General features: G+C 38.4%; 1 protein-coding gene and 1 long non-coding RNA gene across 2 annotated transcripts; one reads left to right on the plus strand and one right to left on the minus strand.

The window, feature by feature from the left end:
- Positions 1-2,464: 2,464 nt before the first annotated feature.
- LOC124992327 (cytochrome P450 4X1) lies at positions 2,465-38,035 on the minus strand. The gene is made up of 12 exons (XM_047563025.1): positions 37,758-38,035; positions 29,779-29,920; positions 28,597-28,641; positions 26,857-26,984; positions 24,503-24,630; positions 24,264-24,418; positions 11,929-12,035; positions 11,204-11,394; positions 6,377-6,510; positions 5,029-5,093; positions 3,539-3,621; positions 2,465-3,033 (listed from the first exon to the last, which is right to left on the minus strand). Exons 1-12 carry the CDS (start codon positions 37,932-37,934, stop codon positions 2,859-2,861), a joined length of 1,530 nt encoding a protein of 509 aa, XP_047418981.1. The 5' UTR covers positions 37,935-38,035; the 3' UTR covers positions 2,465-2,858.
- A 12,559-nt stretch (positions 38,036-50,594) lies between these two features.
- Positions 50,595-56,342, plus strand: LOC124992336 (uncharacterized). Its single transcript, XR_007110104.1, has 3 exons — positions 50,595-50,732; positions 53,140-53,439; positions 56,078-56,342. It is a non-coding gene; the product is annotated as an uncharacterized LOC124992336 (long non-coding RNA).
- The last annotated feature ends 15,747 nt before the right edge of the window (positions 56,343-72,089 follow it).

The raw sequence follows: 72,089 nt of genomic DNA on the forward strand, positions 1-72,089 counted from the left end.
TTTTAGTTCATAGACACCAGGAACACAAAGAGTCAACATCTAGTCCTGATGAAGAGAAATGTGCATCACTTAGAGATATTGGTCCTTTAGCTAGCTAGATATTTTGCTATCATCCTTGAGGAGGAAGTGAATGTCTTCATATTTGGGAAGAAAATAAACCCAGACATTTGCTGACCCAGGAATCAGCTGGTATGGAGACAGATAATATTGTAGGGTCTTAAGGAGGTGGGTGGTCCAGAGCTAGGAAGGTGGTTTGTTCTACAAGGTCATGCAGTCATCAGGCTCCTTCTATCTAACTCTGCATCTTCAACAAGAAGTTTTCAGTTAATGGTCTAAGCTAGTGGTTCTAGCTCCTGTCACCACATCTGCCTTCAATAAAGTAGGAAGAGAATGAAGGGGGATAGGGAGATCATATACCTTTTATTTTGAAGATATTAGCTGGAGTTGTGCATATCACTTCTACTTACAGCTCTGCCCCAAATCTAGTCTCATCACATATCTCATTGAAAATGAGATTAGATAATACAGTCTATAGCTGGCAGCTCTGTGTTCAGCTAAGCTTTCTATTTCTGTAGGAGTCAACAAAGAATGTGGAAGGAATGTTGATGAGTCATCTCTGCCACAACTAACCTGCCACTGAAGAAGGGATTGAGAAGGGCCCTTAAAATAGAAAAAGAAACACTACTGTTGTGACTAAAAGACCTTGGCCAGAATGTCTGTAGAGGAGAAAAGGCATATTTAAGGGCTCATGGTTTCAAAGGTTTTAGTTGGTGGAAGACTGGCTCCATTTCTTGGGGCTTGAGGTGAGGCAGAATCTCATGATGGAAGAGTGTGGCAGAGGGAAGCAGCTCACATGGTGGTCAGGAAGCAAAGAGAGAGAGAGAGAGAGAGAGAGAGAGAGAGAGAGAGAGAGAGAGAGAGAGAGAGAGAGAGAGAGAGACTCCACTCTCTCGATATCAAATATATACCCCAAAGCCATGTCCCCAATTCCCACCTCCTCCAGCTACACCCTACCACTTCAGTTACCACTCAGTTAATTCCTATGGGGGAATTAATTCACTGATGGGGTTAAAGCTCTCACAACCCAATCATTTCTCCTCTGAACCTTCTTGCATTGTCTCACACATGAGCTTTTGGGGGACACCTCACATCCAAACCTTAACAGTACTGAAGCACTGCCCATAGATCACCAGTTAAATCAGTGAACTTGGTAGTTGGTGGTCTTTCACAATCACGCAAATGACTATAGAGGAGACAAAAAGAAAGGAGGAACTATGTCAGAGTTACATGGACCTGACAGACATTTTCATAGGAGGCACTTGGAATCTCTATATTTGAGGGCTAAATTCTTTCTATACCCTCACACATCTTTGGCAGTATATGGATTTCATTAAATACTGGATGGTGGATTTTCCATTTGGCTAAGGAAATTCTTGACTCCACAAGTCACCTCTCTCCTCACACTAAACTTCTGTTCTTATTATAGCCCTCAGGTCTGATATCCTTCACTGCAGGATTTTCCCATATTCAAAATGTCAGCAAGGCAAAGCACTGATGGACATCTGGGGAGAGTAGATGGATCACAAGTGTTATCAAAAGTGTTTCTATGATTGGATGTGATGGTTTTGTGACCAAGGTTTCACAAATCTTGGATTAACCCCCTTCACTCATCCTCTACTTCCAAACAATTAACAAGTTCTATCTACTCTACCAAATGCCATCAAAATACTTCTCACACCCATTTACCTTCAACTCCACTGCTACCATCCTTGTCAGGCACCATCATCTCTTACCTGTACTATTGTAATACCTTTCTACTATTGTTTCCACTCTTGTTCCTCTAATCAATTCATTCTCCAAGTAACAGATGCAAACTTTTCTAACCTCAAGTCCCCCCTCTAGTGAAAGACCTTTAAAGGGCTCCTCCTACACTTAAAAATAAGTCTAGATTTCTGATAAGGCTTTAATGAGAGATGAATCTGGAGATTGCTAAGAAATTCCCCATTCAGGCCCTATAAGAATATTAGAACCAGAAAAATATGTAGAATATTTTTGTAATATTCAAAATGAAGGCATTCTTATTCAAGAAAAGTTTGTATATATCTTAGGTCATGAAAATGAAAAAGTTTTGCAAGGCAAAAGACATTACAAATATGGTTTAAAATAAAGGAATAGAAAAATTATAGTCAAGGATTATTATCCACAATATATAAAGAACATATATGAGTAAATAAGGAAAATACAACATCATAGGAAAACATAGATGCTATACAGAAAAATCACAGAGAACAAATCAAAGATACACATAAATGACCAATGGGCACATTTTAAGAATTACAGATAACTTATATATCTAATAATAAGAAAAATAGTTAAATAAGTAATAGGACATTCATATTACAGAAAACCATAAATCCTTGGAGTGAGATGGACTTTTATTAAGTGAAAAAGGCAAGAACAATATTGATATGAACCCATTTATAAGAATACATTCCTAGATGTATATATATGAAAAGTATAGGAAAAATATGGAAGAATACACACCAAGTTATTCTGTTTTTAAAAGGTAGTAGGATTGGTCATGGCATGCAGTATGAGTTAGATAAAGTGGAATTTTTAATTTATTCTACAAGCTTTTCTAATGTTAAATTTGTTTTACAACAAACATTTATATATTCCCCTATCATGTAATTCTAAAAAAATTTTTAAAAACAACAGAAAATGTTTGGAAGTCACTTAGCAAAGTGCTTGATATATAGCATTAGTGATAATTGGAATCAAACAAACAAACAAACAAAAAACAGTATTAGGCATTACCTGAAATGAAACAAAGTATATATAGTCATTATATTGTGGATCTAACACACGGGGAATTTCTTCAGGTGCAAATGGATTCCATGCTTGGGTTTGAGGATAATGTGGTCTGAGAAGGCAGGAGGTCTGGTGAGGTCTGGAGTCACTTTGAAGCGGAGCAGAATCAAGGCAATGGCCACCTTTAACTCCAGCATGGCAAACTGCTGCCCGATGCAGTTCCTGAAGACACAGAGGAAGAGAAAGTGATACTTGGAGGACTGATGTTCCTTCTGACTCTTTAATAAATTTCTAGAATAACAAGTCTAAAGTTCAGAGTAAAGTCACATTTTCAGGCTAAATGCCACTGAAACTTTTGGACTTTGGCCCCAGGTTGTTCCCTATGAGAAGGTGGATGGGAGGCTCCAACATGATGTCCTCCCTAAATAAAATGGTGGTTGAAATTACCTAGAGAACTGTTTCTCCTGCGTGGATGATGGACTACATTGAGCCCAGGAGCAACAATTTATATCGTATAATGTCTTTCTGAGGCATGGCTACATAAGATGAAGATAATGGTGTTATACTTTGTGAAACTAATTGATCCTTTCAGAGGTAAAAACCAAGATCTGCCTCATGTGACAATGAGGTCCCACGAAAGAATTTATAGAGCTGAGGATCTAAAGGAAGTAAGCGATTCCTAACTGAACATTTTTGTGTATTTTCAGCAACTTCATGTTGTCCTCACCTTGGTCCAGATGAGAATGGTAAGAAGGCATAAGGGTGTCTCTGATCAGAATTCTCCTTGGTAAATCTCAGTGGGTCAAAGATCTGCAATAAGAAGACAATCCCACCACCATCCCCAAAACAATATTAACACATTTCTTAAAGCTACTACTTAGGGTTCAACAGAAACAATGTAAACCACATGTGCAATTTAAAATGTCTTGGTAGACACCTTTTAAAAAGATGAAATTACTCTTTATAGTAGAATTTATTTAACCAAAAGATTTCACTGTTCCAACATATAATCAATATAAATAATTACTAAGGAAATATTTCATTTCTTTGGTACTGGGTCTTTAAAATACATATCTCAATCCTGACTAGCCACATTTCAGGGGCTCAGTAGCTCACTGTAGGCTAGCAGCTGCTACACCTCTAGACCTGCAGACTTTGGCCCCCAATTGACTTGTCTGCTCTTCAGAATAAGGGGGAAGCAAAGATACGACAAGTGGCATTATTTCCACTTTGGAAGTGAGATCGCACCCATGTAGAAGTCAAGGCCAAATAATTCCATAGCTAATTATTACCAGGACAGGTAGACCAGATTAGTGCTGAAACCCTAGTGGCATATGCAAAGATGGCACTGGTACTTGAGTACTTGAGTACTTGAGTTTCAAAAATATTGAATCAAGGAACTCAGTGCTGCTGCTACTCATCTCCTCTTTACCTGTCCAGATCCCCTCTCTCTATCTCCCAGCCTCTTCTGGGCTCCAGGAAGCTGACACATGTGGTTCCCCATTGGGTTTAGACAATAAAAGGTACTGAAAAGGGCTCTGGAGAGTGGAAGGTTAGAGTTCCCAGTATTTACTCCCGGGCTCCTCTCTGCCGCTGTCTCAGGCTGGCTGCATCTCTACCACAGCTCCTGTCTGGTGGCCTTTCCTCCTGGAGTTCGTTCTCTCCATGTTCTGTAACCCTCCCTCCTGGGTTTCATCAGGCCTAGAAGAGATAAACACTTCTGGCAGATGTCTGTTCTAATTTGCTTTCCCTAAACCTTGCCCACATCCTCATAATAGTTCCTTACGACACACTCAAATCACCCAACTTGAGTGTGTCATTGATTTTTTGCTAGGATCCCTATTGTTCCATCCTGCAAAAGACAGGCTGAGTTGCCTGAATTATTCTATTGCCAGTTCTCAGTCTTGCCGATATCTAGGTAAATGCTTGGTGGAACTTTATAGGTAAATGACTGAAATAGAAATTGGAGCAATCTAGAACAGATTGTGTGGCATTATGTCAATCTGTTCATTCAAAGAAAAGTTAAAGCAAGAATGGGGAAAGAGGGTATGTTCCCATTAGTAGTCAAGTTTATTCATTTTGGAGTTTCATGTCTATTTTTTTTTTATTGTTTTTAGCTATTTGCTCTAACTGTATAGCCACTTCCATGCTTAACTAGCCAAAAGTAAAATGTGTAGCATTTGTTCTCTGAAGTATGTCTGTGGAAGAAAGTCATACCTTTGGGCTTTTCCAGACAGCAGGGTTGTGGTGAAGACCCCAAATACTGAGAACCACGGTCATTCCTGAAGCAGGAGGGAAATAAAGGAGAATGCAGAAGAAAGAACAGACTGGACTACTGTTTTACTGCTCCTCAGCAAGACTTTTCTTCTGGAAGAAAAGAGCCACCTCCTGGCAGAGCTGTATAGCAGAGCTGATGCCACTGGAGAGGGACACAGGGAAAGATGAGACTTGGATTCATACCCTCATTTTCAAGGGCAATGATTTACTTAACGATTTTATCCTAAGGAGATTTTGGTATCATATCAAAGTACTAAACTGTGCTTATGTTTTCTCCACAATTGGAAATTACTTAAATATCTGTAAAGGGAATATAAAGCACTCACTAGAGGCAACTTGGATATGTTAAGAGCAGAACTATAGTGTCATGCAGATCCAGTGGCCAATTTTTGTTGACAGCATTCAGACATGGGAAGTGGGGAATTTTGTCAAATATTCATGTACTTTGGGGATAAAAAAGAAAGACAAAGGAGAGAGAACTTGAGACTTATTTTATTATCAGAATTAATTTGGTAAATTAATTCTGGATCTGTCAACAAAGTTGTAGGACAGGTTGTAGGTGTTTGCCACAAGCAACCCTATTAACTAGCTTCCTAAGGCAGTTAGTGAGGCACTAAAGCAGACAGTGAAAGTGTGCCGTGTGATTCTGCTGCTTCTAATATACCTTGCCCAGAAGCCTGTAAGTTTGAAGTTTAGGATCTCTGCATGAGTTTTAGCTTTGCTCATGTCAGTTAACCTCATCTGCACATTGGGGTTCCCCCAATGGGTTATTGGTAACCTCAAAAGTATTTTAAAGTATTTTAAAAACTGTAAAACACTGTACAAGTGTCTGTTAAGATCACATTCCAGGGGGTGAAAATGAGATAATGTTGGCAGGCCCTATGTATATTATTAAGTGTGGCAAACTTCAGGTGATGTTATGATGATGAGACAAAAAAAAATTCCTCTGAGTCTCCCACAATAACATAATGATGCCCATCTCCCATAAAGTCTCATCTGAGTCTCAAACTCAGCCTAGCAAAGATTATCTTAGAAACATCGTCTTACAATGGGAGAAACCCTGGGCTGGATTCTGGAAGTGCGTTATCAGCTTAGCTTTGCAGCAACTGGCTATGTGTCTTGGGAAAGTCACTGAAACTGACATGGATCAGGAATTATCCTCTGAGCTAATAATAGGTGCCTAACCATAAATCAGAGGCCCTTAGGGTAGAAACCCGCCAATCATTGTCACTGTGGTCCCCAAGATCCCATGGTCTCTAGGAACTGCTTAGGAAAAGAATACAAAGACCTGCAGGCAAGGAGCGTCCATCTGGGAAGGTAAGGGGCTTGCTGAGTTCTCTGGAAATGGACGGGACTGGAGGAATCAATCGGAACATCTCCATGATGCACATTGTGGTGTATGACATCTCACTCAGCTGGTCCCTGTGAGGACGAGGGAGGGAGGGAGGGACTCAGACTTCATATCTGTAAATACTGATATTTTTCCTATTTGTTGTTTGTTCCTAATAAACATCACTCTCAGGTGAAAGCTATTTTGTCATGGGTTTATGTATTAGATTGTTGAAATGGGACTCTTTCTGCCTCAGGATCAGGTGAGGTCTCAGAGGTGGAGGAACCAAAAAGGTGCCACATATCCTCGTTATACAGTGAGGTATTCAGTGAACAGCCAGAGACTTGCCAAGGAGATTTCTGAAAAACAAATTTGCAACCCTTCACTTATCATATTGGCCATTTGGTAACGTGAAATTTTAGTTTTAGTTTTGAACTTTTTCCTTAAGCTTAGGGTAAAAAAACAAGTAATTCTTCTTACCCCTGGCAAGAATGTATAAAGAATAGCTAAGGATTGAGAAGAAAAGACTAGAGAAGTTTAAGAGAGAAAAAACATCCCTTAAAGAGAATTGTTGGAATGCTGGAGTGCCAGGGAGGATGGGAGAGGGTGCTCCCCCATCTTAAACAAACAAAGGGAAGCTTCACGAGGGCAACTTAGATGATCTGACACGTGCTCCCTGGAGTCTGGGGAGTACAGGACTGATAGGCAAGGCTCAGAATGGACAGAGAGGCAGGGGAGAGCAGCTGCACAGCAGAAATTGTGCAAATGTGTCCTATCAACCAGACCAGAGGAAGGGAGTGCTCCAGAATCAGCTGAAGATAGGCTCTTCCCAAGACCAGAATTCCTTGCCCTGGGAGTCATTGAGTCTCCAAGAGACCCACAGATGTGAGAGAAAGGGAAGCCCTGAATATCCACCAAACCCCATAAGCAGGATCACAGTAGTTACAGACCTTTTTTCCTTATCTCCTCCCCAGCCCCAGTCGTTCCTGGAAGAGTCAGAAGGAGCAGCTCCTGGGTAGGGGAGAACTGGTCAATAATAACAAGTCAACAGTAAAGTCCTCACCCTCTGCTGGCTTCCAGGCCCAAAGAGGTACAAGCTGGGATGGAGGGAGATGCTCCAAGGGGATGAGTATTTGAAAGCTTCACTATCATACTGGGTCGGGCAGTTTAATCATGGCCATAAGACTACTTTTGTGATTTAAATGGATGAGATCTTTATGAGATCTCAGGATTTTGTCCTGGAGATGAAAAGAACTTGCTCCATGGAGGAGTAGGTTTGAAGTGTCAGTAGAAGAATAAAGTTGTGTTTTTAAATTTGCATTCTAGTTAGTTTGTTTCAAAAATAATAACTGCATATATTTAGTCTACTTGCTTTATTGTATTTGTATTTGCTTTTCTTATTACTTACTGTGAATGTAGGATTTGGTCATTTGGTAATGGGAAATTTTAGTTTTGAACTCCTTCCTTAAGTTTACAATAATAATAAAAAAGAGTAATTCTTCTTACCCTGGCACTTTGCATAATTAAGAAAAAAAATTTTGCCTACCTCCATCATGGTGCAAAAAGAAGGCTCAGAAAGAATTTTAACCCAACATAGAAATGGTCTGACAAGGAGCCAAATGGAGAAGTTGGACAACTTTCCAGATTTCCCAGAAATTGCTTTCTGCAGAATGATTTTATTACCTGTTTAGAGGAATTGTAGATTCTCAGAATATACATTCCAAAGTCATTAACTACAACTATAAATACATGTGATATTAAAAAAGATATTTTGTTCTCTGTAATATTTTTGCCCTTTCTCTCTTTAAAATAAATGATAGTTAACAGATCATCTGGACTTTGTTTTCTTACCCAGCAGAGAGTTGGTTGCTCTTTTCACATTTAAACCAAACAAGAATGAGAAAGGTCAATATTTGAGTTATGTAGGCATTTACCCTAGTGAAGGCTAAAATATCTAAGGCATGTTGGGAAGTTGTATTCAGTGTTACCAAATCAATTAATGAAAAAAGAATGATTACTTAGCAGGATGGGAGAATAGGAAGTTCCCCACTTGGATCTCCTAGCAGCAGTAATTCCACAGCCATCCATAGACAAAAGTACCTTTGTGAGAGGTACCACCTGCTCTGATGATCACCACAAAGCTTGCTAATCAAAACAGCAAGGCACCTTCTCAAAAACCAGTGGAACAGGTTAAAGAGTCCAGAAATATATCCACACACTTATGGACAACTATTCTTCAGCAAAGATGCCAAGAACACATGATGGAGAAAGAGCAGAAATGGTTTTGAGAAAACGGAACACACCCATGCAGAAGAATAAAACGAGTTTGCATCAACCAAAAAGCTTATGCATAACAAAGGAAACAATCGACAAAGTGAAGGAGCAGTCTAAAAAATGGGAGAAAATATTGGTAAACCATATATATGATAAGGAAATAATATCCAAAATGTATAATAAGTGACACAATTCAGTATGAAGAAAACAAATAATCCAATTTTAAAAGGGGGAAAAAACCTGAATATACTATTTCTCAAAGACATAAAAGTGACCACAGGCATATGAAAAAAGTGGTCAACATTACTAATCATTAGAGAAATGAAAATTAAAACCACAATGAGATATCACCTAACACATGTTAGAGTGGCTATTATAAAATAAAAAAGAAAGATAAACAGTGTTGGGGATGTGGAGAAAAGGGAAACTTTGTACACTATTGGTAGTGATGTAAATTAATGTAGCATATAGGAAACTATAAAAGTTCCATTAAAATTGCAAACAGAATTATCATGTGATCCAATAATATCATTTCTAGATATATATCAAAAAGAAACAAAGTCAGTATGTCAAAGAGACATTTGCATTCCCATCATCATTGCAGCATTATTCATAGTAGCCCAGACAGGGAATCAACCTAAGTATCCATCATCAGATGAACCGATAGAGAAAATGTGGCATATATACACAATAGGATACCATTTAGCTTTTAAAAAGAAGTAAAACCTATCATTTGCAAAAGCATGGAAAAACTTGGAGGACATTATGCTAAGTGAAATAAAGCAGCACAGAATGACAAAGACCACATGATCTCAATTTCATGAGGAATCTAAAGAAGTTGAATTCATAAAAGCAGAGAGTAGAGTGGTGCTTATTGGGGTATAGGGACTAGGAGATACTAGTCAAAGGATACAAAATTTCAGTTAGATAGGAGAAAAAAATTCAGGAGATATATTGCACATCATGCAATTCTATTGTAACATTGCAAGTACAACATGTAATTTGTTGTATGTTTGGAAACTGCTAAGAGGGCAGGTTTGAAATGTTCTCATGACAAAAAATAAGTATGTAAGTTAATGGATCTCTCCATTGATTGATTTGGCTATCCCCACAATGTATACAAGCATCGAAACATCATGATGCATATCATCTACTTACCCACACATGTGTATGTGTATTTATCAGTTAAAAATGAAAACAATTACCCAACTTTATATTTTATGCTATATAAATTAAGCCTTTAATTTGTGATAGGAAATCATTATTATTCCTTACAAAGTGATATCTCCACTATGCTTTTTTAAAAAATATTTTTAGTTGTAGATGGACACAATACCTTTATTTATTTATTTATATATGGTACTGAGGATCAAACTCAGTGCCTCACTTGTGCTAGGCAAGCACACTTAGCACTGGGTTAAAACCCCAACCCCTCTACTATGCTTTTTAAAAAATATTTTTTAAGTTGTTGATGGACATTTATTTACTTATTTATTTATATGTGGTGCTGAGAATTGAACCCAGTGCCTCACTCATGCTAGGAAAGTGCTCTACCACTAAGCCCAACCCCAGCCCATCTACTACACCTTTATAACTTCAAATTTTGCTTTACAAATGTTTCAATTGAGCTGACCTTCTCATATGAAATATGATATTTTTTTCCTAGTCATGTGGCTCAATGATCCTAAGAATTTCTGTCTTTCTGCCCCTTTGACCAGGTAGGATGAAGTGTGATTTATGTCAGAAACATGTTTTTTCTTTGCAAACAGCATATTTGAGGAGCAAATCCATAAGCCAGACTTTATTAATAGCAAGACATGCTAAAAGCCTAACAGAGTTGAAATTTTCCACCTGGCTAACTCCTACTCATTCTAAGGAAATCGCTTTGAGCCCCCATACCAGAGTAGGTGTCTGTCTCCTAAATCTCTCTGGTGGCTACCACATATCTATATCATTGTCCTTATCATGTTATACTTCAATTTGCTCTATAGAGGTTTGTGTCCACATTAGACTGTGAGCTCATTTAGAGCAGAACACACATCAAATCATCCCACTTAATACCATGTTCAAAGTCCAAAGTCCACCCTGAGGAATGAAACTGGTGACAAGAGAATGGTTTAGAGTGTCCACAATGAGCCTTAAGTGATGCAGCTGTTCATTCAGCTCTCTCAGAAGAGGAGCCCCACTTGGGCCCTACCATTCAAACTCTAAATGCTAGCCTCAGGTCAAGTCCCCATTTCCAATGTGCTTGGGTGAAAGAAAGAAATGGGGCATTTTATACACCACTGAGTAGAAAAACAATGACAACAATTTCTGAACGAAGTAGCTTTTGCAAAAGACAAGATACTAACTTGGGGCTTTCTTGAAAAAGAACAGAGAAACAGCCTACCTCTTCTGCTTCCACATGCACAAATTTTGAGTCACTGTAATCATTAAGGAACCAGGGCAAAAAAATAAAGCAAAATCCTAGAAGGAAAACTAGAATGAAATGTTTAGGAAGGTAGATTTTACCAAGAGATGGAAGACCCGTCCCCGACGATGCTCCTGATCTCCTCACGACATCTCTCCTGATGCTCAGGATTCAGAGCCAGGCAGTAGAGGAGCCAGGAGAGGCTCACGGCCGAGGTGTCATGCCCAGCCAACATGAGTGTGTTCACCTCCGACCACAGGTCAGCATGGGAGAAGCTATCTTCATTTTCAGCCTAGAATGAACAGTATTTGGAGACCCAATTACAGGTAATGACTTTAGGGGAAAACTTAGAGTTTCAAAAAAGAGTTTCTATTTTCATTCTGTTCAATAAATATATTCTATGAGTCACACTTCACTCAGAGCCTAAAGGAGAACCAATGTTAGATAAGAAAAGCCAATTTCGCAAAGTGCATTCCCACTCATCAGACCCAAGGAATTCTCTTCAGACTCCCAGATCTATTCAAATTTTCCAGTGCTGACTCCTCATTTTACATGCTTATTCATGTGACCTGTTTTCCTTTGATTCCCTAAATACGTATCTGTATAATCCCAAATCCTGTCAGATATGTAATTTAGTCTTCACTAGACAGAGGTGCAGAATTCTATCTGCAGTTGCAGAGACTGCATGGGGCCAACCTCTCAATTCAAAGTACTGTTAAATTTATTGGATCAGCTTTGCTTTTTCTCCCACTCCTGTCCCCTCTTACCCACCTACACACATAGTTAACTGGCTGATCGATTAGACTAAGATATTTGGAAGATTTACCTGGGCAGAAAGGATAATATCCAGGAAATCCTGGTACTTTTTCTTTTGAGTGTTATCCTGCTTCATTCCAGCCTTGAGGGAGTTCTTTCTGTCCTGGATTACCTTTTCTGGATAGCATAATATTTCCCCATTACCAAAGTGGCAGCAAAGTCAATCAAAGTCAAGTAAATTATATAGTAAGTCAGGTTCACAAATAACTTCAGATCTTGTTGACTTTTCAGAGACCAGACTGGGTTCATTACCTTTAAGTGGATTTAATTTTCACAGATGGTTTATTTTTCCATCAAATGGACAACTTTTGATCAAAGTTCCAAAGACAAATACAACAAACCAAAAACATAGTTTGTATCAGTGGGCAAGCAATCTAATGAAGATAATTTCAAATTTAGATTCAAATGATCAATCATGCTTTTCTTGCTCTAAAATCTCATCTTCATGGAGATATAAAATGAAATGGAAGATAGGCAAAACAATGGAAAAATGACAAAGAATAAACAAACAATCCCCCCTACATATGCATGTTTGAAGGGACCAAAAGATAACGCATAAAAACACATGGAATAGAGCTATAATGATCCAAGAAAAATTTCTAGACATAAGAGAAAACTGAAATCTACGTATATGAAAGGATCTGTCCTCTGCCTGCAACAATTGGAACAGAATGACCAATTGCAACATATACCTAGTAAAAACATTTGACCTCAAGACTTCTGACAAAAAGATTAAATGAGTTTTATTTTTATTATTTTTTTAATGTAAACAAATGGGATACATGTTGTTTCTCTGTTTGTACACGGAGTAAAGGCATACCATTTGTGTGATCATAAATTTACATAGGGTAATGTTGTTTGATTCATTCTGTTATTTTTTCCTTCCCCCCCACCCCTCTTTTCCCTCTATACAGTCCTTCCTTCCTCCATTCTTGCCACCCTCCTTAACCCTAACCCTAAACCTAACCCTAACCCTAATGCTAATCCCTCCCACCCCCCATTATATGTCCTCATCCACTTATCAGCAAGATCATTCGTCCTTTGGTTTTTTGAGATTGGCTTATCTCACTTAGCATAATATTCTCCAACTGCACCCATTTGCCTGCAAATGCCATAATTTTATCATTCTTTATGGCGGAGTAATAGTCCATTGTATATATATGCCACAGTTTCTTTATCCATTCATCAACTGAAGGGAATCTAGGTTGGTTCCACAATCTGGATATGGTGAATTGAGCAGCAATGAACATTGATGTGGCTGTATCTCTGTAGTATGCTGATTTTAAGTCCTTTGGGTATAGGCCAAGGAGTGGGATAGCGAGGTCAAATGGTGGTTCCATTCCAAGCTTTCTGAGGAATCTCCATACTGCTTTCCAGAGTGGCTGCACTAATTTGCAACCCCACAAGCAATGTATGAGTGTACCTTTTTCCCCACATCCTCTCCAACACCTATTGTTGCTTGTATTCTTGATAATCGCCATTCTAATTGGGGTGAGATGGAATCTTAGGGTAGTTTTGATTTGCATTTCTCTTATTACTAGAGATGTTGAACATTTTTTCATATATCTGTTGATTGCTTGTACATCTTCTTCTGTGAAGTGTCTGTTCATTTCCTTAGCCCATTTGTTGACTGGATTATTTGTATTCTTGGTGTAGAGTTTTTTGAGTTCTTTATAGATTCTGGAAATTAGTGCTCTATCTGAAGTATGAGTGACAAAGATTTTCTCACACTCTGTAGGCTCTCTCTTCACATTATTGTTAGTTTCCTTTGCTGAGAGAAAGCTTTTTAGTTTGAATCTATTCCAGTTATTGATTCTTGCTTTTATTTCTTGTGCTATGGGAGTCATGTTAAGGAAGTCTGATCCTAAGCCAACAAGTTGAAGATTTGGACCTACATTTTCTTCTATAAGATGCAGGGTCTCTGGTCTGATTCCGAGGTCCTTGAGGTGAGTTTTGTGCAGGGTGAGAGATAGGGGTTTAGTTTCATTCTGCTGCATATGGATTTCCAGTTTTCCCAGCACCATTTGTTGAACAGGCTGTCTTTTCTCCATTGCATATTTTTGGCACCTTTGTCTAGTATGAGAAAATTGTATTTATTTGGGTTTGTGTCCATGTCCTCTCTTCTGTACCATTGATCTACCTGTCTATTTTGGTACCAATACCATGCCATTTTTTTACTATTGCTTTGTAGTAGAGTTGAAGATCTGGTATTGCGATACCCCCTGCTTCACTCTTTCTGCTAAAGATTGTTTTAGCTATTCTGGGTTTCTTATTCTTCCAGATGAATTTCATAATTGCTTGCTCTATTTCTGTAAGGTACGTCATTGGGATTTTAATTGGAATTGCATTGAATCTGTATAGCACTTTTGGTAGTATGGCCATTTTGACAATATTAATTCTGCCTATCCAAGAACATGGGAGATCTTTCCATCTTCTAAGGTAAATATATTAAAAAGATAGTGCACCACGATCAAGTGGGTTTTATCCCAGGGATGCAAGGTTGGTTCAACATCCGGAAATCAATAAACGTCATTCACCATATCAACAGACTTAAAGTTAAGAATCACATGATTATTTTGATAGATGCAGAAAAAGCATTTGATAAAGTACAGCATCCCTTCATGCTCAAAGCACTAGAAAAAACAGGGATAGTGGGAACATTCCTTAACATTGTAAAGACCATCTATGCTAAACCCATGGCCAATATCATTCTAAATGGTGAAAAACTGAAAGCATTCCCCCTAAAAACTGGAACAAGGCAGGGATGTCCTCTTTCACCACTTCTATTCAACATTGTCCTTGAAACTCTAGCCAGAGCAATTAGACAAACCAAAGAAATTAAAGGGATATGAATAGGAAAAGAAGAACTCAAACTATTCCTGTTTGCTGATGACATGGTTATATATTTACAGGAACCTGGAAACTCCACCAGAAAACTTTTAGAACTCATAAGTGAATTCAGTGAAGTAGCAGGTTACAAGATCAATGCTCATAAATCCAATGCATTTTTATACATAAGTGATGAATCTTCAGAAAGAGAAGTTAGGAAAACTACCCCATTCACAATAGCCTCGAAAAAAATAAAATACTTGGGAATCAATCTCACAAAAGAGGTGAAAGACCTCTACAATGAGAACTACAGAACACTAAATGAGTTTTACAGAAAAGAATATTGGGCTAGCATCAAACTTGAGACAACCAGTAAAGAAATCAAGACTGTAATAGAACATTTCCAAGAAACTCAAGGAAACAAAGTATGAGATAAATATTTTATAGGCAGACAATCTGTCCTTCAAGTATCAAGGCTATAGAAAAAAACTTGTTTTAAACATGTACAGGGAATGCTGTGCTCATGAACCCATCCTGAGGAATCTGCAGAGATGACTACAGAAACTTTATTAAAAGTGGAGTTGGTTGCTGAACTATGTCAATATACCTGTCACTGAACTGTACACTAGCAAAAGGCTAAAGTGGCAAATGCTACTTTATACACGTTTTACCACAATGCAAATAATGACGAACCAGACCTTTTAAAACAGTAAAAGTTTAAATAAGGAAAAGCAGAGGACTAAGGATTCTACAAAGGAACAATACTATGGTTGCCTCGGAACAAAAATATAAACATCTTTATACTCCAGGTATGTATGTATGTACTCCATGTATATATGTCAAAATCTACTCTACAGTCATGTGTATCTAAAAAATAGAAACTTTAAAAAAATCTTAAATATCAAAGACAGTATATTTAAAAATACCAAAGATGACATACTATATAAAGAAACTATCTAGTGGATTGAATAGTGTCTCCCCAAAATTCACATCTACTAAGCAGCTGTGAAGGTGGCCTTATTTCAAAAATACAGTTTTTGTGGAAGTAATCAAGTTAAGGTGAGGTTGTTATTGGATTGTAGTGGAACCTACTTCAATGACTGGTATTCTTTTTTTTTTTTTTTAATTTGTTCTAATTAGTATTGACCCGTATTCTTAAAAGAAGAGAGGAATTTGGAAGCAGAGAGGAATTGGGAATCAGTAAAGAAGTGACAGAAAGCCTAAAAGGCATAGAAAGTGGGGAAAGGCAACTCCGAGTAAAATACAAAGCAATATGCAATCTCAACCCTGACTCCCCCACTGAGAGAGGTGAACCCAATGCTGCAAGCACAAGGTGAAATGCTTTGTTTTTTGAAATATATACATACATATATATATATATATATATATATATATATATTCATAGAGATTGTCTTGTGATACTTAGTATTAAAAACTTAATCTGTTTAATAATTTTTGCTCAAATTCTACTTTGTCTGATAGCAAGGATACAGCCCTACTTCTTTATCACTTCTGATTGTCTAGTATAATTTCACCCTATCCCTTAATGTTTAGCCATTCAGAATTACTTGGTTTTAGGCATGTTTCTTCTATGCAGCACACAGTTGGATTTTGTTTTATGAGCCAGTTTTCCAATCTTTGTATATCAATAAGCAAATCATTCACATTCTTGTTCATCAAAATGACTGACATGCTTCGTCCCAATGCTATCATATAATTATGTCATCATCATGTGTGTATTGTGATATAATTACTGTGTGTATTTGTTTATTAAAATTGCCATAACAAACAATCACAAACTGGGTGTTTAAGAACAGATGCTCCCTCCTTCACAGTTCTGAAGGCTAGAAGTACAAAGTCAAGGCGCTGGTAGGGCCATGTTTCCTTGGGAAGGCTCTAGAGAAGGCTCTTGCCTTCCCCTCTGTACCTCCTAGTGTCTGCCATCCATCTTTGGCATTCCTCAGCTAGCTTCTGCACCACTGTTATTTCCACCAGTCTTCAAATGGTTGAGTTCTTCCTCTTTCTCTCCTTGGAATAGTTTACCCTTTGTTGCCCTGACTCTTGTGACTTACCAGATCCCTCAAAGGGTTCTTCTACTAGGCTATTTTACCTACCACCCATCAGAACCTACTCTTTTATCACCTAAATACTCTATAATTACAACTCACATCAGGCAGCACAAACTTGTAAGTCAAAGACCTCCTGAGTAATAGGAAAATAACTCTTGATATGCAAATTTATTTTTTTTAGAATCACAACTACTTCCTTCTATTCAAGTATATTTTAAAACCTAAATAAAATGGAAATTCAAAGTGATAAAGCTGACTGCCACTGACTGCAACAATTTACTTTCACAGAAGAAATGGAGAAAAGTGTCAAGGTGCTACCTACCTCTATGCACACGTGTGCGCACGCGCACACACACACACACACATACACGCACACAATCAAGTAGACTCAAGAAACCGAAGATACATTTGAAGCAATAAATGTTGAACATAACATGACAAAATGTTCAACATCTCTAGTATTTAGAAATATGCAAATCAAAACTACCCTAAGATTTCATCTCACCCCAATTTGAATGGCTATTACCAAGAATGCAAGCAATAATAGGTATTGGCGAGGATGTGGGGAAAAGTTACAGTCATACATTGCTGGTGGGGTTGCAAATTGGTGCAATCCCTCTGGAAAGCAGTGTGGAGATTACTTAGAAAATTTGGAATGGAACCACCATTTGACCCAGCTATTCCACTCCTTGGCCTATACCCAAAGGACTTAAAGTCAGCATACTATAGCGATGCAGCCACATCAATGTTTATAGCGGCTCAATTCACAATAGCTAGATTGTGGAACCAACCTAGATGCTATACTGTGGTATATATATATATACAATGGAATATTACTCAGCTTTAAAGGAGAATAAAATCATGGTATTTGCAGGTAGATGGATGGAGTTGGAGAATAACATACTAAAGCGAAATAAGGCAAGCCCAAAAAACCAAAGGACAAATGTTTTCTCTGATATATGGATGCTGATCCATAAAGGGGTGGGGACAAGGGAAGAATGGAGGAACTTTGGATTGGGCAGAGGGGAGAGAGAGGAGGGGACGGGCAGTGGAGTGGGAAAGATGGTGGAATCAGATTGACATCATTATCTTAAGTACTTATATGATTGCATGAATGGTATGACTCTACATCATGTACAACTAGAGAAATGAAGAGTTGTGCTCCATGCTTGTACAATGAATCAAAATGCGTTCTGCTGTCATGTATAACTAATTGAACAAATTTTAAAAAAAAGAAAGGAGCATTAGAGAAAGGATAAATGAAGGTAAAATAATGTCTTTTGCTTTTCCTATTCTTAACTGTTAAAACAGATTACAGTTTGTCCTAAGTAATAATAGCAAAATCGTATTCAATGATTAAAGTTTCCAGACAAGTGGAATCAATGACAAGAGGGACCAGAGGGAAGAATTGGGAATACTCTGTTGGAGGGTGCTTGCACTATCAGGGAAGTGTTGTTGGAAAGTGGACTTGGATTAGCAGTAAATATGTATTGTCAACTGAAGGGTAATCACTGACAAAAGCAAGATGTATGATTTATCAATCATGCTGACAGAGTAGAAGAAATTAAGTCATTAGAAAATGCTGAATTGAAACCTCAGAAAGGAGGAAAAGAATGGAAGAACAAAGAACAAAGAACAAAAGCAATGAGTAGAAAGCAGTAACAAACTGGTAGCTACTAATCCAACTATGTCACTTATCTCTTCAAGCACCAGTGATAAATGCACCAATTGAATGACAGTCGGAGTAGATAAAAAATGAGACACAGTTGTATGTTGTCTATAAGAGACTCATTTTAAATATAAAGATACATATAGATTAAAAGTAAAGGAGAAATCTAAACCATAATAAATAATCAAAAGAAAGTCATTAAAGTAGTTATTTCATTTAATAAAGTTGTTATTTCATTTCAGACAGAATAAACTTCAGAGCAAGGAAAGTTTTAAAGGATAAAGAGGATATTAGATAATTATAAAGGGGTTAATTCTCTAAGATCACATAAAAATCCTTAATGTGTATGCATAACAATAAGCATCAAAATATGAGAGGCAAAAACTGATAGAATAGTTGGATACTTTTGCTATTTCTCTATTATAAATCCAGTATGCAGAAAAATCAGGAAGCACATAGGTAAATGCAGCAACACTGTCTATCAACTAAATCTAATTGACATCTATGGAGTACTTCACCCAATTAAAAACAAACCCAGATGAAATGGACCAAATCCTTGAAAGACAGTCTTCAAAAACTCACATAGGAGACAGATAATCAGAATAGGTCTATATCCACTAAAGAAACTAAATCAATCCAGAACAGAAAACAGGCCCAGATAATCTCACTGGTGAACTCTATCAAACTTTAAGAAAGAAGTCAAATGAGTTATATACAATTTCTTCCAAAAAATAGGAATAGAAAACTTTCTAACTCATTTTATGAAGCCAGCATTACCTTCAAACCCAAATAAGACAAAGATATTGCAAGAAAACCACAGACCAATATCTTTCATGAACATAGATGCAAAAATATTCAACAAAATATTAGAAAATCAAGTCTAAAAATAAAATATAAAACAATCATATACCATGATCAAGTGGTATTTACTCCAGGGGTGCAAGGCTGGTTCAATATTTGAAAATCAATTAATGTAATTTATTAATTAACAGAAGAAAGATAATATGATTATATCAATAGATACAGAAAAATCATTTGTCAAAATCTAACAGTTATTCATGTTTAAAAAAATCCCAGCAAATTGGGAACTGAGGGATAACTTCCTCACCTTGATAAAGAATATCTACAAAACCCCTGTGGTGTACATCATAGATAATGATGAGAAACTCAATATTTTCAATAAAGTCAGGAATTATGTCCCACACGACTCCTATTCAACGTCTTCCTGGAAATCCTTGCTAATATAATGAGACAAAGCAATACAAGGTATTCAGATTGGGAAAGAATAAATAAAACTTCCTTTTTTTCACAGATGACATGATAGTGGAAAATGATACTGCTGGTAATCAGTGATGAGTTCTGCTTCTTTAAATGTTGACATGTGGACATTAGAGAAGCATGACAGGGCAAGCATATAGAGCAGATTTTATTTAAAAGTAGTAACACAGACTTCTTCCTGAAGGGAGAAGCGGGCCATGGCTGGTATTCTAGTATCCCAAGAAGTGAGAGCGCCTTGCCCCTTTTATAGACCAAAGTTTCCTTTGTTCTCTTGCTCTCTCCCTCCTTGTCTTTCTCCTTCCTGCCTCAGTCCAGGAGATACTGGTGGGATGGCCAAAAGCTGAGAAGCAGATGGACAGAGGGAAGGGCCAAATGGAGTGATCCAGGCAGGTAGCAGCCCAGGGGGCATTAATTAACAATTTCCTGTCTGCAACCTTTTGGGAGGGGAAGTATAGGCAGGTAATCTTGGTAACCAAGGGGCTCTGGAGACATGGATAGTTCAGTCTCCCAGGGGCGGTCTCCAACTTCCAGGATCCAAACTGGCCTCCATTTTCTCAATTTGACCCAATAACCTATCTGTCCTAATTGCCTGTCTTTTAATTTTTTGGCTTCAAAACCCCCAAGATTCAACAAAAAACACCTGAAACTAGTACGTAATTATAACAAGGTTGTAGGATACAAAGTTAATAAATAGAAGTGATTTTTTTATATACTACCAACAAATAATTGGCATTTGAAATTAAAAATATTTTACATAAGTTCTCAAAAATATAATAGGACAAATGTAACAAAATATGTGCAAGTCCAATATAAAGAATGCTATAAAATTCTGAAGAAAGAAAATGTATCTAAATAAGTTGAAAAATGTCCCTTGTTTGTATATAGATAGGAAGACTCAATATTGTCAAGATGTCACTTCTTTCCTACTTGATCTTTAGTTTCAACACACTCACAAAAAAATCCCCAGCAGGTTATATTTTGGGTATCAATGAACTGACTCAGAAGTTTACATGGTATGGGAAAAGACCCAGAATTAAAGAAAAAGAACCAAGTCAGAAAATTGGCACTACCTGAGATTTATTCTAAAGCTATTTTAATCAAGTGAGTATTGGTGAAAGAATTAACAAATAGGTCAAGATTGCAGTACAAAGCATAAAAATAGAACCATGCAAATAAAGTCAATTGATCTTTGACAAAAAAGCAAAGGCAATTCAATGAAGGAAGAATAACCTTTTTAACGAATGGTGCTGAACAACTGAACACCCAACAGGGGCTGGTTGGGGGGACAACCAAACAAGAAACCCAGACACAGACCTTTTTATCTTACAAAAATCAACTCAAAATGAATTATGAAGCTAAGTGTACAATGCAAAACTAGGAAACTCCTAGAGGATAACATAAGAGAAAAACCCTGGGTTTGGTCACCCAATGCATGATTCCTGAGAGAAGAAAAATGTTAAGTTGCACTTCATTAAAATTTAAAACTTCTATTCTGTGAAAGATACTGTTAAGGGAATGGAAAAACACACCAAGACTAGGAGAAATCTTTGCAAAGGACATATTGGATAATAGACTGGTATCCAAAATGGATAAAGAATTCTTAAAACTTGACATGAATGACCCAAATAAAAAATGATCTGAACAGATGCCTCATGAAAAAAGATATACAAATGACAAATAAGCTTATGAAAAGATGCTCAACAACAAAAACCATCAGGAAAATGCAAATTTAAAATGATGATAAGATGCCACTACACACTTACCAGATTGACTAAGATCTAAAACATTGACAATGTTAAGTACTGGTAATGATGTAGAGGACCAGGAATCTTACTTGTTGGTGGTGAGAATGAAAGATGGTACAGCCACTTGGAAGACAGCTTGACAGTTATTTATAAAACCAAACATACTCTTACAATGAAATTGGGTAATTGTGCCCCTTGATATTTACCCAAACAAATTAAAAACTTATGTTTACACAAACACCTGCATACTAATGTTTCTTGTTAATGTTTCTGCATATTTATGTTTCATAATTGCCTAAACTTGGAAACAACCAAGATGGTTTTCCCTAGGTGAATGGGTGAACCAACTGGTACCGACCTGTAATAGAATATTACCTAGCAATAAAAAGAAATGAGCTACCAAGTAACAAAAATACATGGAGGAAACTTGAATGCATATTACTAAGTCAAAGAAGCCAGCCTGAGAAGGCAACATAGTGCATGATATTATTTAGGTAAAGAAAATAATAAGGTGTTGCCAGAGATTCAGCAAAAGGGAGGGATATAAGGGTAAATAGGTGGAAGGAGCGTGAGATTTTTTTTTAGGGTAATGAAGTTATTCAATATAATACTAGAATGGTGGAAACACATCATTATATGTTGGCCAAAACCCAGAGAGCACACAACACAAAGAATAAACCCTAAGGTAAACTATGGACTCTAGTCAATCACAATGTACCCAGATTGGCTCATCAATTACATAAAGGTATCACACTAATGCAAGATGTTAACAACTGGGAAGCTACATGGAGGGGCAGGGCAAGGAAGCACATGGGCAGTCTCTGTACTTCCAGTTCAGTTTTATGTAAACCTAAATTTTCTCTAAAAATAAAGATCTTACCTAGTCTCTTCAATTAAAATAAATTACAAGATTAATAGACCAATGGAACAGAAGAGAACATCTAGAAATAGATCCAAGTACATACAACAATTTAGAATGTGAGAAAGATGATTGTCTTAAAATCAGGGGAAAAGATGGACTTTTAAATAAGTAATGGAATGACTGGCTGACCATTTGGAAAAAATGGATCAGTATCTCACATCACACGTAAGAATCAACTCTAAATAGGTCAGAAATATAAATGCAAAAGGAATGAAGCCATACAAGTACTAGAAGAATACATGAAGGAATGTCTGTCTGACTTAGGTCTAGGGCAGTGGTTTTCAACTGGGGATGATTTTGACCCCAGGGAACATTCAGCAATGTCTGGAGACATTTTAGTTAGAATTTCACTGGCATCATGTGGGTAGATTTCAGAAATGCCACTAAATATTCTACAAGCACAAGACAGCTTCCCACAACAAAGATATAGCCACTCCCAGGTCATTAGTGCCAAGAAACAAGAAATCTTGGAATAGAGGAAAGCTTTTAATGATTATTAAAAACCTGATGCAATAAAATTAAAATATTGATAAATTTGACTAAAGATAAACACTGTCAAAAAGTTTTTTTGGGGGGCAGGGTAGTACTGGGGATTGAACCTTGGAGTCCTTAACCACTTAGCTACATCACCTGACCTTTTTTTATTTCAAAACATTATTCACTAAGTTGCTTAGGGTCTCACTAATTTACTGAGGCTAGCCTTGAACTTGCAATCCTCCCGCCTCAGCCTCCTGTGTTACTGGGACTACAGACATGCACCACCACATCTGGCTGAAAACATATTATTTTTGAAATTTTCAACAAGAACATTGAAAATTTTCTGTAATACTTTTTAATTTGTTCTTATTCATCATAACTGTACATAATGAAAATGTAAAGAACTATCTAAGTTGTATGTAGCTGCCCTCAAATCCAGTCCTATTCACTCAATAAGCCATATATAAGTTAGCATTTTCTGTGTGATCCCTGATGCAAAAAGGTTGGAGAACAATTGCTAAGGAGATATAATGCCCACTTGTATCCTAAATTGTTTCTAACTTGCTTCTCTGAATATCCTCCTTATAGTATCTATGTATATATGTAAGTATGAATTGCAGTATCGGTGTGTCTTGAAAATTTTCTGGAGGCAAAGATATTTAATATGGTAACTATACTTTAGTATTTATTCAGTGTCAGGTATCATCTCACATCTTTTACATTTATAAGTGTACTCATCATTACCACAAACCTAAGAGATAGGTTTTTTTAAATTACCATTTTATAGATGACATTGAGACAAAGCCATAAGTAACTGACCAAAGTCATGCTGCTAATTAGTGGTGTAAACCATAAGGGATTAACTGCTTGGTGAGTATTCTCTATTATGGCATTCATGGAAAGTAATGTTGAATTGCTTAAAAAGATTATTTCAATTTTTGAGTTTATGATTTACTAACATAAACATATTTTTGAATCAAACCTGTTTTGAATGCATTTCCATGTCTACTCTTTCCCCCTATTCATTCCTACATTGTATGAGTACTTTTAGCTTGTAATTATCACTGCAATTATTTTGAAATCTTAAACACTTAATATGTTTATATTAATGATAATTGCACATAATCAAAATTGTATAACATAAATAAAAATCTTGAGAAGACTAATTACTACTATGGATGTAACAAACTCTTCTAAAGGACTCAAACTATTTTGTTTAAGCAGTGTCCATATAAAAGTTTCATTAAGAACAAGAGTTCTTTTCTTTTCACAGAGGCTTATCCCTCTAGATAGCTGCAATCAATTATGGTATATGCACTTGAGCAAATCAAACCCAAGAAATAACTGTATATTTACCTGTGTGTTGATGTAGAACTTTGCTTAACTCTTGGAAGCGGTGACCATTAGGGCTGAATTTGAAAATTATGTCATGGTGATACCAGAAATTGTACAAGCGATAAAATATGATTTTGCCAATTTCGAAAGTTGCTTTCACATAAGGATCAAGGGTGCTGGAAGATAAAATTAGGACACTATGTCAATAATTGACTTAGATAATGGTGAATAAATATCTGTTTTCCCCTCCTGTCACTGACCCATTTATCTGGCAGTTGGTTTCCTGACTGAAAGCACATTTCATGATGATGTCCAGGGCCATCAAGTTGATGTGTTCAAAAACATCCACGACTGTGTCCTGAGTGCAGCAAATCTTCTCCCACTTAGCCTGGCAGAGAAGGTCAAGATCAGCATCATCACTATCATCAAACTGCCTTCATTTGCAGGTCCCTCCCTGATCTTGCCCTTATACTCTAAAGGACACAACCCTTGACCCCTCAGGGACCAAAGGTAAGGAAGCAAATAATTCATGTGCTTACTTTGGGCATGAGGAAGGAAAATATGCACCCAGCTGAGTGCATGGAGAAAACTGCATATCTTGTAAATTGTCCTCCAATTATTACCATAACTCAGTTTCCAAACAGATCAGAGTTCTGTGCAATAGACATCTCTGATGCAGGTCCCATAAGTACAAGGGTTTCCTTTCTTTACCTTCAATCTCCAACTTGCTAGATACCCTATCACTACTCTCAACCACCATAACCACACTTAAAAGAGACTTGGAACATTTTCAAAAACTTTTAGATTCAGAAATTGGGGCCAGAGAGAAGGCAGGCAGTGGAATAGTTTCAGGGAGCTGGCTCCCAACCAAGTGCAGCCTGTGCCCACCTGACTTCCCACCCAAAAGAAACCTACTCGCGCTGCTTGAAATGCTTTGCCTGACATTCATAAACTGGCAGAGTTCCCAATTGCAAATGTAATTGTCAACATATAAATATTCTTTGTGTAAAAATGCAAATAAAATGAAACGTTTAAGTTCAAGTCAACCTACACTTGTTGAGCATCTACAAGTGCTAAGCAAGATCCTGAGGACTAGGAGTCTGAATAAAAGACAGAGCTTGAAAAACTTACCAAAGATAGTTTGCATCTGAATTAGTTACTTTAGAAATATTTTATTTTTGATTAACTTGAATTAGTTGAATATTTTAATGGGGCTCACTGTGATATTTCAACACATGCACAGTGTGCACAATGTGTACAAATGTTAAGTTTAGAAGAGATGAGATGAGCATCATCGCTTACTGACTCCTGGCTTCGGAGCTTAGTGCATTCTGGAACCCAGTAGAGGCAGGAAGTATAAGAGGATCTCAGGGAAATGAACTAACAAACAGGAGAGGCAGAAAATAGATCTTAGAAATGGAGGTTAAACACAAATTCTGTTCTCCCCTGCGGATTCGAAATTGTGCTGGTCGCTGAGCAGCACCAGAGTTGGGAGAGGATGCCCTTTTGCCTCTCTAAGGCTGTGCCTGGCACTCTTTGGGTCTCTGCCTCAAGACCTCACCAATGACTTCACCTCAATCCAGGCAGGGGTTAAATCTGATTCTGAACTTGGCTGAGAAAGCAATGTATGAACTAGAAACAGCAATGATTTTGCAGATGAAGGTGAAGGGAAATTTGGCTTTTTGAGAGTGAAGAGAAATTTGGCTTTTTGGTGTTTGAAGTGTTTATGATGCAACTGTATTAATGAATTATTCATTCAATTAAAAGAAATACAATTTAAAAATTAAAAGCTTTTTGCAAGAAAGGCTAGTGCAGAGCTAACTTATAAATCAGAGACCATCCCAGGAATGCTCCTCTACAAAGACCTCCTTCCTCACCTCTCATAGTGATCCTTCACTATCTACAAAGGAAACTCACAACTGGGATTTTTTTTTTTTTTTTTTTTTTTTTTTTTTTGTGGTGCTAGGGATTGCACACAGGGATAACTGGGATTTTAATGAAGACATTTAATCCTTTGCTCAGTTTTTTAAAATTTATTTTTAATTTTTTATTCAGACTGTATTTTGATTCATTGTACACAAACGGGGCACAACTTTTCATTTCTATGGTTGTACATGACGTAGATTCACATCATTTTGCTCAGTTTTTATGACCCTCACACAAGTGCATTCTGTGCACCTCCAAACCTTTGTTCATGTTGACTGGCTCCATCTAGAACTCTCTCAACCATATTATCTACATATGCACATCTAGTTTATATTTTATGGTAAATTTGAGTCTCTGGAATCAGAAACTGCCATAGCTGGACTTGGCTTTCTTACCTGTCTCCTACAGCACTTACTGCATGAATATCACTAGTTGGTACTTGGTGGGTTGCTACAGAATCTCAGAATATATCTAAGCCAGAAGACTTGATCTTCTCATTATTATTTTAATCCCCAAAGAATATAGCAAAAACTTATACAAACTTCTATTTTTCCAGTGTGTATTTATACACTGATTAATTTCAGAAATTGAATTTTGATTTTCACCATCCATGAAATGTATGCCTAATACAATTCTAGTTGGAAGCCCCTTGCAAGGCAACAGAGCTTCCCTTCCCCACCTCACTTACCAACATCGTGTTCACAGAATGGACCATCACATCAACATGTGTTTTCAGGATATCACAATGGAAGCCAGGAGTCAGTAGGCGACGATGCTGGAACCACTTGGGCCCTTCTAGATTCAGGAGTCCTTTTCCTTGAAAAATAAAAGGCACAAAACCTCATGCCATTTATTAGATGAGAGAAAAAGGGAAAGGTAAACCACAGCATGGAGTGGCCATGATCCACAGGTAATCATTAAACAGTGGGATGTCAAAGAAGGGCTCATAGGTTAGGATAGTAGTCAGTTTTGATGCTCACATCAGGGATGGATGTATTTAACATTCTGAGCATCAAAGTCTGATAAGCTTCAAAGTCTTATGAGACGAGAGTCGTAATTCTAAAGTCACTATGTAGTAATTGAGGAAGATGTTTAAACTTTCTGAGGCTTAATTTTTTTCTATAATAAATTATAATAATAAATCCTGATCTCACTGTGTTGTGCAGATTCAATGGAGGTGTACAATAAGATACAAAACCTAATCCTGCCCTAGTTCATGGTAGAAACACAACACATATCCATTTCCTTTCCACTGTGAACCAATCCACAAATCAGTGTAAACACAAATTCACTAGGAGCTCTACACCCACATACCACCCTCTTGAGCCCTGGTCTATGAATGACACACAAGTAAATATTTATCAAGGCTAATACCTCATCATAGCCTATTGCCATAGTGGTTATTAGGGATTTCTTTTTAAAAGGACCTGAAAGTCTGAATGACACTATTCATTGAGTGCTTGCAATATGCCAGGCTCATGATGCATGATCTGGCTTTGGTACAATTTTGGCCATGACATAAAGTCCTAAAAATACATGTTCCATTGTCTTATAAGAGTTACAACAGTGATTCTCATCCTCATTTTCAAAGATGAGAAAACCAAGGTATAGAGAGATTCAATTACTTCCCTAAAATCACATTCAACTGGCATGGAGGGCAGGATTCAAATCTAAAGGAATTTGCATCCAAAGCCTATATTCTTTCATTTAATTTTTTCCTGGTCTAGCACAATAGTATCTATTATATGACTAAAGAGCTTAATTTATCTGCTCATAGAATATTGTCAAACTGAACTTCAGAACAAAATTTTATTGATTTGCATATGAAAATAAGAGAACTACAAAAAGAAAGGGGAAAAAATAAGTCAAGGAAACAAGAAATAAAAAGATAAAAACAGAGTAGGAATGGTGAAACTGCAATTTTAAAGAAAGAGAAGGTAATGTAGTTTAGATACACAAAAACAAAATTAAGATGTTCTGATTTAGTCAGGTTTAAATTTGTGCTTGTTTGGGATACATTATATCATTTTCAATTTCTTTATTCATATTAGCAATGTCATGGATTTTTAAAAAGTTAGTTTTATTAATATAAAGTGCTTAAAATAATTCTTGGAATGTACATGGTCCATGAATGTTCGCTCAAACAAACAATAAAAACGTGATATCTCTATTTAAAAAAATAAAGAGAAGATACAGGTTCATACCTATGATGCCTTGAAAATGGGACTCTGAGGAGAGAAAAGGACAAGAAAGATTTCTAGGAAGTGCTGAGCTGATCTTCAAGGTCCCCTGAGATCTTCCCATCACATATCACATGTCAACCTTACTCTTAATACTTTTAAGGTCAGATTTGAGTCTCTGAAATGCTCTACCATAAAAGGGGACTTAGTGGGTGAGTGGGTGACAACTCTTGTTGGCACATACATACCAAGACATGGAGTCAGGAACCTGTACGGGTACTGGGACTTGGGGTCTGCAGAGTCAAGCAGAAGAAAGAAACAAACGAAAGACAGCATTAGAGGGAGCACTCATAACCAATCAGTGGAGATTTTCTTCATTTGCTTGTAGTCACCACAGTGAGCAAAAGGGAGCCCTGGGTCACTTGCTGCAGCCCTTGGAGGCTGGGAGAAATACAGGTCTTGGTTCAGTACCAGAGAACAGCAAGTCCAGGGAGACACACAGAAACCCAAACCCAGATTCTTCCCTTGTTTCCACTTCCTCCAATAGAAACAGAGGTTGCCTGAGGGTTGCCACATTTCCAGAACAGGAGTCAGAACAACATATATCCTTTGTGGAAGGTATTAAGTATTAGACACACCAGCAGTCACCAGATAGTGAGATACAAACGCCTCTTGCTCTTGTGACACTGACATGGGGTTCCTTGAGAGGTGAACTTGAGATAAATCAGAGTGGGCGGGGGGGGGTGGTGGTGGCCGGAACTGGGAAACATGTAGACTTTCAGGGAAAGGCTGTTTTCTTTTATTAGGTTTTATTAGGGTTAAGGAATATGAAGAACAGAAGATTAGAATATGAGACAAAGTTGACAGAGCCAACATTGGCCATGTTAGTTCTGTGCTATGCAATAATCCACAGTGGGGGCCTTGAAAAGGAATTGAATAGGGGAGGCAGATGAATCATGCCCCGCAAAAGAACACAGTTGAGCAACACACATAAAGGGAAAACAAAATTTGGATCATAATCAAGAGGTTGAGCTGGTAATCAAAAGCATTACCTCCAGGGTTACATACTGAACCTACAGAGGCAGGGCTACTTCTGATTTCCCCTGGAGGGTTATATTCAGGACAGATGGGAGTGGGGAGTATTGATGAAATGGAAATCACAAAAAAAAAAAAAACAAAAAACAAGAGGGGCAAAGGCCAGTCTGGTGATGCCAGTTTGACTTGAAAGGACTCAGGAGCAGAGAACTAGACTAGGGACTGGGGAGGACACAGAGATCCCCTTCACTTGGTCAGAGTCCTGTCCCCTCTCCAGACTTGCTCCAGGGTGTTGTAAAGGCCCAGTACTAATCTTTGCTTCAGATCTTGCTTGTGGGTCATGTGCATTTCTCTCCTAGGAGGATTAGGTCTTTGAGATTCGCCCCTTGTCTTACCTGTTCTGCTCAGAAATGTCTTTGCATAGTCTGGGTCATAGATAAAGAAAAATGCCTGAAAGGGTCCAACCCAGCAAGGGAAGGCACAAGGATATTTTTCAACAGTCTCCTCAAGTTTCTCCATTTTATCTTCCTGAAGAAACTGTAGGGGAAAAAAAAGAAAGAAAAAAAAAAGAAAGAAAAAAGAAAGTAAAGGAAATGAGAGAACTGGCTGGACTTGTCCTGTCTTAAAGATACAAGCTGAGTTCAAGGCTTGCTCAAAGTGGCCTCTTTTCTGAAGGTGAGTAAATGTACTTTCTCTGGGATTTCTAAGCTTGGGGATAATGTTCTTAAAAAGATTAGTGTACTTATTTTCTCAATATAAATGCACCCTAAGAACAAGTCACTGTCAAATGACATATACTGTGGGCTATTTTCCAACCAAGGGTAAAATGATTCAAGATTCACTTTCTGCCTCACGGCCAACATCACACACCTAGAGAGGGGGCAGAACCCAGAGGCTGCAGATGACTTTCCTGTTCAGGAAGCTAACTGTTAACAAGTTGAATGTGACCATCATCCAACTCACCATTTCCCCCCGCCTTTTCCTGTAATTATTGATCAGCAACTAACTAGTAAACACAAAAATCTGCCAACTCCATTTACAATGAAAGTCCAAATCTTTTCCCTTATAATTTATACAGGGTGAAGCAAACTCAAACACAAACTTTCAGTTTCCAATATTTATATAGCAGAGTACAAATACGACCACCAGATAGTAGAATACTACCAGAGGAAGATGTATCACTTTTATAAGCAGATTATTAACGATTCATTTAAATAATTCCTCTAAATCATTGAAAATAAGATTTGTTTACTTCTGCTTCTTGTGTAAAGTGGGATGCAGCTATATGTGTATTTGGGTGCTCTTGTCCATACATTTTGATCATGATTGTGGCAAACCCCACCTGCAGGGAAGCCTTAAGGTTGGTGAATTCTTCCTTGTGTGACTGCACAGCATGGTTGCTGTGTGATTGCCTTTATTCTCAGAAAAGGTGGAAAACTCTGGCTTCCAATTTCCTGTGTTTTAAGTTAGCTACTCTAACTCATGAGGTGTTCTCTGGATAGTTGAAGACCAATGAAAGGTTGAGACTCTTGAAACCTAGTTTTTGACTTGTTTTTTTTTTTTTTTTTTTTTTTAATTATTGTTCCCACAATCAAGCCAGTGACAAATATCCCCTGATTACACAGAGTGGTAGTTTCCAACAATGTGAATATTTATTCATTCATGAAAAAATAATCAAACGAGTATTTATAGAGGGCCTCTTACACATACTAGGTAATAGAGACAGAAAAAAATAAGAAATTCAAGTTCTTTGCTCTTGTGAAACTTATAATCTAAATGAGGATTGTTTACTTATGTAAGAAATTGTCTTAGATGCCTCCAGTCACATCAAAGTGTTTGGTTTTACTTTTAGTCATTTCTCACTGGACAAAAAAGACAGATAGCTTGTGAATCTTATAATATATTTAAGTCAATTTTTATTTCTTTACTTACACAGAAGTATTTAAATTCATTTGAAAATAGGTGCTACAAGTACTTAGAAACATTGCTAAGAAATGTTCAGAAAGTGTATTGTGTCCTCAAAATAGTAATAACTAACATTTACAAAACACTGCTATGAGATAGGTGCTACTAAGTGTTTTTCATGTTTAATATTTACAACAGGAATCTTATGAAAAAAACAATTGCTACCCTCATTTTATAGATGAGGAAATTGAGCCTTAGAGACACAATTTCCTCATCTGTGAAGTAATTTGTCCAAGGTCATACAGCCAACCACCAATAGTAAGGACTCAAACACAGATGAAACTTTGAAGCTCAAGTACTTTACTATGTAGTGACGCAGACTTTCCTACATTATATCCAGGAATGTACCCACATATACACAAAGACACACCTGCATATAAACATACTAGGTCCCATAAACTGGCTGAGATTTATTGACCTATTGAATAAATATTAAACCACCTGACCTGTTCTATGTAGCCAATAGATTTTTGAATAAATTAATTTATTTACCACCTAATATGCAGGCATGACATCAAAACTGAACCAAGAAATTATAGAAAACTTAAACTGATCAATAACAAGAATGAAATAAAAGCAGTAATAAAAAGCCTTCCAACAAGAAAAACCCAGGATCAGATGGATTCTCAGCTGAATTTTACCAGATCTTTAAAGAAAAACTAATGTCAATGCTCCTCAAATTATTCTATGAAGTCAGTCTACCCTGATACCAAAACCAGATAAGGACACACCAAGGTAAGAAAACTATAGACTAAGATCTCCAACGAACTTAAGTGCAAAAATCCTTAATAAAATATAAGAGATTATAATATAAACACATTAAGTAGATTGTATATCATGGTCAAGTTGGTTTCACCCCAGTTGCAAGGATGGCACAGTATACCCAAATCAACAAATGTAATTGACCACATAAATACAAGTAAGGACAAAAGTCACATGGATGCAGAAATATTGACAAAATTCAGCACCCATTCATTAAAAAAAAAAAAAAAACCCTGAAGAAACTAGGAATAGAAAGAACCTACTGTTACAGTTTAGATGTGCGGTGTCCCTCAGAAGATCATGTGTAAGACAATGCAAGGGGGTTTGGAGAAGATTGGGTTGTGAGAGCCTTAACCCAATCAGTGAATTAATCACCTGATAGGGATTAACTGAGTGGTAACTGAAGGCAGGTAGGGTATGACTGGAGAGGGTGGGACATTGGAGGCGAGATTTTGGGGTATGTATTTGTATTTGGCAAGTGGAGTCTCTCTCTCTCTCTCTCTCTCTCTGCTTTCTGATTGTAATGTGAGCTGCTTCCCTCTGCCACACTCATCCGCCATTATGTTCTGCCTCACCTCGAACCCTGATGAATAGAGCTGGCCTTCTATGGACTAAGACCTCTGAAGTCATGAGCCTTCAAATAAACTTTTCTCCCTCTACAACTGTCCTGCCTGAGTCTTTTAGTCACAGCAGTGAAAAAGCTTAAACACCTACCTGAACATCATATAAGAAAAACCCAAACTAAACACAATGTTGAAAGAAGAAAAACCAAAACATTTCCTCTAAAATCAGGAATAAGACAAGAATATCCAGTGTCATAATCTAATTCAACAGAGTACTTGAAAACTTTAGTCAGAGCATTTAGATAAGAGAAGGGAATAAGGGATACAAACAGGAAAAGAAGAAGTCAAGTTATCACTGTTTGAACAGGATATGATCCTGTATGTAGAAGATCCAAAGCATTCCTCCAGAAGACACCTAGATCTAATAAACAAATTCAGCAAAGATCAGGATACAAAATCAGTGTATAAAAATTGATAGCTTTTCTATACACCAATAACTAACCCACTGAAAAAGAAATCAGTAAAAGATCTCCATTCATGATAGCCTCAAAACAAACAAACAAACAAGTAAATAAATAACATAGGAGTAGATCTAATCAAGGAAGAGGACATCCTCTACATTGAAAATTATGGAAAACCAAAAAAAAAAAAAAAAAAGAAATTGAAGAAGACATTAGAAGAATGGAAAGACTTCCTATATACTCGGATAGGTAAAAATAATGTCAAATGGCCATATTTCCAATAGCAATCTACAGATTCAATGCAATTCCCATCAAAATACCAATGATATTCTTTACAGAGGTAGAAAATCAGTTCTAATATTAATGTGAAAGAATAAAGGACCCTGAATAACCAAAATAATCCTAAGCAAAAGAGCAATGTTGGAGGCATCACAATACCCTTTTGCAAATAATACAGTGTGAGAGTAACAAAAACAGCATGGGACTGGCTTAAAAACAGATATGTAGACCAACTGAATAGAATGGAAGACACATAGATAAACCTAGCCAGATACAGTCGTCTGATCATTGACAAATGCACCCAAAACACACTTAGGAGAGAAAACGGTTTATAAAAAACAAATAATGCTGTGAAAATTGGATATCCACATGTAGAATGAAATTAGATCCCTCTCTTTCATGCCAGACAAAAGTCAACTCAAAGTGGATCAAAGATGTAGACATTGGACCACAAACTTTGCAAATGCTAGAGGAAACCATAGTGACACACTCCAACATATAGGCTCAGGTAATAACTTCCTCAACAGGACTGCAAAAGCTCAGGAAATAATGCCAAGGACAAATAAATGTGATGGCGTCAAATTGAAAAGATTCTGTACAGCAAAATAAATAAGTGTGTGAAAAGAATGGGAGAAAATCTTTGCCAGCTGCTCTTCTGACAGGGGATAAATATCCAGAATATATAAAGGATTTTTAAAAACTTAACACTTCCTGAAAAAAAAAACAATTTGCCCAATTAATAGATGGTCAAATGAATGAAATATATTTTTCAAAATCAGAAATCAAAATAGTCAACAAATATCTGAAAAAGAGTTTGACATTTTTAGCCTTTAGGGAAATACAAACTAAAACTTCATTGAGATTTCATCTTACTCCCATTAGAATGGCAATCATCAAGAATACAAATAATAATAAATGCTAATGAGGAAGTGGCAAAAAGGAACACTTATATTTTGTTGGTGGGATTGTAACTAAGATGACCACTATGGAAATCAGTATGGAGGTTCCTCAGAAGACTAGAAATATAACTACCATATGACCCAGCTATTCCACTATTTGGTATTTATCCAGAATGATTAAACTAGCATACTGTAGCTATATATAGAAATAAGAGCACATATATTTACATATATACACCAAATTTTTGGAGCATTATAGTTATACATAGTACTTGAGTTCATTTTGACAAAATCATACAAGCATGGTATTTGATTTACTCCATTTCAATCCTTGTTTCCCCCACTTTCCCTCTTCTCTTCCCTCCCCCTATTTTCCTTCCTCTACTCTGCTGATCTTCCTTTTGCTTGTTTATTTTTGATTGGTGCTTTCTATGTATACTCTACTTAAAGGTGGAATTTACTGTGGTATATTTGTACATGCACAGAGCATGATTTTGTTAAATTTATTCTGCATTTCCTCTCCTTTTTGGTCCCTCCTCCATCTCTATTTCCTTCTTCTAGTCCACTGATCTTCCCTATATCTTTATGATATCTCATCCCTTTTTCCCCTTACTGTGTTCTAGCTTCCCCATATGAGAGAAAACATTTGACCTTTGATTATCTGAGTCTGGGTTATTTCACTTAGCATGATGTTCTCCAGTTCTATTCATTTACTGGCAAGTGTGATAATTTCATTCTTCTTTATGGCTGAGTAAAACACACACATATGCACATATATATATCACATTTTCTTGATCCATTCATATATCTGTATCTATATCCATATCTGTATCACATTTTCTTAATCCATTCATCTATTGACAGGAATCTGAACAGGTTTCATAATTTGGCTATTGTGAATTGTGTTGCTATAAATATCGATGTGGCTGTATTACTATGGTATGCTGACTTTAGTTCTTTTGGATAAATACCAACCAATATATCATACTTTCTTAATCCATTCATATATATATATCTGGATCACATTTTCTTAATCCATTCCTCTATTGACAGACATCTGGACAGGTTCAATAATTTGGCTATTGTGAATTGTGTTGCTATAAACATTAATGTGGCTACATTGCTATAGTATGCTGATTTTTGTTCTTTTGGATAAATACCAATAATTGGGATAGCTGGGTCATATGGTGGTTTCATTCCTAGTTTCTTGAGGAATCTCCATAATGCTTTTCAGAGTGGTTGTGTTAATTTGCAGTCCTACCAACAATTACATACTTATGTTTATAGCATTGCAAATCACTATAGCCAAGTTAGGGAACCAGCCTAGGTGTCCATTAACAGATGAATGAACAAGGAATGTGATACAAATACACAGAGGAAGTTTACTTAGCCATGAGGTACGATAAAATTATATCATTAATAGGAAGGAACTATAGAACATTATGTTAAGTAAAACAAACCAGACCCAGAAAGTCAAGGGTCATATGTTTTTTCTCACATTTGGAAACCAGAGAGAAAAAAAAGTGTGTGGGGGGGAGAGAGGAAATATCATAAAAACAGGAGGGAGACCATTAGGGTAAAAGAAAGGGATCAGGGAGAAGGAGATACTGTGGAAGGAAATTGATAAATTATGTTATATGCATGTTTAAACATAATACTATGAATCCCACTATTATCAGAATTTATTATCAGAAAATTATCAGCATTTTCAATAGTTAACCCGAAAAGCTAGAGACAATGAAACAATGTCTTCAAAATTCTGAGAGAAAATAATTTCTAAAGAATTCCATACCTAACCAAACTTAATTCCATTCATGTTTGAAATTAGAATATTTATAGCCATTTAATAGCTCAAAAAACATTCCTTCACTCATTCCCAAGAATCAAGCCATAAAAATGGTGAAATAAATAGGAAACAGGGCTGGGGAGATAGCTCAGTTGGTAAAGTGCTTGCCTTGCAAGCACAGATCCCTGGGTTCGATCCCCAGCACCGCAAAATAAATAAATAAATAAATAAATAGGAAACAAAAGAAGACAGAGTGTCCAGCAGACATAAGATGTGACATAGGACAGCATCAATGGGAAGTCCTGGAACAATAGCTGTGTACCAGGCCTAACTAGATTGGAGCCGGAGGAGAGGGCTTGGTAGAAATGTCTCCAAGAAAGAATATGGACCAATAGATTACTTGGTATGTTTGAATGTTGGAAAATATTGAGATTGTGTGATAGCATTATTAAAGCTATTTCCAAAAAGAGCATTACAGATATTGAAAAACTAAGCACATGGGATACTGAGGAAGTTAGCAATACCATAGGGGAGGGAGCTCCACTAGAAAAGGGACAAACTCAACCTGGACCATTTAGATCAGCAGTAAATAGCATTGATATAATAACAATACAAATAATTTTATATTGAACAAACAAGTACAATATAACTATATTGGGACAGAGGAAGAGAAAGCATTACCTGTCATAAAAAAGTTCACACAAGGATGTCTGAAATTATTAAACTAACAAATGCAATATAGTAATACTATTTTACAAGTAAGGATTTAAATAACAGAAGAAACAGACAAGAGTTGAATGTGGTTGTTTTAGGGGAAAAGGATCCTGTAGTAATTCCCAGCAACATACTACATGCCCCACCCATTCTTTTAAGATTCTGCACAGCCCTTATCAGACATTCTTTCCTCTCCTAGGAATTCTCCAAGACTCCATATGCTTCTATTGAAGCATTTTCTACCTTGTGTTTTCATTTCTCTTGGTGGCCTAAGTCTGTACCTGACTTGGGTCCCTTGAAGGTAGGCACCCATTTTCTTTTTGTAATTCTAGTATCTATCACACAGGTGCCACACAAAATTGGTTGAATGAAAAGAAAATCAGGACTGCGAGTGGATTTAGAGAACAGGAGAGACCAAAAAGCAACAGTCTTCCTCTATTTGACAAATTTCAATCAATCAATATTTCTTAAAAGGTTGGCTGGCGTTGCTCCCTGCTTCACAAGAATCTTAGGAAAAGGAAGTTAATTTTCTTTGGTTAGAATGGACTAAAGGGTGTCAACAATTGTGTCTAATGTTGCACATTTTCTGCAATTAATAAGTATTATTTATAGTAACATACTATCTTAATATATGTGGAAGGCATTTTATAACGTAGTACACATATACACAGAAAAGATGGGTGAAGCAGTTGGCGGTTACCCCTCGCTTTTTCAATAGTCTCTCTAAATAGCTCCCTCCCAACCCCCACTGCTTCTTCTCTAATGACCTTTCCCTGTGGGGCTGCTGGAAGTCTCTAGGGTAATGAAAAGGTGCTGAGAGTCACAGGCTGAGCTGGGAGGTACGTGCAGGACCCAGGGTCTGGAGAGAGGAAGAGCCGCAGACGCCTGGCGGTTTGCAGGCTTTCTCTGCAGCATCCTCTTCTGTCCACCCTCCCTTCCATCTACCTTCTGGTGCCCGTAGAACCAGTGGGTGGGAGGCGCCGGGAAGAGGCGTAGGTCTCGCAGCAGTCGCTGCCTCCGTAGGTAGAGTTTGATGGCCTGCAGCAGACCCAGGGCCAGGCAGAACACGAACGCCAGGTATAAGGGCCGCGCCCATCGCGTTTCCAGCCAGGAGGCCTCCATTGCTCTGCGCTCGCTAAACGCGCCGGCAGGCTCCAGGGACCAGGAGGTCGTGCGCTTTCCCCACCCCGGAGGTGGCGAGCATCACCCAAGGCTGTCTCCTCTCAGCCCTGCATTTCCCAGGGAAGGAGAAAGGGCGGTGGGAGGGGCAGTTCAGGCCCGGGGAGAGGAGGCAGGAGCGCGTTCTTGATTTCTAACCGGCTATCCACTGGTGCGCGTCTTGTTTTAGGCAGATTTCTTTCACTGCCCTGTGGTGTAGTATTTTAAGTGTGATAATTTTCAATCATGGGAGATATGCATTTAGATTTTGAAATAACGCCAGGCTGAGCTAATTGTTTTTCCTTTTAGTCACCAATAAATAATATAAACTGCTTATGCAAAAAGACCTTCCCTCCCACTCTGGAATTCTATCAAAAACCACAGGGTGAGTGAGGGAGGGGAGGTGTATGATTATTGTAAGTATATAATGTGGACTGACCAAGACTGCTAGTAAATGTTTTACAATTGCTTCTCGCCCTGATTTGTGGTTTGTACCAGCGTCTACAATGTTTCAAACTGTGGGTGCGAGGGCACTGATCCCAGAATTGGGAAGAGATACACAATAACACATCATCATATAGTATTTCCATCATTCAGATATGATCAGGGCTCAGTGCGTAATTTATGTCTCTCAGTGCAAAATAAATGTAGGATCAAAGTTTTATTAATTTTAAGATAACAGAAGAACTTTAAACCAAACACATGCTCTTCAGAGTTCAGGGCCCTGGGTACAGTTTAGGTCCCAGCTCATGAAACTAGCCAGAACCGGGTGCAAGAAACAACCTCAAGAACACAGACAATAGTAAACTGTAAAATACGGTCATCCCTCCATAGAAGTGACTTGTTGCACAATAATTAAAGAAACAATCAATCACTTTTAGAATGCTTTAACCAACCACCAGATATTCTCACCCCTTCTCTACCCAGTGCTCTAGAGAATGTCTTCTGTTCACTCATACTTTTTTATGTGAAACTTTTATTGGTTCTTTTTGCTTATACATGACAATAAACTCCATTCTGATAAAATTATATATGCATGAAATTTATCTTATTTTAATTAGGGCCCCAGTCTTGTGGATCACGTATTTTCAAACATAGTTTTTTGAAAGCCTATTCATTCAACAAATATTGACCACCTATGACACATGATTCAGTGTTCTCAAAGCTGGAGAGAAAGCAGTAAGCGAAATAACCTCTCTGTTATCACAGAGAGGGTTTCTGTGTTTTCTGTCCTTTGTACCTGGGTCCTAAGCTATCACCTGATGGGTGCAGAATCATTCAGGGTCCAACTATAGCTGCAACCAGTGCTGAAACCAGTTTCCACAAGCAAGAATCTGCTTATATATCATATATAAAGATATATGTACAGTAAATCCTCTGTGGATTGAAAATATTTGAAAAAATTGCATCTGTACTGAACATGTACAGACTTTTTTTCTTGTCATTATTTCCTAAGCAGTACAACAGTTATATACATGGCATTTACATTGTATTATGCATTACAAGCACTCTAGAGATAATTTAAAGTATACAGGAGGATGTGGTTAGGTTATATGCAAATACTATGCCAGGGACTTGAACACCTGTGAATTTTGGTATCCTTCTTGGGGAGTTGTTCCTGAAACCAATCCCCCATGAATACTGAAGGATGACTGTAATTAGAAAATGATGAGCTTTTATAATTTATTTCCTATCCAATGGTGAACAAGGATTTTACAGGCCTGATTTCCCAAGTTTCTGTCCCTCCTCTCTCAGCCTTCTTTGTAGGCACTGCCCATCATCCATTCATTTGTTCATTTACTTATGCTAAGGCAGGCGTGATTTAGATGTTTGGATTTAGAGCCCTGAACAATAAACCCAATTTCTGCTATAGCTCCCTTCTCTTCTCCTTGTCAGTGCCCACCCCAACCAAATTCCCTCCCAGTCTTTGGGATTTTAGTTGGCAGGTAAGTGGTCACAACAGTCCCTAGGGCCAGTAACTTCATCTGGACCAAGTTCTGGCCTCTTGGATATTCCATTACACCATAGCAGTAAATGTTTCAGCTTGGTCTTCCCTAGATATTCCCACCTCTAGCCTACCTTTAGTCCTCAACTGGGCATGGTTATTTGACAGTGTCTGAGAATCTTCTGGTTTACAGTTTCTTCTGGGTAACTCATGACACCTTAGTTTCCTGCTTCTTGCCCAAACCATGATTTGTGTATGGTGACCTTCATGTGACCACATAGTGTCGGGGCTAAAGACCTTAGATCTGGTTCTACCTCAGGGTCCTGGCTGTTCTCAGCTTCATGATATTTATCCTCATCTGGTCCTTGGGTCCCTTGTGTTCTGGCAGATACAGGATGTGATTGGCGAACTTCTAGTTAGTCCTCAGGGTCAGAGCTAGTCCCACCCAGGCTCTTGCTGGTGGTGTGAATCCCTCTGAGGTACGAGCAGTCCAAGAAGTAGCCCCTCTGCTTCAGGGTCAATTTCCCCAACTCAGAATCACTCCACGTCTTCTTGGGGGTAACAAAGTCGCTTTGGAGACTTTTTGTACTCTCCGCAGGAGCCTAAGAGAAGCTTGAAGGTGTTAGCCTAGGTCCTCTCTCTCCTTCACTCCATTTTCACTCTGGTTCCTTCTCCAAAGGAAGCAAGTAAAAAAATCAGTGCTCTTAACTTTTCCTCCAATCTCTCTTCTATAGTTAGATATTGAATATTCCCCAAAGGCAGTGTGCTGGGGTCAGAGTCCCTGCAAGCAATTCCCAACAAGGTCATTCGTAATGGAGCCATAGGAGCAAAGCCAAAGCTGTAAGGAGAACCAAGGAAGGTAGAGGTGCCACAGCATGCAACACTTGTAGAGGAAAGCTATTGGCAGTGTGCAAAGCCAGCCTGAGAATGTGGTCATGTGGGTTGGAATTAGCAAGGCCGCAGGGGTGGGGCTGCTCAAGCCTTTGGGAGCCCACCTTCCGCACAGTGTGCCCTGGATGTCAGAAATGGAGCTTTAGGATTTCATGTTTGCCCTTCTAGGTTTCAGTCTTGTTTGAGTCTGATCCTTCCTTACTTTTTTCCTATTCTTTGTTAATATTTATTCTATGCCTGTCCCACCATTGTATTTTGGAAGTATGTAAACTGTTTCTTTTTTATTTTTATAGGAATGCACAGCTGAGTTTGCCTTAGGTCTCAAAAGAGACTTTAGACTTAGACTTTTGAACCATGCTGTAATAGTTAAGATTTGGGGGCCTCTTGGGTTGGAATGAGTGCATTTTGCATTGTGTAAAGGTGTGGTCAAGGAGGGTGCAGTTGCTAGTATCTATATAAAGAAGCCAAGATAGATATGAACTCAAAGATAGATATGAATCTTTAGAGACCAGGAGAGGAATGCTATGGCTTGGATGTTGAATGTCCCACAAAGATCTCTGTGTTAAAGGCTTAATCTCCAAGGGCATGATATTGGGAGATGCTGTGAACCTTTAGGAGGTGGGGCCTAGTTGAAGGTCCTTAGGTCACTGGTCATGTGCTGTGGAGGGCATTGTTGAACCCCATCTCTTCCTCTTTTTCTTTGCTTTCTGGCTTGTAAGTTAAGCAGTTTGTCCTTCCATGCATTCCAATCATAATGTGCCAACTCACCAGAGGCCCAGAGAATTGGGGTCACCTGATCTTGGACTGGAATCTACAGAACTGTAAGTTAATAGTCGTTTTCTCTTTATAAGTTACTTGCCTCAGGAATTTTACTATAGTGACTGAAAACTGATATAATATAATATCCAAAGCTCCATTTGCAGAATTTTAATCTCCATGGGAAAAAGAAACCCTCCTATTACTAAATACCTGACCTCTGCCACTCCTTGTCTTACTGTACCAGGCTGTAAGAGGTGAACTTTTCCTGCCATCTTCATTTCATGTGATAGGAAATTTACTTATGCTATTGGTTCACTCTGTCTTTGACTGAGAATGAAGATCTATAAGCTACTCCAACAGGGCATGGTAATGGAAGATAAAGAAATTTAGAAAAGTATTTATTCTTGGCAAAGACCAGCTTTCAATATTTACCACAACTCAAAATCCTATGCTGAACACCAAAAACTGAGCAATGACTCCTTACTGCTCTTGGCACTTAATTGAATTTCCTTGGTTACAGTATAGGGGACTGGAGTATGAGGAAGTCTTAGCAATATAATGAGCAGTGCCCCTTGATGAAAACAACACCCTGAGATTGCCAGAAAGAGTCCTTCAACCTCTTCCAATGCTCATCTGATGACTCCTTCCATGTGACACACAAGAGACAGGAAGTTTCTGCATCAGGGAGCTGCCTCAAAACTGCACAAAACCAGCAGGAAATTATACATTTGTCTATAAATAGGGTAGTACAAGGTAACAAACTTTTGACCAAAGTTATAACTCAACACAGCAACACATATCTTTAATCCTTTAAAATGTAGAAATATATTATTACTCAATAATCAGTAATTTTTTTTAGATAAATTGTTTTGGAACATGTAACAATGGGATAAAAATCTAGAGATTTGTGGTGCTGGATCCCAGGACAGCAGTGCCACCCACCAACATGGGATTCCAGAGATTCACTCATTTGCTTAGTTAGCAGACATGTAAGATGTTCACGGTGTCCCAGGCCCTATTAGCTGCATGCTGGGAACTCAGGGTAGTGGGGAGATGAGAACTGCTTATGTACTCTTAAGGTAGCCATCATATAAGTGGTACTGATATTCAAGGCAGGCCAAGGAGAATCCAAGTTGTCTAATTAGGTGAAAGGATGCAGGAGAGAATGCAGGAAAAGCTTCACAGCCAAGGAGATACTTTCATCTATCTGTGTATCATGCAGCTATTCATTGAGCAATTACCACTTGCCATGCATTGCCCTTGGCACTGAGCAAACCAGACAAGATCCTGCCTTCATGTGGCTTAAGGTCTAGTGCGACTATGCCTTAAGATGCTATAAGGTATCTCATAGGTGGACAAGGTGGGAGAGGTTGTTCCGCAGGCAGAAAAATGTGTGAACAGAGCATAATAGTCCAAACCAACTGACTTGTGGGTGTTGTTTAGCATGGCTAGATGTTCAAGTCTCAGTAAGTAACACAGGTGCTAAGACTACATATGGGACAAGTGTCAAACTGCAGGAGTTTGTGAGGCCCAGTTAAGGAGTTTGGACTTTACTTAAGGCCATGGGAATCCACTACAGATTTATGATGGAAAAATGACACGGTTGGATAGTAGATCAGTTAAATATTTTTTGTGTATTTACTAGGTATCAATCACTGTTCTAAAATAAATTATGTCTAGTAACTTATTTAATCTTCATAATAAATATTTGAGGTCGGTATTACTATTATCCCATTTTACATATATGAAAACGGAGACACAGAGAAATTGTGCAACTTGCCCCAAGGATATCAGAGAGTAAGAAATGGGGCCAGTATTGGAATCCAAGCTACCTAACTCCAGGTACTGAGACCTTAACATTTATGAGAATAAATTGGAGGATAGTGGTATAAATGGACCTAGGGAGACCAGTCCTAATGCTGTTGCAATATTCAGAGAAGACATGATGGTGCCTCGATGGGGGGTGCAGTGGACCTTTGCCCCTTTAGTCCAGAGTGTGTGGGAGAGACATTGGGGTGTATTTTTAACGGGTGTTGGTGACTGGATATGGGTGCAACAGGGAAGAAGTCCAGGGTGATCTGTTTCTATTTACTGAGATAGTAAGAGCAAGAAGAGTCAGTCTTCCCTAACCCCAGCCACATCCCTGCCACCTGCCCTTGTGTGGCTTCTGCTTTTCTCAAAGGGATCCTCAAGACTTACTTTTCTTCAAACAATTCCGTAACCACCAAGTCCATGGGAATCTATCTTGTGAACAATTAAAGCATGTACTTTGATGTCTCTCATTTGGCACTTCATTCACTAATGTGCTCATTTATTTGTATTTCTTTCCCTATTCAGCAATCCAATGCAGACTTATGATGCATCTCTTTGTATATTCATCTTATCCTTCTTTTCCCTCCCTCCTTCCTTCCTTCCTTTCTTTCTTTATTTCTTTCTTCATTTTTGTGGTATAGGGGATTAAACCCAGGGTCTCACACATACTAGGCAAGTCTGCTACTGCTGAGCTATACCCCCAGCTCTTTTAAAAAAAAAAAATCTTGAGACAGGTCTCACTAAGTGGCCCAGGATCCTCTCAAACTTGCTATCCTCCTGCCTTAGGCTTTGGAGAGCCTGCAATTATCGGTGTGCACCACTGTGTTAGACTTCAACTTATTTTTCTAATCAGGTTTTTAAACTGCATGGCAGCTCAAACATGTTTTTTCCCCAATTATTGGATTTTCTTGGAGCCCATGTTTGGGCTAGGTACACAGAAGCTATTTCATGAAGTTATTTAATTCTCTTCACCTAGGAAGACATATTGGGGCTAGGGAAGCTATATAAGAAAAAGCAGGAGAGAAACATAAATCATTAATGTATAGAACAAGTGGGCAATACAGAAATGGAGATGTTCCAGACCAAGAAGTTTGTCTGTTAAGAGAATAAGTATAAGGCCGCTGGTGGGAACAGAGGTGAAAAGAGAAGAATGAAGTAAAATAAAATGATAATAAAGTAAAAGTAAAATGATGGTTATTGTTAAGACAAGAAGTTTTGTGCTTGCTCTAAAGGCAAATGGCAAGAGAAAGAATGTCAGATTCCTAGAGAGGGTCGGTAAGAGAGAAAATATAAGACAAGGGAATGCTTTGAGGGGCAGAGGGGGTGAATAAGGCGTCAGGCAGATTGGATGAAATGAAAAGATGGGGCACAGAAATTTCATAGTGAGCCCTAAGCACTTTTATGAAAGTATCAAGGGTGGGAAGTGATCACTATGTTCTGTTCTTAATCAACACAGAAGTAGTTTCTGAAGTGGTTCAACTGAGAAGAGCAACGCATTAGAAGCATAGAGGAAGGAAGAATGGGAGGAGAGAGTGGACAGATTAGATCTCTGATGCCAGTTGAACTCAATTTTCTTAGTGAATTCTAAGGCATCTTCTGCCCAGGCAGGGGCAGGGAGATTGGGTACCCTAGCAGAGAAGAAATTTGAAACAGTTGCTAGGTATCATTATCCCATTGTGTTGCTTAAGTAGTTTTTAAAAATTTCATTTTAATATGGAGAAAGATACCCTGCTGTAAATACAAAGATGGAAATTGTCAAAATAAAGTTAATTAAGAATGTACCTTGGAATGAATGGAAGGGAAGGGGAATGGATACAGGAACAACAGTAGGGTGAATTGGACATAACTTTCCTATGTTCATATATGAATACATGACCAGTGTGATTCCACATTATGTATAATCACAAGAAAGGGAAGTTATACTCCATGTATATATAATATGTCAAAATACAGTCTACTGCCATATATAACTACAAAGAACAAAAGTTTTTTTTAAAAATTACCATGGAAAACTTCCATGCATATTGCATTTATGACAATAATCTCAGCAAATTTGCAGAAGTATTACTCTTTCAATTTAATTTTTAATGATTTTATTCAAAGTGTTAATTGCATTGGTAATAGTTCTGATGGGTCACTTGTTTTTTCTTGCCATCTTTACATTTTTAACAATTGATTTTCATTCGCTTGAAATAATTAGGTTGGAGGAAGAAATGCAGGCATATTCAGTTGCATTAGAGTTTAGTTCTAGAAATACTTCAATTTTATAATATTATAATTCTAAATAATCATTATCAATACATAACAAAAACAAGATTTTCAATTCATTTGATTAAACATTTCCTCAGAGTTGGGATCATGTGATCTGAATCTTAGCCATTATGAAAACAAAACAAGGATAGGAATTTGCTTTCCTGCCCTGACTGCCCTACATTAAACTTTACTTGAGGCAAGAAGGTACAGAGATAGTCTCCTTAAACGGGAAAGGAAAAGAGAAATTGGAATATTTACACTTCCTTGTGCTTCATAATTGTTTACAGATCAAAGCCTGCTGATCAATTTTCTGCAAGTGTGTCACTTCTGTGTCTAGAACATAACCCTTGAATTCACGTGGTACTTGGGCAAGCAGCAACCTCTCTAGGCCTCTGTCACCCCAACTATGAAAAATGGTGTACTGGTCATAGCTCTGTTGAGCTAGGTTGCTGAGAGATCAAAGACAACATCCAAAAATGGGAAGTGAGGCATAAGGTTTATTGAAAAATGCTCACAGAGAAAATCCAGTGGCAATGAGTTGGATAAGTATTTTTAACCAGAAAGCCCAGGGGCAATATGCTGGACAAGTACTTCACCAGAAGGTCTAGTGGCAGTGGACTAAACAGGTACTTCACCAGAAAATCTTGCTTCCGTTCCCCATGATTCTTTGTCCAGTGGCAACTCCATGGTGCTCTTGCATCAGGGAGCAGGGTTTTTTATAGGTTAGGGTTACTAGGTTACAGAGGTAGTGACAACATTAACTTAATGTGCTTTGTTCCATTGTGAAACCAGCTTTCTACAGAAAACACTGTTATGGTTTGAATGTGAAGTGTCCCCCAAAAGCTTATGTATGAGATGATGCAAGAATTTTTGGAGGTGAAGCACAAGAAATAACATCAACAATCAACAAGTGGGATGCCATTAAACTAGAAAGCTTTTGCACAGCTAAGGAAATGATTAAGAGTGTGAAGAAAGAGCCAACGAAATGGGAGGAAAGTTGACCTGCTACTCCTCCTATAGGAGATTAATATCCAGAATATTTGAAGAACTTAAAAAATTTAGAACCAAAAAATAAATAAATAAAAACCCCCAAACCCACAAAACCCAAAAACGAATAACCCAATCAATAAATGGGTAAAAGAACCAAACAGAAACTTCTCAATAGAAGAAACACAAAAGGCCAATAAATACATGAAAAAATGTTCAACATATCTAGCAATCAGGGAAATGCAAATCAAAACTACATTAGGTTTCCATCTTACTTCAGTCAGAATGGCAAAAATACAAACAACAATAAATGCTGACAAATTTGCAGGGAGAAAGGAACGCTTGTACATTGTTGGTGGGTCTACAGACCAGTACAACCACTCTGGAAAGCAGTTTGGAGATTCTTCAAAAAACTAGGGATGGAACCTTCATATGACCCAGCTATCCCACTCCTGGGTATTTTCCCAAAAGATCTAAAATTGGCCTACTACATCAACACAGTCACATCAATGTTTATAGTAGCACAATTCACAATAGCTAAATTATGGAAACAACCTAGATGCCCATCAATAGATGAATGAATTAAGCAATTATGGTATGTATATAGTATGAGTTCTACTCAGTCATTAAAAAGAATGAAATTATGGCATTTGCTACTAAATGGATGGAAATGGAGAAAATCTTGCTAAGTGAAATTAACCAAACTCAGAAACTCAAAGGTCAAATGTGTTCTCTCATATGTGGAAGCTAGAGTAAAATAAAGGAAAGGGAGAGGGAAGAATAAGATTACATAAAGAACCAATAAGTACAAATTAATAGATGAGCTAAAGGAAGTCTAGTAGAGTAATGAGAAGGGGAGAGTATGGGGCGGGGGATGGGAGGGAAAGGGTATGATCATGAGCTGAAATTGATTTTCTTGCATGCCTGAGTTTGTCAGGATGAACCCAACTACTATGTATAACCATGAAGATATAATTTTAAAAACAAGAAAAGAATTTCTGGAGGTGAACTGATTAGATGATGAGAGGTACCTAATCAGTGGATTAGACCACTGATACAGATTAATGGGCAGTAACTATAGGCAGGCAGGGTGTGACTGGAGGAAGTAGGTCACAGGGGGGCGTGCCTTTGGGGTTTATGTTTTGTCCTTGGTGAATAGAGCTCTCTCTGCTTCCTGATTGCCATGTCCTGAGCTGTTTTCCTCCTTTGTGCCCTTCTGCCACAATGTTCTTCTGCCTCACCTCAGGCCCAGACCTATGGAGTCAGCTGTCTATGGACTGAGCTCTTCGAAACTCTGAACCCAAATAAACTTTTCCTCCTCTTTTGTAGTTCTTGTCAGGTCTTTTGGTCATAATGACAAAAGAGCTAATGAAAGTACATGGTTTGAAAATTACATCTTAGTAAAGCTTTTTTTTTTTTTTTCAAAACTTAGTCTCAAACTAGGAGATGCAGCCTTTTTAGAGGAGTTAAAGTGAACAAGAATGTAAAATTGCATCAACATCAGACTTAATTTTTCCCAAACCCAGAAAGCAAGAAGGGCCTGGTGGTCTACCAACAGGTGTATCTACTTCAAACTGCTACAATGGGAATAGACTGACCGCACCTCTGGGTATGTCTTGCAAATAAAATGAACCAGGAAGCATGCAGGAATAAAAACATTAATTGCCTTTTTAAAACTTGGCACCTGAAACAGACTTTAGTCTACTCATGATGGTGATCTAGCTGGCCCCATGTTTTACTCATTCCTCTTTCCCTCATTATCCAAGTCAGCAAGTGTTTTCTGGTCAGCATCAAATAGGCACAGTCACTTCTCCAAGCTGCGGGAAACATAAAGACACACAATACCTAGTGTTAACCTTCTAGGTGTCTTTGGTTGAGGTGTCCGGGTACCAGAAAGATGGGGAAGATATTTATTTGTTAATAAATCTTAACAACAACAAGCACAATTTTCCCAAGATTTAAGCTCATACTCTACATAAAATTCTATATTCTTTATCATTTTATTATAAGTTGTACCTGATTTCTTCCGAATTCTCCACAGGCATCATTGCCAATGGGTATGTGCACCTAGCCACACATGGTTTGCCATACATCTTCTCCAGGAGATTCACTATCAAGGGAGTTTATCCTATATGTGGTATAGACAATCTGTCACATCTTCCTGCTACTTAGAATAATTGGGTGAAACATGGAAAACAAGAAATAGTAGCTGGAAAAATTGGTGCCACCATATTGACTAGAGGTTCAATCTAATCATCACCTCTAATGCATTAAATTTTTTTTGTGCAGTTTTAGGCATTGAACCCAGGGCCTTGCACTTGCTCAGTACATGCTCCGATACTGAACTACATACCCGGCCTACATTAATGTTTAACAGTAAATTCTCTGGAGTCAGATTGCCTGGTTAGAATCCCATTGCACTTCTTACTAGCTGGATGATCTTGGGTGAGCAGTGGACCTCTTTCTACACTGGATTTTTCATCTATAACATGAGATTAAAAGGGATAAACAAATAATTTTGTATGGTGGTGGTGAGAGAAAGTGTGCAAAGTTCTTTGTTCTGTGCCCTGAAAAAAAGTAACTGCTCACTTTGTTAACAATCACCACATTGTGAGCCCAACTGTAAGGAAGAACCTCAGGATTCAGAGAGGGAAGGAAACAACTACAATTAAACACTAGGTTCTGACTCCAAACCTTTTCCCACTACAGTCCTTTGTGTTGTGGGTGAAAAGTGGGATGAGGCAAGTAGACCAGAGTCACAGCCAGCGTACCTGAAGTTAGAAAATATCCATAGAACTGAGGAAAGTGTTACATAATGAATAACCTGTCATTAGGTAAGGCAAAGAAGGATTAAGAGTTTACATGGGTGAAGGAACCATTCAGGAGGAAACTCATGGCCCTGGGAGAGTGATTTACTAGGAATCTGTCTTAGAATAACTTTAATGTTTCATTTTCTGAATTCTGGACCTTGGATTAGATCTTGCAGGAGATAATAATGACAAAAGTGAGGTTGAGGGTGATATAAGCATGTTAACTACTGCACTTTTATGATCTGTGTTCTTTCCCTACCCATCATTCCTCACTTGATAAACACTTATTGATCTTTTGAGACTATTTCTTTGAAGCATTCTGTTTTCCTGGTGGACATTCCATTTGTCCAGTGCATCTTTACAATATTTTATTGTACTGATGTACCTTCCTAATTTTAGCTGCTAGACTGTGAGGTCAGGAGATATGAGTTGAATGAAAAATGAATGACAGAAAGAATGAGAAGTCCTGTGGGATATTTGGGAAATGGATTATTATTCCATCTTGCAAAAGAAGAGCCTGAGGCTCCAAATGAGTAGATATGAAAAGACCCAGGGAACATTTTGGAAGTAGGTGGAGCAGGGAGTTTGGGAGTCTAACAGAGAAGGGTTCTAGCATCACCTTGGACTCTCAGTGCCTCCTTTGCCTTGACCACATCATTTACCTCTCTCTAATCAGTTTCTCATGACTGAAATCAAGGGACTAGTACAATCAGCTACACGCACTGAACATTTGATAATCTGAACTATGAATTCCTTGTTTGTTTTTATTGAAGTTTTGCCCCATTACTTAGTCTCCTGCTTGGCACATAGTAGGTGCTCATTAAATATTTTTGAACAATGTGGAGAAGATAAAGTGTGTGTATGTGTGTGTGTGTGTGTGTGTGTGTGTGTGTGTATCACCACTGTCAGCTGCTAAAGCTTTGATCTCATGGACTTCTAATATGGATCAATCTGGTTAATGAATTCTGGACTTTGAGGCTGAGCTTGACCCTTATCCTTCTTACTCCCACAGGTCAATAGGGCAATCACCCCAAATCATTAGCAGTGGAGGTCAGAGGTCAGTGACACTGGGGAACAGTGAATGATCCAAAAGTCGACGCCCCATGAGCATCTCTGTACTGAGCTCTGCCAGATTCCTGGGCAACATCTCTGTGCTCTTTCAAGTGGCCTGCCTGCTCAGCCTGCTTCTGCTGCTGTTCAAGGCAGCCCATCACCACTTGCGCAGGTGGAAGTTGCTCACAGTCCTCTAGCACTTCCTATCTCACCCTCCCACTGGCTCCTTGGACACAACTGGAAGATAGAAAGGTGGGTAAGGGGAGTAGAAGGGCAGAGATGGAGGGAGGGCATTCTCAGTGAGTTCAACAGTAGGCGCTGAACTAGGAAGTGGGGCTGGACAGGCAAGATGTGGTTGAGGCAGCAGTCCACAGCAGGTGTAGAGGGAGATTAGCCATTTGGACACTATCTTAGCTGTTGAAGGGCACAGAGTGTGAGTGTTCAGGGGGGGAGTCAGGGAGACCAGAGAAATCCAGGTGAGGGGGACTGAAGATTGATAAAAAGGGAAATAGACAGAGTCCAATTAGAAGGCTATAGATGCTGGTGGACTCAGGGGGTGAAGTGGAGCCAAGAGGCTAACTACTGAATGGGAGGCAGAGGAGCAACAGAGAAAGGAGGGAAGTTCTCTAGCTTCTCCTGTCCACTTCTAATCCCTCTTTCCCACCCATTTTGTCTTTGGAGAGAGAATTTGGGTCCCTGTTTGTCCCCCTACATGGTGATCCCTGGGAATGTGGTTACCCCTCCCACCATACCCCCTTGTGGTCCTACAAATGGTTTCCACAATGGGGAACTAGAAACTGTTAACAGAGCAGTGAGTTATCTAATGATTAATTCTCAATGATTCATATGTTTGGACACTGTCCCTCTGAGTTTAGTAGTGTGCTCACAGAGACTTCATGCCTAACAGAACAGAAATAGTGTCAGGGTTAGCACGAAAAGTGTGGGAGGCCTTGTCAAAGGTCAGGAGATTGTGAACAAAGGTTGGAGTAGAGGTTTGAGTGGTCTGTAAAGAAGGGGTGAGCTAGGCCCTACAAAGGAGGCCCCCACATGTCCAGCACTGGGCTGGGGCTTAGGGGCCAATGTGTGCCCAGATCAGAATGGGGCCTGAGGCCATTTCTCTTTCACTGTCCCTGCCGACCTACACTGCACTGGAAACAGTTTCCCATGAATGAGATGAAAGAAGGTGGCTGTGGCCCTGACCCTGCTCCACTCTGAGCTGCTACCAGATTCCGCCAGGGTTCCTTTCCCTTTGGCATACTTTGTGCTGAAGCCCATGAATGGGATCCACCTGCATCTCAAGAAGCTCCAATAACTGATGGGGCCAAGGACAAGCTCTGAGGGCCTCCTGCTGCCACCTATCTGTCACCTGCTCTGGTCCCTGACTGTCAGCCCAACATCCTGCTTTCTATCTTTTCACCTGCCCTTCTTCCCACCTGCCTGCTCTCCTGCCTCCTGGCCTCCTGTCTGTTGGCCTCCATCTCTCACCTTACTCCAGGCTCCCTACCTGCCTCTCTTTCCATCTCTACCCTCCTGCCTGTATCTCTCTCCCCTCGCCACTCACCTGCCCACCACCCTGTCTGCTCCTTAACCAATCATTTTCCCTTGTGTTGCCTGTCTGTCCATCTGTGAGTTTCCTGCGGCTGCTACAATAAATGACAACAACCTCAGTGGCTCTGTATGACAGAAATCTACTTCCTTGTGGTTCTGAAGATCAGAGTTCTAACCTGGGTCTCACAGGGATGCAGCCAAGGTAACTGCACTCTCACAGCACATCCTGGGCCATTGGTGTGCCTCTGCCTTTTGTCGTCTCCATTATCTGGAGCTGCATTGCTGCTGCAGGGCAGTGATCACTATTCAAATCCAGGACACATTTGAATCTCTCTATTTCTGTCTTCCCATCAAATCTCTATCATAAGGACTTTTGTGATTACAATGTGCCCACCATGATAATATGGGACACGGTCACAGTTCTCCCAGGTCGAGGATGTGTACATTGCGTGAGCTATTATTAAGTCTAACACATTCCTTCCTGTCACCTAATCTTTGTATCTATATCTCTCCTGTAAATCTCTTACCAAAACTTCACCTTCCCTCCCTCCTGCAATAACATTCATGAAGTTGGATGAAGTGCCTGTCTTCCCTTGGAAGGAGATGCAGAGAAAAGAGATGGATGGATGGGAAGAGAAGAGACAGGTCACTTTAGAGGAAGGAGGAGGAAATGAGATCTGCCCTGTGGTGCCAGGACCCTGCCTGGCCAGATGCAGCCCGCCCACTCCAGGTGGGCTTGTGCATGGGACCCCTGATGCCCCATACCCACCCAGTGGTTGAGGGTTCCATGTAGCCTCAGTTTTTTGACAAAGGTCTTTTCCCTAGAAATTCAGAGGGAGAAGCTCTGAATACCTGTTAGGGAAAGAAACGAGGATAAAATTCTATCCAAGGACTAGTGTTCCTCACACTAGATATTTCTAAATGTTATTATATTAGAGCCTTGAACAGAGTAGGAGGACCACTTGGTGGTAACCTGAAACCTGAATGACCAGCCTGAGGAAGGAGGACCTCACTGACCCTGCCTACACCTGGGGATTGTCTGGGTGCTGAGGCTTCTTACCTGGGCTCTACTCCTTGTAACTCTTCCCTATGTACTTCCTCGGTTTCCCAGGTCAGTGGACTAGTTCAGGCCTGCTCTAAGAAGGAGCCAGAGAGGAAAGGCTGGACATGAAGTGCCCGGTCCAAGGATTAAGGAAGGAGAATGAATGAGATGGGAAAGTCCTGGACAGGCTGTACGGCAGTTCTTCTGGCATCAGGTGGGACAGGAGGGCTCATGCTGGCCATGCTCAGAGAGCAGAGCACAAGGGGCACTAACTACCATTATGACACTCAGTCCTGTGGGAGCAAAGGAGGAGCTGCACCACATGAGAGCAAGTGTCATGTCTGAGTCCCAGAGGTGGAGCAGGATAAGGTGAGCAAGAGGGAGAAGTATGAATGCCCACATGTAATAGGTGACTTGGGTTCTTGCCTCTTCCATACACATAAAATAACCAAAATGGATTGGAGAGTTAAGAGATAGCCCAAAAAAGGGCATAATACGTTTTCAAATCAAAAGAAGATATATAAGGAGCTCCTTTATTCAACAACAAAACCACAACGATCCCATGGAAAACTTCAATAGATACTTCCTCTGAGGAATATGGGTATGTGGCCAATAGAAGGACGTGAAGATATGCTCAACATCACGTATTGTTAGACTAATGATGCAAATCCAAACCACAGTGAGACTCCCCTTAGGGTGGCTTAAATTATTTTTTAGGAGACTAAGAAATGTTGGACAGAATATACACAACTCTTATGGAACTCTCATGCATTACAGGTAAAGGTGAGTTGGTACAACCAGTTAGGAAACAAGATAGAAACAATTAGGGAAAAAGAAAGTTAGAAATAAAATTAGTGTAGGTTTCAACAATTCCACTACCAAGTTTTTACCCCAAATAATTGAAAATGGGCACTAAAACTGATACTAGTAATCACAAGTAAAGATTACAAAGGAATCAGATGTGGTGGTGCACGCCTTTAACCCCAGTGACTTCGGAGGCTGAGGCAGGAGGATCACAAGTTCAAAGCCATCCTCAGCAAATTAGTGAGGCCCTATGTAACTTAGCAAGAACCTGCCTCAAAAAAAAAAAAAAAATTAAAAGGGCTTGGTTTGTGGCTCAGTGTTTAAGAATCCTTGGGAAAAGACAGGAATGAGATGGCTCAGAGGCCCAAGCCAAACAGTTTTAAATGTGTAGCAAGACCCACCAGCAATGTGATGGACAAGCTATATGGTTGCCCTAATCAATGCTTGATTTTTTTCCCCCTGTCATTTTCATTTTAACCACTCTGGTGGTGTGTTGAAGCAGCACATTGTAATTTTACTTTTGTATTTCTCTGATGACAAAGTGGAGAAGCTTTTTTTTTTTTTGCAGTGCTGGGGATTGAACCCAGGGCCTTGTGCTTGCAAGCCAAGCACTCTACCAACTGAGCTATCTCCCCAGCCCTGGAGAAGCTTTCTATAAATTTATTCACCATCTGGGTATCTTCTCTGTAAGTGTCTGTTCATGTCTTTTGCCCTTCCTTTTGATTTTTCTTGCCTTTGTATTAGTTGGTAGGATTTCTGCATACTATATGTATAAAGATATATAAAATATATTAAATCAACCTGCCTTTAAGTATATGAATCCCATGTTGAATACAGGTATTGAAAACATTTAACTCTGCTCTCTGGTTTGCCTTTTCATCCCCTTCATAGTTTATTTTCATGTACAAAAGTTTGTATTGTTGACATGGTTCAATTTATTGATTTTTTTTCCATATCTGACTAGTGCTTTGGTTTTATGTCTAAGAAATCTTTGCCTATATCATGAAGGCATTCTTCTAAAACCCTTATTGTTACACTATTCAAAGCTTCCTCTGCAATCCATCTGAAATTGATTTTTTTGTGTGGGGTGAGATAGAAGTCAGGATTTTTTTTTTCATGTGTATATTCAGTTGACCTAACACTATTAAAGAAACCATCATTTACTCAAAAAAAAAAAAAAATCCTTGGTTTGATCCTGGTACCAAGAGAAAAACAAAAACAAAAACAAACAAACAAACAAAAAAAGAAAGTAAAGGGGAAAGAGAGGAATGGGCATTTATAGTGTTCTGGTACATAATTTTGTAGTTGTTTTGATCTTCATGCCTAATTTTAAATTTCTATGAGCACCCTTATTTTGGTTTCATTTTGGTTGCTCACATGTGTGGATGATGATTAAATTTAGGCACTCCAGGGCAGCCTCCCTTTGAGGAGTTAGGCCAGTTATTATGGTCCATCTTTGTGTATATTTTTACTGAAAAAATTACACTAAAATAGTTTATGACCATTTTCATGATCATTCCTACTCCCCAACCCTTTTCTAAGAACTTAAAAATTGCCTCTCTGCAATACTGTCTCAAGGCTTAGCTGAAATGTTCCCATCCTTCAGCTATCCTTCTCTAAGCAGACTTCTCGATCCCACAAATATCCTCAGTGGCTAGCCTGATTCTGAGACAGGCAAGCTAGCTCTCAGCCTGCTGAGGTGAATGGACATACCCTAAAATTAGCAGTTAAAAAGTGAAGCAACACACCAGGAGATGGGAGGCTGGGACGGCAACTCAGCCTTCTGAAGCTACGTGGTCAGCAGAAATACCAAGAAACCAGAGCCAGAAAGGACAAGGTTAGCAAAATCAAACCCAGAATGATAGTCTGCCTTGCTCTGAAAATGATATTGGGAACCTTCCCAGATGATAAGGGGCAAACACATGTGTAGCATGCTCACTACAGTAACTTGCAGTTATCTTTACTTTATTAGCATGGTAAAAACCACACCCCAAATATAGACTAAGGTGGTAAAGAGGCAGACATTGCTTGAAGAGGCATGATGAAGAAAAACATGGGTGCAACTAAAACCCCCTGTCTCCTTGTGATGAAATCCAGAGACTGGGTCCCTGCCTACTCAGATGCCATCAAAGCTGAACACCTTTGTCCTCTGAGCCAGCATGGCACTCTTGTGAACACCACATCTCCCTTCTTGCCTCTACAGAAGCCCCCAGTGAAGAACCTTGCTCCTGTTACACTGTACATGTGCCTGATTGTCCTGGAAGAGAGCACAAGAACCCATAATGTCTGAATACTTTGGTGCCCAACATCCCCCTGACCTCTTCAGGGATCCCAAAAGTGAGTCCCAATGGCAGAGCATGTTGACCTGGATCTACCTTCAACTAACCAACCTTCAGCATTTAATTGAATAAGTGAGCATTCAACCTGCCAAGGTGAATCATAAACATCACATTCAACCCTTGGCAAGTTGTCATTTATATATATCCCCATAAATTAACTTAATCTGCAAATAAAGATTTGCTGTGTAACCAAATGACTCTGAGGGTGTTTTTAAAAAATTGGTTCTCTTTAGTTATACATGATGGTAGAATTCATTTTCATACATTTATACAAGCATGGAATATATCTTATTTTAATAGGACCCCTTCTTGTGGATATACATAATGTAGGGATTCACTATGTTGTATTCATACATGTATATAGGAAAATTATTTTGGATTAATTCCACTCTCTTTCCTTTTCCTATTCACCCTCCTTACCCTTCATTGCCTTTGTCTAATCTATTGAATTTCTATGTTTTCCCAAACTCCCTTATTGTGAGTTAGCTTCCACAAATCTGTGAAAACATTTGACCTTTTGCTTTTTTGGGACTGGCTTATTTCACCTAGCATAATAGTCTCCAGATCCATCAAGTTACTGGCAAATGTCATTAAGTCATTCTTCTTAATGGCTGAGTAACATTTTCTTTATCCACTCATCTGTTGAAGGGCACCTAGGTTGGTTCCATAGCTTAGCTGTTTGTGAATTGTACTGCTATAAACATTGATGTGGCTACATCACTGTAGTATGCTGATTTAAAATCTTTTGGATACATACTCCATACTGCTCTCCAGTGTGGTTATACTAATTTGCAGTCCCACCAACAATGTATGAGTATACCTTTTTCCCCGCATCCTTCCCAACATTTATTATTAGTTGTATTTTTGATAATTGTCATTCTGACTGGAGTGAGATGAAATCTCAATGTAATTTAGGTTGCATTTACCTAATTGCTAGAGATGTGAAACATTTTTCCATATATTTATGGACAATTTATATTTTATCATTTGAGCAGTGTCTTTAGTTCTTAGGTCCATGTATTGATTGGGTTATTTGGTTTTTTGTTGTTAAGTTTTTTTTAGTTGTTTGCATATTCTTGATATTTACGCCCTATCTGAGGAGCAGGTGGCAAAGATATTCCACTATGTGGGATCTTTCTTCACCCTCTTGATTCCTTTTCTGGGCAGAAGTTTTTATTTGATATCATTCCACTTATTAATTTTTTATTTTATTTCTTGAGCTTTAGGAATCTTGTTAAGGAAGTTGGTTCTTGTGCCAACATGCCAGGACTGTGGAACTACATTTTCTTTTGGCAGGTGCAGGTGTAGGGTTTCTTTTCTTTTCTTTTTTTTGCAATTTCCTTCTAGTTTTTATTCCAGTGCAATTTTCTTTTTACAAATTTAAGATCATACTGAATGTACAATGTTTCATCTTGCCTTTTTCACTTTCCATCTACACATATTTTCATGTCATTACAGACTTTTCAATGACACAATTTCAAATTGAAGTATTATGTACATAAAGTGCATATGTCCAAAGAGTATGTCAGGATATAGCTCCATCAATTTTCACAAAGTGAACACACCAGTATAACCAGGAACCAGAAGAAGAAAGCACTTCAGAAAGCCCTTTGTATTCCTTCCCAACCACTGCCTTCATCCTAAAGGTGACATTATTTGACTTCTAACACCATAGCATAAGTATAATTTTTAGTGGCTCTGCAATCATTTATAGACAATGTTTTATGTAATCATTATCCATTTTTCTAATGTAAGACCTTGAAGACACCCCTCCCCTTTTTGTTTTAACCATGAGAGCCTCCGGGCATGTATTTTTGTCCACATATATATTTCCTTAGAATATAATCCTAGAGATGGAATTTCTGGGACAAATACTATGAAAATTTTATTTTATCTTTTTTAATTTTAATTTATTTTTATTGTAAACAAATGGGATACATCTTGTTTCTGTTTGTACGTGGAGTAACAGCATACCATTTGCGTAATCATACATTTACACAGGGTAATAACGTTTGATTCATTCTGTTATTTTTTCCTTCCCCCCCCATCCTCCCACCCCTCTTTTCCCTCTATACAGTCCCTCCTTCCTCCATTCTTGCCCTCCTCCCAACCCCCCATTATGTGTCATCATCTGCTTATCAGTGAGATCATTCGCCTTTTGGATTTTTGAGATTGGCTTATCTCACTTAGCATGATATTCTCCAATTTCATCCATTTGCCTGCAAATGCCATAATTTTATTATTCTTTATAGCTGAATAATATTGCATTGTATATATATATATATATATATATATATATATATATATATATATATATATATATATCACAGTTTCTTTATCCATTCATCAATTGAAGGACATCTAGGTTGGTTCCACAATCTGGCTATTGTGAATTGAGCAACTATGAACATTGATGTGGCTGTATCTCTGTATGCTGATTTTAAGTCCTTTGGGTATAGGCCAAGGAGTGGGATAGCTGGGTCAAATGGTGGTTCCATTCCAAGTTTTCTAAGGAGTCTCCACACTGCTTTCCAGAGTGGCTGCACTAATTTGCAGCCCCACCAGCAATGTATGAGTGTACCTTTCTCCCCACATCCTCGCCAACACCTGTTGTTGCTTGTATTCTTGATAATTGCCATTCTACTTGGGGTGAGATGGAATCTTAGTGTAGTTTTGATTTGCATTTCTCTTATTACTAAAGATGGTGAACATTTTTCATATGTTTGTTTGTTTTTCTTTTATAATATTTTAATAAGTGTTCATGTGCATACATAAAACTATTTTATGAATTCTATGTGATTTAATTTCTGAAAGATTTCTTAATTTTCATACATAAATTTATTTTGTTAAAATATACACATTTAATATATATTTGGAATTCTTGAAACAGATCTGTGACTTCACAAATTTTATATTAACTAAATTATGTGAGACAATACACTTCCATTTGGACATAAATGAACATAATAACATTTATGCTGAAGTCACTTCAATGGTGTTCTCTTTATCTGCAGGGCAGTAGGGAATGCAATACAACTAGAGATGACTGACGTTTTTCCTAACCTCTCTGTACTTTCCTCATGAAAATGCTTAGCTACTTTTGGGAAGCACAGCTGTTGAACAAAGGACAGGGTCCAAGGCTGTGCCTTTTGGAGGGTTAACAGTAATACAGCCAATTGAGAGGCAGGCTGAAAAATGTCAGATCAGATATGCCAATCGCCATAAAAAAGGTGATGACCTGAAGAGGTGATAGTGCTAACTTGATGCTGAACTTTTTTTTTTTTAATTTTTATTTGTTTTAATTTTTATTGTTATTGTATACAAATGGGATGCATGTTGTTTCTCTATTTGTACATGGAGTCAAGGCATACCATTTGTGTAATCATACGTTTACATAGGGCAATGATGTTTGATTCATTATTTTTTCCCTTCCCCCCACCCCTCCCACCCCTCTTTTCCCTCTATACAGTCCTTCTTACCTTCATTCTTACCACACTCCTTATCCCTAACCCTAAACCTAACCCTAAACCTAATGCTAACCCCTCCCACCCCCTATTATATGTCTTCATCCGCTTATCAGCGAGATCATTCGTCCTTTAGTTTTTTGAGATTGGCTTATCTCACTTAGCATGATATTCTCCAGTTTCATCCATTTGCCTGCAAATGCCATAATTTTATCAATCTTCATTGCGGAGTAGTATTCCATTGTATATATATGCCACAGTTTCTTTATCCATTCATCAACTGAAGGGCATCTAGGTTGGTTCCACAATCTGGCTATGGTGAATTGAGCAGCAATGAACATTGATGTGGCTGTATCTCTGTAGTATGCTGATTTTAAGTCCTTTGTGTATAGGCCAAGGAGTGGGATAGCTGGGTCAAATGGTGTTTCCATTCCAAGTTTTCTGAGGAATCTCTCCATACTGCTTTCCAGAGTGGCTACACTAATTTGCAACCCCACCAGCAATGTATGAGTGTTCCTTTTTCACCACATCCTCGCCAACACCTATTGTTGTTTGTGTTCTTGATAATCGCCATTCTAATTGGGGTGAGATGAAATCTTAGGGTGGTTTTGATTTGATTTCCCTTATTACTAGGGATGTTGAACATTTTTTCATATATCTGTTGATTGCTTGTACATCTTCTTCTGTGAAGTGTCTGTTCATTTCCTTAGCCCATTTGTTGATTGGATTATTTGTATTCTTGGTGTAGAGTTTTTTGAGTTCTTTATAGATTCTGGAAATTAGCGCTGTATCTGAAGTATGGTTGGCAAAGATATTCTCCCACTCTGTAGGCTGTCTCTTCACATTGCTGATAGTTTCCTTTGCTGAGAGAAAGCTTTTTAGTTTGAATCGATCCCAGTTGTTGATTCTTGCTTTTATTTCTTGTGCTATGGGAGTCCTGTTAAGGAAGTCTGATCCTAAGCCAACAAGTTGAAGATTTGGACCTACTTTTTCTTCTATAAGATGCAGGGTCTCTGGTCTGATTCCGAGGTCCTTGATCCATTTTGAGTTGAGTTTTGTGTAGGGTGAGAGATAGGGGCTTACTTTCATTCTGTTGCATATGGTTTTCCAGTTTTCCCAGCACCATTTGTTGAAGAGGCTATCTTTTCTCCATTGCATATTTTTGGCCCCTTTATCTAGTATGAGAAAATTGTATTTATTTGGGTTTGTGTCCATGTCCTCTATTCTGTACCATTGATCTACCTGTCTATTTTGGTACCAATACCATGCTGTTTTTGTTACTATTGCTTTGTAGTAGAGTTGAAGATCTGGTATTGCAATACCCCCTGCTTCGTTCTTGCTACTGAGGATTGCTTTAGCTATTCTAGGTTTTTTATTCTTCCAGATGAATTTCATAATTGCTTGCTCTATTTCTGCAAGGTACATCATTGGGATTTTAATTGGAATTGCATTGAATCTTTATAGCACTTTTGGTAGTATGGCCATTTTGACAATATTAATTCTGCCTATCCAGGAACATGGGAGATCATTCCATCTTCTAAGGTTTTCTTTAATTTCTTTCTTTAGTGTTCTGTAGTTCTCATTGTAGAGGTCTTTCACCTCCTTTGTGAGATTGATTCCCAAGTATTTTATTTTTTTCGATGCTAATGTGAATGGGGTAGTTTTCCTAATTTCTCTTCTGAAGATTCATCACTTATGTATAAAAATGCATTGGATTTATGAGCATTGATCTTGTAACCTGCTACTTTACTGAATTCACTTATGAGTTCTAAAAGTTCTCTGGTGGAATTTCCAGGTTCCTCTAAATATATAATCATGTCGTCAGTGAAGAGGGATAGTTTGAGTTCTTCTTTTCCAATTCGTATCCCTTTAATTTCTTTGGTTTGTCTAATTGCTCTGGCTAGAGTCTCAAGGACGATGTTGAATAGAAGTGGTGAAAGAGGGCATCCCTGCCTTGTTCCAGTTTTTAGGGGGAACACTTTCAGTTTTTCACCATTTAGAATGATATTGGCCATGGGCTTAGCGTAGATGGCCTTTATAATGTTAAGGAATGTTCCCACTACCCCAATTTTTTCTAGTGCTTTGAGCATGAAGGGATGCTGTATTTTATCAAATGCTTTTTCTGCATCTATTGAAATAATCATGTGATTCTTAACTTTAAGTCTGTTGATATGGTGAATGACATTTATTGATTTCCGAATGTTGAACCAACCTTGCATCCCTGGGATAAAACCCACTTGATCGTGGTGCACTATCTTTTTAATATATATTTGTATGCGATTTGCTAAAATTTTGTTGAGAATTTTTGCGTCGATGTTCATTAAGGATATTGGTCTGAAATTTTCTTTCCTCGATGTGTCTCTGTCTGGTTTAGGTATCAGGGTGATAGTGGCTTCATAGAACGAGTTTGGGAGGGTTCCCTCCTCTTCTATTTTATGGAATAGTTTGAGGAGTATTGGAATGAGCTCTTCTTTAAAGGTTTTGTAGAACTCGGCTGAGAACCCATCTGGTCCCGGACTTTTCTTTGTTGGTAGGCTTTTGATGACCTCTTCTATTTCATTGCTTGAAATTGGTTTATTTAAGTTGTGTATGTCCTCCTCGTTCAGTTTAGGTAATTCATATGTCTCTAGAAACTTGTTGATGTCTTCGAGGTTTTCTGTTTTGTTGGAGTATAGATTTTCAAAATAGCTTCTAATTATGTTTTGTATTTCACTCATGTCTGTGGTGATATTTCCTTGTTCATTCCAAATTTTAGTAATTTGAGTTTTCTCCCTCTTTCTCTTTGTTAGTGTGGCTAAGGGTTTATCAATTTTGTTTATTTTCTCAAAGAACCAACTGTTTATTTTTTTAATTTTTCCAATTGTTTCTTTTGTTTCAATTTTGTTGATTTCGGCTCTGATTTTAACTATTTCCTGTCTTCTACTACTTTTGATATTGGTCTGCTCTTCTTTTTCTAGGGCTTTGATCTGTAGTGTTAAGTCATTTATTTGTTGATTTCTACTTCTTTTTTTGAATGCACCCCATGAAATAAATCTTCCTCTAAGTACTGCTTTCATAGTGTCCCAGAGATTTTGATATGATGTGTCTTTGTTCTCGTTTACTTCTAAGAATTTTTTTATTTCCCTCCTGATGTCTTCTGTTATCCATTCATCATATAATAGTGTATTATTTAATCTCCAGATATTGGAGAAATTTCTGTTTTTTATTCTGTCATTTATTTCTAATTTCAATCCATTATGATCTGATAGAGTACAAGGTAGTATCTCTATCTTCTTGTATTTGCTAACAGTAGCTTTGTGGCATAAAATATGGTCTATTTTAGAGAAGGATCCATGTGCTGCTGAGAAGAAAGTGTATTCGTTCTTTGTTGGATGGTATATTCTATATATGTCCGTTAAGTCTAAATTGTTGATTGTGTTATTGAGATCTATGGTTTCTTTATTCAATTTTTGTTTGGACGATCTATCCAGTGGTGAGAGAGGTGTGTTAAAATTGCCTAGTATTATTGTGTTGTGGTCTCTTTGATTTCTGGAATTGAGAAGGATTTGTTTGACGTACGTGGATGAGCCAATGTTCGGGGCATAGATATTTATGATTGTTATGTCTTGCTGATTTATGCTTCCCTTAAGCAGCATGTAATGTCCTTCTTTATCCCTTCTGAGTAGTTTTGGCTTGAAGTCCACATTATCTGAAATGAGGATGGATACTCCAGCTTTTCTGCTGTGTCCGTGTGCATGGTATATTTTTCCCCATCCCTTCACCTTTAGTCTATGGGTATCTCTTTCTATGAGTCTCTTGCAGGCAGCATATTGTTGGATTTTTCTTTTTAATCCAATCTGCCAGTCTATGTCTTTTGATTGATGAGTTCAGGTCATTAACATTCAGGGTTATTATTGTGATATGATTTGTATTCCCAGTCATTTGACTCATATTTGTTTTTGACATGTTTTGGTTTCTCCTTTATTTGGCTATTCCTTTAGGCTAGCACCTCCTGTTGCTAATTTGCATCATTGTTTTTCATCTCTTCCTCATGGAATATTTTGCTGAGAATGTTCTGTAATGCTGGCTTTCTTTTTGTAAATTCCTTTAGCTTTTGTTTATCATGGAAGGATCTTATTTCATCGTCAAATTTGAAGGTAAGTTTTGCTGGGTATAAGATTCTTGGTTGGCATCCATTTTCTTTCAGGGCTTGGTAAATGTTGTTCCAGGCCCTTCTAGCTTTTAGGGTCTGGATTGAAAAATCTGCTGATATTCTTATTGGTTTCCCTCTGAATATAATTTGATTCTTTTCTCTTGCGGCCTTTAAAATTCTGTCTTTATTTTGCATGTTAGGTATTTTCATAATAATGTGCCTTGGTGTGGGTCTGTTGTAATTTTGTATATTTGGAGTTCTATAAGCCTCTTGGACTTGGTTTTCCATTTCATTCTTCAGATTTGGGAAATTTTCTGATATTATTTCATTGAATAGATTGTTCATTCCTTTGGTTTGTTTCTCTAAGCCTTCCTCAATCCCAATAATTCTTAAATTTGGCCTTTTCATGATATCCCATAATTCTTGTAGATTCTGTTCATGATTTCTTACCATCTTCTATGTTTGACCAACTTTGTTTTCAAGATTAAATAATTTGTCTTCAATGTCTGAGGTTCTGTCTTCCAGGTGTTCTATCCTATTGGTTATGCTTTCTATGGAGTTTTTAACTTGGTTTATTGTTTCCTTCATTTCAAGTATTTCAGTTTGTTTTTTTTTCAGTATCTCTAACTCTTTATTGAAATGATCTCTTGCTTCCTGAATTTGCTCTGTTAACTGTCGATTGGTGTGATCATTTAATGCCTGCATTTGCTCTTTCATCTCCTCATTTGCTTCCCTGATCGTTTTAATTATGTACATTCTGAACTCCCTTTCTGACATTTCTTCTGCTGTGCTGTCATTGGGTTTTATTGATGTAGTATCTAGGTTTGTTTGGGACATTTTCTTCCCTTGTTTTCTCATATTGGTCAGCTGTCAGTGGGAATCTGAGATATTGCAGATTTCCTCTATTGGCTTATAGTGTCCCGGTAGATTTCCAGTGTATCACCTCCCAGCTTTCAGTAGCCTGAAGTCTTGGAGGAACTTGATAATGCAGTGCTTCCAAAGAAAGCTGCCCCTAGCCCCCTACTGGTTCCAGGTTTTGGAGCTGGCTCTGTGCAGAAAGGCTCTCTCTGGGGGCCTGTCCCGTGCAGCTGGCCGTGTGGGGGGAGCACACCACCAGAGTGTGGAAGGCTACCTGGGGAAGACTGTAGCTGCCCTACCCTGCTCTGATAAGCCACCCCTATCTGTGCCTGCCGCCCAGGCCAAGTTTCACCCAGTGAGGGAGACTCACCCTGTGACTCTATTTTTGTCCAAGTCTCTCAATGCCTCCCCTTCTTGAGTCCTTCGTTCTGGAGCGACTGGCGATGCAGTCACCCTCTAGGCCACCATCTTGGATTGCCCCGTGGAAAGAGCCTGTGGCTGGAGTGGGCAGAGCCACCTGGAGAAGTCTCTGGCTGCCCTGCCCTGATCCCAGAGGCTGCTTGCGGATCGAAACTCTCCATTGGCTCAGGGACTTGTGGCTGGCTCTATGTAGAAAGGCTCTCACTGGGCAGTCTGTTCCAAGAAGCTAGCCTTGAAAGGCGCCTCCCATCGCAGGGGGCTGGGCTGATTGGGGAAGTCTCTGACTGCCCTGTCCTGGTCCCTGAAGCTGCTTGCGGGCCAGAGTACGCTGCACTGCCTCCGGGACTTGGAGCTTGTTCTGGTCAGAAAGCTCATATGTTTGTTGATTGCTTGTATATGATCTTCTTTGAAGTGTCTGTTCATATCCTTAGCCCATTTGTTGATTGGGTTATTTGCATTCTTGGTGTAGAGTTTTTTGAGTTCTTTATAGATTCTGGAAATTAGTGCTCTATCTGAAGTATGAGTGGCAAAGATTTTCTCCCACTCTGTAGGCTCTCTCTTCACATTGCTGATAGTTTCCTTTGCTGAGAGAAAGCTATTTAGTTTGAGTCTATCCCAGTTATTGATTCTTGCTTTTGTTTCTTGTGCTATGGGAGTCCTGTTAAGGAAGTCTGATCCTAAGCCAACAAGTTGAAGATTTGGACCTACTTTTTCTTCTATAAGATGTGGAGTCTCTGGTCTGATTTCAAGGTCCTTGATCCATTGTGAGTTGATTTTTGTGCAGGGTGAGAGATAGGGGATTAGTTTCATTCTGTTGCATATGAATTTCCAGTTTTCCCAGCACCATTTGTTGAACAGGCTGTCTTTTCTCCATTGCATATTTTTGGCACCTTTGTCTAGTATGAGAAAATTGTATTTATTTGGGTTTGTGTCCATGTCCTCTATTCTGTACCATTGATCTACCTGTCTATTTTGGTGCCAATACCATGCCGTTTTTGTTACTAATGCTTTGTAGTATAGTTGAAGTTCTGGTATTGCGACACCCCCTTCTTCACTCTTCCTGCTAAGGATTGTATTAACTATTCTGGGTTTCTTATTCTTCCAGATGAATTTCATGATTGCTTGCTCTATTTCTGTAAGGTACATCATTGGGATTTTAATTGGAATTGCATTGAATCTGTATAGCACTTTTTATAGTATGACCATTTTGACAATATTAATTCTGCCTATCCAAGACCATGGGAGATCTTTCCATCTTCTAAGGTCTTCCTCAATTTCTTTTTTCAATGTTTTGTAGTTTTCATTGTAGAGATCTTTTACCTCTTTGGTTAGATTGATTCCCAAGTATTTTATTTTATTTTTTTTTTTTTGAGGCTATTGCAAATGGAGTTGTTTTCCTCATTTCCCTTTCAGCTGTTTCGTTGCTTGCATATAAAAATGCTTTAGATTTATGGGTGTTGATTTTATAGCCTGCTATTTTGCTGAATTCATTGATGAGGTCTAGAAGTTTTCTGGAGGAGGTTTTTGGATCCTCTAAATATAGAATCATGTCATCAGCAAATAGTGACAGCTTAAGTTCCTCTTTTCCTATTCGTATCCCTTTAATTTCTTTAGTCTGCCTAATTGCTCTGGCTAGAGTTTCAAGAACAATGTTGAATAGAAGTGGTGAAAGAGGACATCCCTGTCTTGTTCCCATTTTTAAAGGGAATGGTTTCAGTTTTTCTGCATTAAGAATGATGTTGGCCATGGGCTTAGCATCAATAGCCTTTACAATGTTCAGGTATGTTCCTACTATCCCTATTTTTTGTAGTGTTTTGAGCATGAAGGGGTGTTGTATTTTGTCGAACGCTTTTTCTGTGTCAATTGAAATAACCATATGATTCTTATCCTTAAGTCTATTGACATGATGGATTATGTTTATTGATTTACAAATGTTGAACCATCCTTACATTCCAGGGATGAACCCCACTTGATTGTGTGCATGATTTTCTTAATATGCTTTTGGATACAGTTTGCCAATATTTTGTTAAGGATCTTTGCATCTATATTCATCAAGGTTATTGGTCTAAAATTTTCTTTCCTTGATGTGTCTTTGCCTGGTTTGGGTATGAGGGTGATATTAGCTTCATAGAATGAGTTTGATAGGGTACCCTCCTTTTCTATTTCCTGGAATACTTTGAGAAGTATTTGAATGAGTTCTTCTTTGAAGGTCTTGTAGAACTCAGCTGAGAATCCATCTGGTCCTGAGCTTTTCTTGGATGGTACATTTTTAATGCCTTCTTCTATTTCATTGCTTGAAATTGATCTGTTTAAATTGTGTATGTCCTCTTGGTTCAGTTTTGGAGGAGCATATGTCTCTAGAAATTTGTCAATGTCTTTGGTAGATTCTATCTTGTTGGAATACAGATTTTCAAAGTAGCTTCTAATTATGTTATGTATCTCAGTGGTATCTGTCATGATATTTCCTTTTTCATCACCAATTTTAGTAATTTGAGTTTTCTCTTTCCTTCTCTTTGTTAGTGTGGCTAAGGGTTTGTCTATTTTGTTTACTTTCTCAAAGAACCAACTTTTCATTTTGTCAATTTTTTGAATTGTTTCTTTTGTTTCAATTTCTTTGATTTCAGCTCTGATTTTAATTATTTCCTGTCTTGTACTCTTTTGCTGTTATTCTGTTCTTCTTTTTCTAGGACTTTGAGATGTAATGTTAGGTCATTTAGTTGTTGACTTTTCATTCTTTTCTGGAATGCGCTCCATGTAATGAATTTTACTCTTAATACTGCTTTCATAGTGTCCCAGAGATTTTGATATATTGTATCATCATTCTCATTGACCTCTAAGAATTTTTTTATCTCCTCCCTGATGTTTTTGGTTATCCATGTTTCATTCAATCGCATATTATTTAGTCTCCAGGTGTTGGAGTAATTTCAGTTTTTTATTTTGTCATTGATTTCTACTCTCTCAGTCCATTATGATCTGATAGAACACAAGACAGTATCTCTATTTTTTTTATTGTAAACAAATGGGATACATGTTGTTTCTCTGTTTGTACATGGCGTAAAGGCATACCATTTGTGTAATCATAAAGTTACATAGGGTAATGTTGTTTGATTCATTCTGTTATTTTTTCCCTTCCCCCGCACCCCTCCCACCCCTCTTTTTCCTCTATACAGTCCTTCCTTCCTCCATTCTTGCCCCCCTCCCTAACCCTAACTCCCACCCCCCATTATGTGTCCTCATCCACTTATTAGTGATATCATTCGTCCTTTGGTTTTTTGAGATTGGCTTATCTCACTTAGCATGATATTCTCCAATTGCATCCATTTGCCTGCAAATGCCATAATTTTATCATTCTTTATGGCTGAGTAATATTCCATTGTATATATATACCACATTTTCTTTATCCATTCATCAATTGAAGGACATCTAGGTTGGTTCCACAATCTGGCTATTGTGAACTGAGCAGCTATGAACATTGATGTGGCTGTATCTCTGTAGTATGCTGATTTTAAGTCCTTTGTGTATAGGCCAAGGAGTGGGATAGCTGGGTCAAATGATGGTTCCATTCCAAGTTTTCTAAGGAGTCTCCACACTGCTTTCCAGAATGGCTGCACTAATTTGCAACCCCACCAGCAATGTATGAGTGTACCTTTCTCCCCACATCCTTGCCAACACCTATTGTTGCTTGTATTCTTGATAATCACCATTGTAATTGGGGTGAGATGGAATCTTAGGGTGGTTTTGATTTGCATTTCTCTTATTACTAGAGATGTTGAACATTTTTCCATATGTTTGTTGATTGCTTGTAGATCTTCTTCTGTGAAGTGTCTATTCATTTCCTTAGCCCATTTGTCGATTGGATTATTTGCATTCTTGGTGTAGAGTTTTTTGAGTTCTTTATAGATTCTGGAGATTAAAACTCAGTGATGGAAAAGTAGACATCACAACAGAGCCACAGACATATGATAGATATTTAAGGACTATCACAAAAACTCTTGGAAAAAATGGAAAATCTAGAATAAACGCATATATTTCTGGACACATAGAACCAAGTTGAATGTTGTAGTGTGACACTGCTTTCTACTCCTTTGAGAGTAGATCTCCAAACAGATCAATAAAAATTAAGAAGATGGAATCAATAATAAAATGTCTTTCCAAAAGGAAAAGATTATGGATTTTCTCACTGATGTATTTCACTAAACTTTTAAGAGGAACTAATGCAATTCTTCTCAAACTATTCCAAAGTATTTAAGAGGAGGGACTCCTCCCTTCTAATTCCATCCTGAGGAAGAATTACTGATACCAAAGCAGACAAAGACTTGACAAAAAAAAAAAGAAAGAAAAGAAAAGAAAGAAAGAAAAATGTGCTGTACGGAGATTCAAAAATTCTCTACAAAATATTAGAAAATCAAATACAAAAGCACATAAAATATTATACATCATGATAAATGCAATGGGCTTTATCCCAGGGGTGCAAGAATATTTCAATGCCTATGAATCAATGTATGTAATGCATCACATCAACAAAATTAAGATAAGAGTCATATAATCATGTAAATAAGTGTAGAAAAAACATTCAAAGGAGTTCAACTTCACTTCATGATAAAAAACATCAGCTAATTAGATAGAGAAGGAATGTTACCTCAGTACAATAAGGACTATATATTACAAAACAATAGCCAATAGCAAACTGAGTGGGGGAAAATCTGACATTTCCTCTAAGATCAAATACAAGACACAGAAGACCACTTTATAGAATAGAAGAGAAGTAATTACTGTGACAGCAACAGGTGCGCAGTAGCTCAGAGAGAAAGTGAACTAAAAGAAGTTTTCCCAATGAGTTCAGGCACCACTGTCCAACAAATTCACAGTCAGAACAGAAAATTGCCCACGGAGCTGGAGAATTTCTCTCTGTATATTATTTAGGGTGACATAGATGATGTCCAGATATGGGACCTGAAGCAAGAGCACCTTTGGAGGGAACCAGAAACTCTAGGACCAGCACAGTACCTGTTTTGAACTCACCTTTTTTGCCTTCGTGAACCTCTCTCAGGCTGAGTCCCTCCTCTTAGTCCCTCCTCTACTGAGATTATTTGGGTTCTGGTTTAGATAAGGCTGCATTGCACAAAGGACCTGACACCCCTTTTGGGGATTATAAAAGAATTTTGTCTTTTTCAGCAAACCCTTTAGGATATAAGGACACACACCTGGGTTGACTACCTAGATTTCCACAGAACTGCCTGACATTCTTTGACAATGTCATAGGGTTCTAGGTGCATAGTTCCATAGTTGTTTTGATCTTCATGCCTAATTTTAAATTCCTATGAGCACTTTTATTTTGGTGTCTTAGATGTATTGCTATCTCTTACATATGCCAGAACAAGGTCTCCTTGGGGAGTCCTATCAGCTCTTATGGTTCATTCTTGTGTACATTTTTACTGAGAACATTATACTAAAAATAATTTATGACCTTTTTAGTGATCTTTCCCACTCCCCAAGCCTTTTCTAAGAACTTAAAAATTGCCTCTCTGCAATACTGTCTCAAGGCTTAGCTGAAATGTTCCCATCCTCCAGCTATCCTCCTCTAAGCAGACTTCTTGAACCCACAACACTCCTCAGTGGCTAACTGAGACAGGAAAGCTAGCTCTCAGTCTGCTGAGGTGAACAGATATACCCTAAAATTCAGAATTAAAGAAATGAAGCAACACACCAGGAGATGGGAGGCTGGGACGGCAGCTCAGCCTTCTGAAGCTACGTGGTCAGCAGAAATACCAGGAAGTCAGAGCCAGAAAGGACAAGGTCAGCAAAATCAAACCCTGAATGACAGTCTGCCCTGTTCTGAAAATTGATATTAGAGACCTTCCCAGTCGATAAGGGGCAAATTCTAGGTGGCAAGGGCTCAAACACATGTGTAGCATACTCACTACAGTAACCTGCAGTTATCTTTACTTTATTAGCATGGTAAAAACCACACCCCAAGTGGAGACTAAGGTGGTAAAGAGGCAAACATTGCTTGAAGAGGCATGATGAAGAAAAACACGGGTACAACTAAAACCCCACCTCTCCTTGAGATGAAATCCAGAGACTGGGTTCCTGCCTACTCTCCAGATGCCATCAAAGCTGAACACCTTTGTTCTTTGAGCCAGCATGGCACTCTTGTGAACACCGCATCTCCCTTTTGCTTCTGCAGAAGCTCCCAATGATGAATCTTACTCCTGCTATTCTCTCATGTGCCTGATTGTTCTGGAAGAGAGCACAAGAACCCATCATGTCCAACACTCACCTTGCTTCAAGGGCCCCAAAGGTGAGTCCCAACAGCAGAGATAGTTGATTTGGACCTACTACCTTCAACGTCTGAACAGTCACCCAATCTCATTTCTGGGTCCTAGCTTTGGTAGGTTTGGACCCCCAGCTCTTCTGTCAGTGAGGTCATCCCACAAGAAAATACTATTTCCCTCCCCTCTATTTGTCCTTTGGTCTCTGCTTCTTTTTATGTATCTCTTTTGAGCAACTGCGCATAATTTTGATCCATCCATTTGAGCTACAACTCCCTTCTTTGGAAGGTGACTAGGAGACTCCAGAAACATGCATATCCAAGAGGTCAGTGGGCAAATCCTACTCAGGATTTGATGGAGACCTAGATCTCCATGATATGCAGGAGCCCAACTGGTCTTTCCTCTCACTTCATTTTTGCTCTTTGTCTTCCCTTTTCTTTCTCCTTTCTAATCTGGAAAAGGAAACAGAGCATCGTATGGGTTTAGTCTCCACACCCCTCCTGTGGCTTGGGTGTTACAGGTGGCAGGGGAGTGAACTAGTCAAACTTTGAGCCTCTTGCCTGGATAATCCTAATCTTTCCCAGTTATTGCACAGAATCCAAGTCCCAAAAGGATTTATGGGGTTGAAGTCTCCAAGTCTCCCTGGATTTGAAGCCCCTACTGGAATTATCGAATGGCTACCTGGCATACTCTGAGTCTAGCTATAACTGCAGTTTGAGGTTATCAGGGT

Source organism: Sciurus carolinensis, chromosome 1 (genome assembly GCF_902686445.1).
Source record: "Sciurus carolinensis chromosome 1, mSciCar1.2, whole genome shotgun sequence".
NCBI classification, from domain to species: domain Eukaryota; kingdom Metazoa; phylum Chordata; class Mammalia; order Rodentia; family Sciuridae; genus Sciurus; species Sciurus carolinensis.

What these genes read in the sequence shown, in the direction of transcription:
- LOC124992327 (XM_047563025.1), bottom strand. Translation starts at nt 37,934, where the DNA reads ATGGAGGCCTCCTGGCTGGAAACGCGATGGGCGCGGCCCTTATACCTG. An exon ending in ATTCTGTGAACACGATGTTG is followed by an intron (nt 24,631 to 26,856) that starts GTAAGTGAGGTG and finishes CTTCTCTGCCAG; the next exon opens with GCTAAGTGGGAGAAGATTTG. An exon ending in ACCAACTGCCAGATAAATGG is followed by an intron (nt 24,419 to 24,502) that starts GTCAGTGACAGG and finishes TTTATCTTCCAG; the next exon opens with CACCCTTGATCCTTATGTGA.